Here is a 52,718-nt window from a genome sequence, read left to right as displayed (position 1 = left end):
ATCCGGGGAAACTGAGCCAGGACCGCTGAGGCCGGCTTCAGGGGAACCGAGCGGAATCGGGAGACTAACTCTCTCGGAGCACGATGACTTTCCCCTGGAGCAGTCTCAGGATGAGACGCTAAAACATGCGTTCCAGCAGGTCCGCACCATCGATGGCCAGCCTCTCCGACCGGCCCTTCCACTCTCCTATCCTTATTTTGCCATTTTAAAAGACCGGTTGTATCGAGTGACCCAAGACGCTCAGACAAAAGTAAATACAACCCAGTTGTTAATTCCAAAGGGCCACAGGGAAATGATTTTCCATGTGGCTCATTCTAATCCTATGGCGGGCCATTTGGGACAGGCAGCCACACTAAATCGCCTCATGACCCGATTCTTCTGGCCGGGCATTCATGACAACGTGCGCAGGTGGTGCGCGTCTTGTCCGGAATGTCAGTTGGTGAACCCACCGGCCACCCCAAAAGCGCCATTGCGCCCTCTCCCATTAATGCAGGCCCCCTTCGAAAGAATTGGTATGGACCTCATCGGGCCATTAGAGTGATCGGCCCGAGGACATCGCTTTGCATTAGTCATAGTTGATTATGCAACACGATATCCTGAAGCAGTGGCCCTCCGCAACATTTCCGCTAAAAGTGTTGCGGATGCCCTGTTTCGTCTTATCTCCCTGGTGGGGGTTCCGAAAGAAATCCTTACTGATCAAGGCATGGCGTTTATGTCACATACGCTACACGAACTATACGGATTGTTGGGCATTAAGTCGATTCGAACGAGTGTCTATCACCCACAAACGGGACGGCCTGGTCGAACGATTTAATCGCACTCTTAAATCCATGATCTGTAAGTTCATTCAGGAAGACGCCAAAAATTGGGATAGGTGGCTAGAGCCCTTGTTATTCGCTGTGCGAGAGGTCCCACAAGCCTCCACGGGGTTTACCCCCTTCATAGCTCCTCTATGGACGCCAGCCCCGGGGGGTGCTTGACGTTCTGAGAGAAACTTGGGAGGAGGGACCATCTCAGGGCAAAAACGAAATTCAATACGTACTGGACTTGAGAACAAAACTACACACATTGGGGTGGCTATCAAGGGAGAATTTGTTACAAGCCCAGGACCGCCAGAGTCGGCTGTATAACAGGGGAACTAGGTTACGCAAATTTGCACCGGGAGAGAAAGTACTTGTATTACTCCCAACGTCGAGCTCTAAATTATTGGCTAAGTGGCAGGGGCCGTTTGAGGTCGCACGCCAAGTCGGGGATCTCGATTATGAGGTAATACGGTCCGATAGGAACGGGTCGCATCAGGTTTACCATCTCAATCTTCTTAAAAAATGGAATGAGGCGGAATCAGTGATATTGGCAACGGTGGTTGGGGGGGAGGATGATCTCGGGCCAGAGGCGAATCTCAAACCACAATCCCTCGCCCTGGCTCCAGATGGAGATCACCTCTCGCCGTGCCAACTCACTGATTTAACGAAGTTACAGGCAGATTTTGCCGATGTCTTTTCGCCCCTACCGGGCCGTACTAACCTAATTCAGCACCATATCGAGACCGAGCCGGGCGTGGTAGTTCGCAGCCAGCCGTATCGCTTACCTGAGCAAAAGAAAAAAGTAGTTCAGGCTGAATTAGGCGCTATGCTTGACATGGGAGTAATAGAAGAATCCAACAGTAATTGGGCGAGCCCGATAGTTTTAGTTCCCGAAAACGGACGGCTCAGTCCGGTTCTGTGTGGATTATTGCAAGGTGAATGCTGTGTCGAAGTTCGACGCATGTCCAATGACGCGGGTTGACGAGTTGCTTGATTGGTTAGGCACGGCTCGCTTTTATTCGACATTGGACTTAACGAAGGGTTATTGGCAGATCCCCTTGTCTCCATTATCCCGAGAAAAAACAGCTTTCACAACGCTGTTTGGTTTACACCAATTTGTTACCCTTCCCTTTGGCTTGTTCGGGGCGCCTGCAACCTTTCAGCGCCTCATGGATAGAATCTTGCGGCCCCATGCTGCATATGCGGCTGCCTACCTGGATGATATCATTATATTCAGTAATGATTGGCAGCGGCATATGCAGCATCTGAGGGCTGTTCTGAGGTCGCTGAGAGGAGCGGGCCTCACGGCCAACCCAAAGAAGTGTGCGATTGGGCGAGTGGAAGTAAGGTATCTGGGCTTCCACTTGGGGCATGGACAGGTGCGTCCCCAAATTGATAAGACAGCTGCTATTGCGACCTGCCCACGTCCCAAGACCAAAAAGGAGGTGAGGCAGTTCTTGGGGCTGGCAGGATATTATAGGCGGTTTATTCCTAATTATTCAGACCTCACCAGCCCCTTGACTGACCTCACTAAAAAGGAGGTGCCAGATACGGTCCAGTGGACGGAGCCGTGTCAGCAGGCTTTTACCCAGGTCAAGGCTGCTCTATGTGGCGGTCCGTTATTACACTCTCCAGACTTTTCTCTCCCTTTTCTGTTGCAGACAGACGCGTCGGACAGGGGGCTGGGGGCGGTCCTGTCCCAGGAGATAGAGGGGGAGGAACGGCCGGTGCTGTACATTAGCCGCAAGCTCTCAAAGAGAGAGGCTAAGTACAGCACCATTGAAAAAGAATGCCTGGCCATCAGGTGGGCCGTCCTCACCCTCCGCTATTATCTCCTGGGATGGGAGTTCACCCTCTGTTCGGACCACACTCCGCTGCAGTGGCTCCACTGCATGAAGGATACCAACGCGCGGATCACTCATTGGTATCTAGCTCTTCAGCCTTTTAAATTCAAGGTCCACATGCCGGGTGTTCAGATGGCGGTGGCTGACTTCCTCTCCAGAAATGGGGAGGGGGGGGCTGCAGGCCGGACGGCTCCCCGGCCTGAGTCGGGCGGTGGGGGTATGTGGCAGGGGGGGCGTGGTTTAGCGAAGTCTGCAGCGGGAGAGAGGATCAGGAGACGAGCGGTAAGTGAGTGGTTTGGGCAGAAATTATTATCACCTGTTTCTTGTTCTAGTAATTGGCGTGGAGAGGGTATAAAACGCCAGGAGAGACGGAAGCAAGTGAGAGAGAATGGGACTGCTGACGGAAGCCGAGACCGGAAACCGGAAAGCGAAAGCACCGAGTGAACGCAGCAAAATAGAAACTTCCTCTCCAGAAATGGGGAGGGGGGGGCTGCAGGCCGGACGGCTCCCCGGCCTGAGTCGGGCGGTGGGGGTATGTGGCAGGGGGGGCGTGGTTTAGCAAAGTCTGCAGCGGGAGAGAGGATCAGGAGACGAGCGGTAAGTGAGTGGTTTGGGCAGAAATTATTATCACCTGTTTCTTGTTCTAGTAATTGGTGTGGAGAGGGTATAAAACGCCAGGAGAGACGGAAGCAAGTGAGAGAGAATGGGACTGCTGACGGAAGCCGAGACCGGAAACCGGAAACCGGAATGCGAAAGCACCGAGTGAACGCAGCAAAATAGAAGTCACCATATGGTGTTAGAAAACGTTTGTTTTATTTTATGTTAATAAATATACGTCAGCAGTCCAGCCGACCCCTTGTCCTCTTCCTTACCCACACGAACTCACAACAACCATGTTTTCGATGGTCCTCATAAAACAGGGTCCTCGTAACACAGGTGTAAACATAAACACAACCTGACATACTGGAATGAACATGCATCTAATTTAATACATACAAAATCGTTAACATTAACTTGGTTAACACTTGAAAATTGAAATATTGATTTGAAATGTTGTAATATTACTTGTTAATTATATTGATCAAATATAAGCAACATTATAAAATATTTTAATATATATGCTTTAAATCAGTATTTTATGCACATTTATTGTCACAGATTTCTAATTTGATGTTCTTTTCTAGACTCTTAGTGTGGTTAAACCGTCCACTCTTGAAGTCAACTCTAGTCAGAGATGTAGAGAAGGTACTGCGATTGATTGATTTTATATATTTATTTATTTATTTTTGTGGCATCATACCTGAATTAGTTTTTTTGCTTGTGTAACTCATTTATAACATAACATAATTATTTTATTTTAATTTTATTTTTTGATTTCATGTGTCAGTGATCAGTCAGTGTTTATGGACTCCAGTATCTGTTCAGCCTCTGAAGGACTGGAAAAGGTAATTCATGATCAATTTGTTCATAACATTTTATGAAATTTTAGATTGATGTTGTAAGAAATCATCTCTATATGAGCCTTGTTTTTTTTTCATTGTTTTCAGATGTCACTTGTCAAAGAGTGTTGAATGAGGAGCAGAGCTTTTGTGCCCCCTGAAGGAGTTAAGGAGGTATTCACATGTTTCGGATGAACTGTTATTTCAGTGAAACAGTGAATGCTCTGAAGTCCGTATCTGCATGGACTGTGATATACTTAGCTGTGACCAAATCTTAAATCTTAAAATTATCGTCTCTGTCCAGCAGGAGGAGAAAGGGGCCGGAGAGGACTATGCGGCGAGGGTTAGTATGTCCACAGAGGGAAGAGGGGGACGAAGCTCCGCTGTCCCTTTCGAAAAACCTTAGTCCTCCTCTTTGGGCTTTTGTTGACTCGTGGCGCCCTTCTTTTCTCCTGAAGGCAGAGTGAAACACACAATGAGTAATCGATCCGGTGAGAGTGGCTACCTGTTACTTGGGTCCATACGACTGGCTGATAAACGACTTGTTCCTCCGATCTCTTCGTACAGGGTGCTCGGGCGGCGCCTCCCCTTCTGCACACTCCGAGGTGAGCGCCAACCCGCGACACAGAACTCCAATGGCACTGCAAGAGAGAGGTCACTCAAACTGCGGGGGACAACACAGGTAGGTACTTCACAGGCAACTGGGGCTCTATTCTCACTTTAGTGATTCGTAGCAATGGACAGAGGGAAGTATTCCACAGGCAACTGGGGCTCTATTCTGACTTTAGTGATTCGCAGCAATGGACAAAGGTAGGTATTTCACAGGCAACTGGTGCTCTATTCTCCCTTTAGTGATTCGTAGCAATGGACAAAGGTAAGTATTCCACAGGTAACTGGGGCTCTATTCTCCTAGAATACTTCTCCTGGGCGGTGGGCTTACGGTGAAATACTGCGATACAGTAAGTAGATGAACTGTCAGACCTGGAGTAGTAAGTCGTCGTAGCGCAGGCCTCCACAGGGATTTCCTGTGCGTCGGGGAAAGTTAAACACTGTCGCACCGGCCCGAACGCTTCCCTCTCCTCTCTTCTATTTGCAGTTTAAGGGATCTGGACCGGGGTAAACCTTTGAAGAGGCTCCACAACAGGTAAAGTAAATCCACACAGCTAATTTGCAACAGTAAAACTTCCTCCTTGCATATAGGTATAATTTTTGGCTTTTACTCACACCAGTCTTGCTTACGTGTATTCTTCACCACCGCTTCCACAGAGCCAGGGTATTCTGAAAGGGTCTAGACAGGACGTTACATTTGGGTCTCCATGCAGGGGTCGCAAAATGGCATTTAGATGAAAATGGCGCTTCACCAGCCTCAACGGTCACTGGTCTCCCCCACGACTCATCCAGTCCAGAGTGGCTACTGACAACACAACCACAGCATACCACTGCAAGATTTCAAGTGTACACACTCACAGCAAAGACAAGGACTCACCCACTGCACTCCACACACTCTACGTGAAATAGGGTCAGAACCACGGTTTACTAGGACTTATCCTGGGGTTTCGTTGGGCGTTGTTGATAGATGAAGGGCCGGAGAAATAACGTTGCCGTCACGACTGCTTGCGGCTCCCTGTACTCGTACTTCCCGGCTCACCCAAAACTCTGCTCCGTAATGGGGCCGCTGGCCTATTTACCAGATGCTCACAACATACGCTGGATAATGCACTCTCCCCAATGATGTACAATGCACTGTCCAATAGTACTCACAAATGAACGATAACACTCTTCCTTTGTCTCCTTCTCCTTCTAGCTGTCCAATCCTCTTCACACCATCGGTTTTCCGTTGCTGGAGATCGCCTTTGACGTTACTTCCGGTGAGTACTTCCTATGACTGTGACTCCAACACATCAGTTGTTTATATATAGATGGACTCATCAAACATCAATAAATGTTGTATACTCAGCCCAGTTACTAGTGTCCTTGTCTCCTTCTTCACCCCGTGAAGATCCTCTGCCTTCACCAATGCTGACTCTGCCCAAACCTCTACACTGCCCGCCGGATCGGCCTGAAACGATTCAACTCGAACTGCTGTTTGAATTTCTGAGACTCTTTTTATACCCTATCTGTTCTCTCCATTGTCCAATCCACGATCGCCGCGTTTATTGTCCTCACCTGTGCCTCGTACAGCCCAATTTGCCTCCCGGAGTTTCCCGGAAGTTCCGGTGTTTGTAATATACGGGCCGGGCGGAAACCATCTTCGGGCGGAACCAACCTTCGCCACTTTTGGTTCCGCCCCCAAAAAGTCACAGTGTGACATATGTTTTAGGATCTTTCTTTTGTTGCTGTATTTTCTTTGTGATTTTTTTTTTCATCACAGCTTAAAATTGTATAACTGTTGAGTTTGGTGACCAGTAGAAAACACCAGACCATTGTTTATGCACAGATATGTAAAGCTATTAATAATAATGGGGGTGTACTATTGTTTTCACCTGATTCTACATTTAGGCATAGAATCTCATGTTAGCGGTTCAACATGTCCTGACATGGGACATTTCTTTCATATTGTGCTCCAGTTTATGGCACAAGTCCTGCTATTTGAAGCCTCATGAATGTATTAGTATTAGTATGTTATAATATTATATTCAATACCTTTGTTCCATATTTTTAGGAGTTATCAGTGCTGTAAATTATTCATAAATATTTTGACAATAGGAAATAGGTTCAGAGGAATAAGAGCTGTCAGATGAGGAGTACAAACCTCAGTCAGAGTCAGACCATCAGTAAGACAGTTCAGATGAGTTGACAACAAGACCAGCATGTTACGATCAAGCTAAACTCTTAGATATACAGGACGCTGCATCATCTAAGTTTAGTGAACATCTGAGATCAGATGTAACTGTCCTGAATGTGTCTAAGAGTTTACGGTTTACTGATTTTGAGACGGACGGTGAATCAGACTTTCCCAGAAAGCAAGGCTCAGTGTTTATTTCATAAACGCAGGTCAACAGATGTGCTTATGTCATCACCTCAATTACACAATGGTGAGAAGCTTTATAATGCAAAAAGCACAGTAACATTGAGAGAAGAAGAGAGGGAAAGCAGCGTGGCTGGAGGTGATCACTGTGTGCAGTCACCAAAAATCTCCTGTTCAGCAAATAATAAGAATTTTTGTTACATCTGTGGGAAACCTCAGTCCAAGTTAATGCGCCATTTGAAAACTCATATGGCTGAAGTTGAAGTTGTGCAGGCTTTGTCACTCCCAGTTCACTCAAAAGAAACATAATCATATACTATTTAAATACTATAATACAGTGTGGTAAATTTGCTTATGTGGCAGGACACAGAGGGTTATCAGAATAGATGGAGCCACTACGCCACCCTGGCACGGTGCCAGAGATAATACCTTGCCCGTAGGCAACACAGGTTCGTGTGCAATAAATTGGCAGAAGATGTGGGTACAACAATTATGAAATTTTATTAAAAATAAAATTTAATGCAACAAATCAAATCACACACACAAAAAAGAAAAGAATAAATGGCTGAATGAATGTGATGTGGGTGGTCAATACCCTCAACAAAACTGTATGAAGGGGATGCAGAAGCCAAGGCGTAACAGCTGGGAGTAAGGGCACTAATAGGCCTCCACAGCAGCGCACACTTTCGTTACACCTGTGTGGAAAAACTCACATACACACACACACACACTCCACACTGCACTCGTGAAGTAGCACCACCACCAAAATCCACCCCGCCTTTGGCACTCAGCTCCTGTATCAACAAGATGGTATGTTACACTTGAGGGTAGACAAATCACTGATATAACTGCAAACGATGCGTACAGCAAATAAATATTGTGGCACCTTTAGCTCTTAGCTATCACATAAAACAACAAAAGCAAAAACAGGAGGAAAGTAAACACTCTTGTATACACAAAATAACTCGAAATACAATAAAGAGTGTTAAAGAAAATACCAAAACGATAAATCAAAAGAAAACATTAAAGGGGGGTGGAATGCTCGTTTTCACTCAATATCCTGTTAATCTTGAGTACCTATAGAGTAGAACTGCATCCTTCATAACTCCAAAAAGTCTTTATTTTTATTATATTTATAAGAGAAAGATAGTCTGTACCGATTTTTCCCGGAAAAACACGAGCGCCTAGAGGCGTGACGTGTGGGTGGAGCTAAAGAATCACGAGCGCGAGTAGGCTTTTGGGTTGAGCGCATTTGGAAGCTGTGACACAGATCCAGAGGCTGAAATTTAACAAGAGCAGCATCAGCAAAGGCGTCTCTATGTGGTATGTACTGAAACTGTATATATTTGCTTGTATATAAAATGACTAAGTTCCACTTTATGTCGTCTTTTTGGTTTTTTTTGTTTTTTTAAGCTGTACATGTGGAAAGTGCAGTTTGATGACAACATTGCATGTTGTTTACTTGATGTACTTAAGCGCTGATAGCGAAGTTAACAACACAGAGATATTTGAAGCGGTTTTACTCACCGCATGTGGTTCCAAAACACGATCGTGACCCTTTTTCGTTGGGACTGCATTATCCTTAAGAAATAAACGATGTGCAAATCCGTCGTCAAACTGGGTCTTGTTTGTAAAACAAGCATCTTCGAAATGCAGGGAACAAACAAAAACACTTGCACAACTCCGTTGATGCTCTGTAAAAATAAACTCATGGGAATCCAACTCTTTAACCGTGTAAAAACCTCAGTATGCATGAAATAGCATTTCACCCCCCCTTTAAACAGAACAAAGAAAATAAACAACCATTTTACAAACATTACTCAAATAACAAAAGAACAAAACACAAAGGAACGCAACAATAATATTAAAGAACCGGCAAAGCAACAGCGCCTCTGGACAATACTTCCCACGAAGCCCCCACAGTAAGAAGTTAAAATCGCCCGTAGACGCAACAAGTCTACCTGTAATGAAATTAAGTTATAAACAAATCAAATAGCAAATGAATCAATGTATTATAGCTTTAAAAACATACTGCCTGAGTCAAATGTCCAGAACGGAATACTTATTAAATGCACAGGCAAGCCGAAATCTGTGAGCTCATTCTGTCGATCTCGATTAAATACGTGCACAAGGGGGACAAGGCACTGCCGATTCGTGATAACAATCTATAATGCAATTAACAATACAATATAACCTGCTCTTTGGAAAGAAAGACAATATTAAACAAAACACACATACCGTACCCGTATGATCTCTCAAAGCCTGACCGATCAGGTATGCAACATTATGTGCACACGTGGGCTCACTAGGTCGGCAATACAGCACACAATGGGGCAAAACTACTATGTAGCATCGAGCAGAACGTATGGTCTATTAAAGTCTCCCTCCCGCTTGCTTTAGACTACAAACAAATTGGATCGTCACAAACTCAAGCTTGCACTAATGAAATGCATTCAGTAGTTTCACTTACTGGTTGAGAGAGACCACGTCAACCAAGCACCAGCCGCAAGGTTTATCCAAATCTATGCTCTAAACAAGAACACTAACATGAAACACAGCACACTAGTAACACTCAGCCAACATCACATAAACATTGTCTAACCCGAAACACATGTGATCGTTGTCATGTGGTGAATCAGGCCAATCATGCAGCAGCAGTGTCGCATCAGTGCTCCTGCAGTCGATCTGGAGAAATTGCGATGGCTATTCTGGCCTATAATGATGGCTGCCTTTCTAATCTTCAAGGCAAATCACTTCTGGGTTATCTGAAGGACATCACTGGACCCTTACTGGACCCCCTGCAGTTTGCTTACCGAGCAAACAGGTCCGTGGATGATGCAATCAACATAGGATTGCACTTCATCCTGCAACATCTGGACAAAACAGGGACTTATGTGAGGATCCTGTTTGTGGACTTTAGTTCGGCATTCAACACCATCATCCCAACAGCCCTTCAGACCAAACTGACCCAGCTCTCTTTTCCTAGCTCTATCTGTCGGTGGATCACCAGCTTTCTGACAGATAGGCAACAGTTAGTGAGACTGGGGAAATTCACATCAAACAGCTGCTCCACCAACACTGGCGCCCCTCAGGGATGTGTTCTCTCCCCTCTGCTCTTCTCCCTTTACACCAACGACTGCACCTCTAAAGACCCCTCTGTCAAGCTCCTGAAGTTTGCAGATGACACTACAGTCATCGGCCTCATCCAGGACGGTGATGAGTCTGCTTACAGACAAGAGGTTGAGCAGCTGGCTGTCTGGTGCAGTCTTAACAACCTGGAGCTGAACACGCTCAAAACAGTGGAGATGATCGTGGACTTTAGGAGAAACCCACCTGCACTTTCCCCACTCACCATCATGAACAGCACTGTGACTGCAGTGGAGTCATTCAGATTCCTGGGAACCACCATCTCTCAGGACCTGAAGTGGGACAATCACATTGAATCCATTGTAAAAAAGGCCCAACAAAGGTTGTACTTCCTTCGCCAGCTGAGGAAGTTTAACTTCGTACAGGAGCTGCTGAAACAGTTCTACTCAGCCATCATTGAGTCTGTACTGTGTACTTCTATAACTGTCTGGTTTGGTTCAGCAACAAAATCAGACATCAGAAGACTACAGAGAACTGTTCGGACTGCTGAAAGGATTTTTGGTGCTCCCCTGCCCACCCTTCAAAAACTGTATACATCCAGAGTGAGGAAAAGGGCTCATAAAATCACTCTGGATCCCTCACATCCAAGTCACCCCATTTTTGAACTTTTGCCATCTGGCCGGCGTCTCAGAGCCGCAAATACCAGAACAGCAAGGCACAAAAACAGTTTCTTCCCCCAGGCAATCTACCTCATGAACAGTTAAATGTTCCCCACTTATGCTTATGCAAACAAAAGTGCAACATCCTTATATTTATTTGTTACCCCTCCATCCTAGTACATCCCTGCATCTTTTTCAATCCTATCCCATTATCATTTATAGCACAATTGTTTATACACTTATTTATTTGGCTACAATTTTTTTTTTTTTTTTTGTCTGTGTGTTGTTGTCTCTGTGTACTGGAAGCTTATGCCACTAAAACAAATTCCTTGTATGCGCAAACATACTTGGCAATAAAGCTCTTTCTGATTCTGATTCTGATTCTGATTGATGAAATTGAGATTGAAGGTATGTCCATCCTAGCATGCATACCACAGCGGGTCTTTTACACTCACAGGGAGGATTAAGGAAACTCATCTCTGAAATATGTATCGTGTTCACTGTAGGATGTAGTGTCATTAGGAATGGTTTATAATTGGTGTGTGATTGTGTTATTTGACGTCTGAATGCAGATGCTTTTCATGTTATGAGTTTTATTTTTCATTGAAGATGAGATCAACATGACAGATTCTAATGACAGTGATCCTGAAGAATGTGATTTTGATGGTGATGCTCTTGCTGGAGCTGCAGGAGACTCCAGTAATGCCAGTATGTGTCAGCTAAATGTTTTTAAGGTCTTTAAACTACAGAGGTGTGAAAAAGTGTTGCCCCTTCTTGATTTCATATTTTTTTGCATTTTGGTCACACTTAAATGTTTCAGATCATCAAACAAATTTAAATATTAGTCAAAGATAACAAATGTAAAAGTAAACAACATGGAGTTTTTTTTAAAAAAGGTTCCTTTTCGAGGGAACTTTGAACTGCGAATGTAACCATAGTTATGCTAACATCGAGGGCATGCACGAAAATGGCTTTGAGAAGATGCCCCCCTTGAAGAGACACTCAGCTGACAAGGTAGCTAAGCTGCGACGCACCACAGACCTCTCTCTCCATGCTACCAAACAGGCAGCCTCCGCCATGGGTAGGTCTATGGCTGCCATGGTTGTAATGGAGAGACATCTGTGGGTGTACCTGGCAGTACATCTGTCGAGACTGTGGTCGAGAAGTTCAGGGAGGCAAGGCCATGCTCAGCTGCCTTTAAATCCTTCATTCCATAAAGGTCCAGGTCCGAGCTCGAACAACATAGTGGTCCTGGCCCGTCTCATTCTGAGGATCAAAGATCGGCGCAGAAGGTTAGTGTCATGGCTCAGCTCCTGAGGGATGTGATTCAGACAAGGCAATGTTCTTGTCCGGATCAGAGCGATACCTAGATAGCTACTCATTCCTTTTGGATGTTTATAGCTCCTGCTCTTATCCTCCCTTGCCTAATTCCCCTGTAACCACCAGCTCTCCACCTGATCAAGTTTAGGTGGAAAAATTTCTCACATAACAGTCTCATATGCTGGACCTATGATGTCTTTGGTTGGTTCTATAGTCATAATAACCAACTTACTGATGGTCCCGACTATAAGGAGGCGCCCAGTGAGCAGGGCTCCAGTACAGGAGGGAGGGCAGGTGAGTATGTAACCTTTTCTGTATATACTTATGGGTTAAATTGCTGGTAGTTATGTGTCTACTAACATTCTGTGAGTCTCTTTTACAGTGCTCAGTCGTGGCATCTACTAACACCCGTCAGCACCGACCTTCTGGTCTTGTGTTCTGGTATTAGGCGGCCGAGATCACAGGCTTCTGCAGGAGCCTCGCTGATCATCAGAACTAGAACACAGCACTGCAGGGGATTTCAAGAATCTCCGGCCAGGTCACCCTGAGGGGACTCCTGGCCACTTATATGCACTGTCACATTCAGCGGGAAGGTGGAGGTGGTAGTTACAGAATTCTTCCTGTATATGCTGCCTCAGGTGATGCTCCTCTCGCCAGAGGTTTGTAAAATTGGAGCTTCCTTCTCCCGTGTGGTTCAGCGCCTCTGCAATGACTTAGGAACCTCTAAGTACACACGCTACACTCTGTGTACTTCCTAAAGTGGTAAGTGTGCATGCAAGACTTTACTGAAATCCTGTACAGTAAGGGTTACGCGGTCAGCTTTGTTCCCTTTTCTAGATGGTATGGCCTTGGTTCCTTTGGCTCCATTGGGCCGGAGTGTATTTGTTTATACACTTCAATCATTGCTTCCCTCAACGTGAAGGGATATCTGGGCGGTTCCTGTGGTAGTTTAACAGCGGTCCCCTTTCCAGGAAGGGTCACATATGAGTACGCTACTCTGAATTCGGAGTTCTCCTCTCACGTGAGACTGCATTCTCTGTTTTGTTGGCTCTGCATTCTTTCTAAAAATCCTTTATGGTAAGGGCTTTGCGCGATTGCTTCGTGCCCTTTCCTGAGTTGGTGAAATGCCCCGTTCATCTTGGGCGTCACTGCATTTATGTATCCTCGAATACCTATTTAAGGGTATTGCTACCAGGGATCTGTTGACACAGCTCTTTCAGCAAACTTGTGCGAGAGCAAGCGGTAGACCCTGTGTGACAGGCAAGACCTTGTATAAATACTGGGTTCTTAGCCGTATCCCTTTGAAGGAATCCTTCCTGATTCCTAGCCTTTAGCTTTACCCCGGCCGAGGCCCTAACAAATAAACTGGCTAAGCAGCTTAGGCCTTTGGCCTTAAGGGATAATGTCATTGACAGACGTCTAACCGTCCCCGGGGCAACTCCCATGGAAATGGTAGAGTTTGTACTTAGTGTTTGCCATGATTCTGGCCTGCACTCCCCTCAGCATGGCAGCGTGGGTATACTCTTCCCCAAAGCGATCCCTAGAGGACGCAGTTCGAAGTTCCCTCGAAAGGGAACTGTCTCAGGTTACGAAGGTTACCATAGTTCCCTGAGTAGGGAATGAGACATTGCATCCTCTAGCTCCCTGCCATGCTTCGGGCGCAAGCTTCAGATGAATAGGATAAATGACGTGCTCTCCGGGCACTTATTTATAGGTAGTGACGTCAGAGGCTGTCGCCAGCCGATGCGTTGGTGTTTTTTCAAAGTATGCTTCCGACACGGGTCACGACAAGGTGTTCCCCAAAGCGACCCCTAGAGGATGCAGTGTCTCGTTCCCTACTTGAATGTAACTATGGTTACATGCGTAACCTGAGACAGTTTTTATTATTTAAGGGAAAACTAAACCCAAAACTACATGGCCCTATGTGAAGAAGTGTCCCCCCACCCCTTGAAACTGTTTTATCACACCCGAGTTCAGTTTCTCTAGCCACACTCAGACCTGATTACTGCCACAATCAAGAAATCTCTTAAATAGGACCTGTCTGACAAAGTGAAGTTGACCAAAAGATCCTCAAAAACTTGACATAATGCAGACATCCAAAGAAACCAAAGAAATGCAGAAACAAATGAGAAAGAAAGTAATTGAGATCTATCAATCTGGAAAAGGTTATAAAGCCATTTCTAAATTTTCGGAACTACAACGAACCACAGTGAGAGTAATTATTCACAAATTGCAAAAATATGGAACAATTAAATTCAAGTTTATTTGTATAGCGTCTTTTACGATAAAAATCATTGCAAAGCAACTTTACAGAAAATTAAGTTTAGTTGTAGCTTATCAGTGGTGACTGTCAGTTTATGTGCATATGGCAGGAATTTTCTGAAAAATGTATACAAGACGTAGTCAACCAGACGATGAACACTATTAACAGCAATTATTATGTGATTGCATAGTAAGTAGCTATATTTGTTCGTTCTGTAAGTTGTTTCAGGGTTAGCATCATCTGAGGTCCTCTGAGGGGTCAGCATCATCTCTTCTCAGGTGTTCTGGTCTACCTCCTTTAGTGGACTTTGCTATCCTAGGAACTACCAAAAGTCCAGCGTTTTGGGACCTTAGGGAGCGTGATGGATTGTAACGTTGTAAAAGGCTAGTTATGTATCCAGGAACATGATGCAGAACCGTTTCTGTCAGACGCGTCCGATTCAAGAACCAAGGAGATGATGATACTGTGCATGTGTGATTCAGCGTGAAGCAGACTGACACACAGAGCGTCTGAACCGAACTGATTCTTTTGGTGATTGATTCTGAACTGATTCTATGCTAGTGTTATGAACGCGGGTAAACTGAAGGCTTGAATCAAGGGCAATCATTGCAAATGACGAAATTACGTCGAGCGCAAAAGAATCGGTGAAAGGTTTTCTTCAAGCGGTTTATTGAATTGAACTGTCCGAAAGGAGTAGTGGTGATCCAAAAACCGATGCAACCGGTTCTTGATTCATGAACGAGTCAATGTTCATTATCTGGCTCGGCTCGGTGTTCATGTTCAGTTCTCTCTTCACAGCAGTTCAGTCAGTGTACTGTTTGAGTAAATGAATTACTCCGGGATATTGGTTTGTTTGAACTCGGAGGGAGTGTCAGCCACATTAAAAAGTTAACAGCTTAAGTCATTTGTGTGGATTAATGCATATTGGAGACACAAACCTTTTAAAATGATTCAATTTGATTTGGTGAACTGGTTCAAAAAGATCCGGTTACATCGAATGATTCGTTCGCGAACCAGATATGACAAACTCCTTTATTTTGAACTCTCTCTCACAACAGACACGGAAGATTATGTTTATGCTATTTTTGGACCAAAATGTATTTTCGATGCTTCAACAAATTCTAACTGACCCTCTGATGTCACATGGACTACTTTGATGATGTTTTTCTTACCTTTCTGGACATGGACAGTATACCGTACACACAGCTTCAATGGAGGGACTGAGAGCTCTCAGACTAAATCTAAAATATCTTAAACTGTGTTCCAAAGATAAACGAAGGTCTCACTGGTGAGGTTAAGTTATTAATGACATCATTTTGCTATTTGGGTGAACTAACCCTTCAACTGGCATTTTTACTAAACCATGTGAGCAATATAAATATAAGTTCACATAAATAAAAAAAATACATAAAAAGCTCCTAATGTTTCACTCATAATATGAACAATTCTGTTTGTGGAAATCAGCATATACATTTTAGACAAGTTACCAATTTGGGGGATTTATTTTTTATTTAAAAAAGTAACAAAATGTTGTTCAAGCACATTCTAGGATAAGTAAATGTAATGTAGAGTGACGTTCCTCTGATATTATTACCATTCCCGAAACCAGTTCGGGTGGAAGAAATAAAAATTAATAACAATATTTTTTAAAACAATGTTATTTGCCTATAATTTGCCTAATAATAATAATATAATAATAATAATAATAAAGAACAGCGTTTTCCTTATTCAAAAAGAAAATAAAAAAATAGATTTAACACTTAGTCACTTAGTAACACTAAAGACATAAAAGTATTTTTAAGATATTTAAAAATGTTTGCTGCATTGTAAAAAAAAAAAAAAAACTTAAGCCGGGGCTCACATCTCATTTTATTAGCCCTATTACTTTCCGAAATAATGAAGGCTCAAATGCCTGTATTCTAAAGCAAAATGTTTACAAACATTATAAAAACAGTTATTAGTTTGTCTCCAAAACAAATCTTAAGATTAATCTAAGGTGAAGCTGATGCCTGCATCTCTAATTCGGCACGAACCATGTTCCCGACGTATCTGGATGCTAAAATGTTATTTATTATAAAGTGTTTATACTTTCAATTATTATTATTTAAAATAATCTTGTCTGTAAACAGTTAATAATCGGTTAAGGGGCGTCGGTTAGGAAAAATAACCGAAATTAACATCCCTAGTCAGAAACGTCACAGTGCAAAGAATATAGAATAATTTGTTTGTTAAGTTATGACTTAAGAAGCGCTATTTCCGGGTCCAAGCCTCAACTCACTTCACTTGAGAATACGACCTCAACAGCCATTTATGAGCAATGTTTATTCATATTAATAATTTAAGCTAAACGCCTTCAAACTTACGATATACACTACAGTCTCCGTGCACACAGCATCCCAAACACAAATAATTTTTATATATAATTTTTATCTTTATATTTTCATTGTCTGGCTATCTGGGACTTCGGTATGGAGTTAAAGGTTAAGATTATAACTTTTTCGCTAGTATTCTATCACATTGTGAGTTTATATTAGCACCTTTTGTTGTTTTCTCGTGGAAACTGATAGAGCATTTGGACACGGAAGCGCTGCTACATGACGTCAGACTTAACAAGCGAAAAGTTAGACTACTGTGTAATAAGTAACGCTGTATATACGTCCAAAAGTTGGACTCCAAATTTCATTCTAATAATTATTTTGAGGTTAATATAGCAAATGAAAACTGTTCAGCTTCTGGGAAATTTGAGAAGCTCCTCTAGGCCATTTTAGTTCCCCTCACTCCACATCAAATAATTTAAATTAACAGTATTTAGAAAAGAACAAGAATTACAAATACAAGAAGCTATAGCAATATTAACGAAAAACCAAAACTAATTAATTTAGGCTAAAACAAAACTGAAAACACAGTTTTGCGTCTCTCACAAAATCAAATGTTTCCGTATTTGGGATGTATTTGAAAGACAAATTATTATAAAAATAGCCTAGTGTTAATTATAACCTAATGTTTTTAAACATTTTGTGACTGCATTATGTATATTTCTTAATTAAAATGTATATAGACAGTTTCAACGGCATCAACATAAACAAACGTTAATGCGCGTGAGCGTTTTTGTGGACCTAACTTAACTTCCGGTAGACTCCAAATAGAATCAATAACAACAGCCAAGTCCCTCTAGAGTAGATATTTTTTGATAACAAACAAAATGTGTTTTCTGTGTGGATCAGGCGGACTTAATGAAAATGCTAATTCATTATTTGCCAGCAGGAGATGTTTTAAAGCACATACATAAAGCGCGAGAAATAGAGGTTTCCCCAGTAACAGCTGTAAACAAAGCAGAGCTGGTACGCTCACACGCTGCTTTATCGCGCATATAACATGCAAGTCTTCTTTCAGAAATACAGCGATATAAAAACACCCATGCCTCGTTTTGATATTTAAACATAAATGTAAGGAATTATTATTATTAAACGTGCAGTACGTTACATAATGTTACGTTACTCATGTTTATTTAACAAAGCCTTTTTGAAAATCGATCAGTTTTAAAATTGTGGCGAATCTCCAAAAATAAATAAATGTATGGGAAACACATCCCGAGCACAGCCACCTGAGACCAACTTCAGTCTACTCATCACCTTGGCTTTAACTGCGTTTGTAGATGGCACGCAGCCAGACCGATATACACAACACAGACCGGAAGTTAACTTAGGTCCAGGCGCGTGCGCCCGATGAAACCGTCTATATAAGTTCTCTCTCTCTCTCTTTGTATATATATATATATATATATATATATATATATACAAACATACACGTAGTGTATTTTAACCATGCAGGAAACCTTTTTAAATATTTTGATCAATTACTGAAAATAAATAAATTAAATTTTAAACCATTTAACTGATTATTATTTGATCAAAATTAGCTGATACAGTTTGCTGCATTCATGCGCACTCAGAAACCGGTGACTGTGAACAAATCAGCAGAGCTTGTACGAGCTTTTGGCATCGTTGAATCTTTCTCAGACGTTTCCAAATTTCCGAAATTGGGTTGCGCATCTATCTGTGCATGATGATGTTTTTCAAAAAGTTGGGGATAATCAAAGGAGAGCTGCGGTCCTCATTTGGGCAGGAAAGGCTTGCTATGAGTTCACAGCTGAGCAGACATTTCACTCTTTGGCTTCAAAATAATATTAACCAGTTAATGGCCATTTAAAATGTTTCATTCTGTTCGGAACTAAAATTTGATTTTGTTTCAGTTTCTGGTTCTTTTCCTGCAAAAATTTTGTTTGTTTCCGGTTTTCGTTTTCGTTCCTTGAACCTGATCAGAGCCATGATTAAGACTATATGAAACCATTGCATACCTCAAGTATATATTGTTTAATTAAAATATTTTTATGACTGTTGAATGTCAGCTATATGCTAAGGATAGCAAAATTTGCTCACACAAAACAAGCCCAAATTTTACACCCAGATGACTGACAGTTCCTTTAAAGTTTAGCCTCCTAAAAGTCAGTGAATAATCGACTGAAGGAAGAGCATCAAATACAGTCACTGCTAAAACTATCAAATGTTCAGCAGTCTGGACTTTTGATGTAACATCCTGAAACACCAAATGAACAAGCCCCTGCTGGCTTTACACATTAACAGACAAACTGTGCTAATGATTGTGTATTTTGACATGTTTTTTATTTTATTTTTTATAGTCATTGTGTTTTTGAGGAAATGTATTATCAGATTATACCTGAGGGAAGGGGAAGAGTTATTGTGTATTAATACATGCATTCAAACTTCCTTTATCACGTCTAGTATTGTTGAAGATGAAGAAGCAGAACTCATACTGATGTTATCACTGGACAAACTGGAAACAAGATCACAGATCATAACACACTGAGAATTCAGTCTGAACTCATTAATCATGAATACATTCAATCACACAAACATTATGCACAAAATGTTCAACATAAGACAGTTTCAGTCAAAATTTGTAGCCTCCACAAGTTCTGGAAGTGAAAGTGTTGTTTGTATAAGAGTTTTATCATTCATCACATAAACAGGAATGACATGACCCCATATTTTGACCTCTTTCTCAGTTTAGCCTCTTGTCATGCAGGCGGATGTAAATTAACTCTCTATTCAATATATATTTCTGCATATCATAACATTTCATTTGTCAGGTCAGAATGAATGTGAGAGGTCTAGTGCAGAGATTCACACACACACACACACACACACACACACACACACACACACACATTTAGTGCAGACTCGAGAGACACAGCATGTGAGAGGTCAAGTACAGAGACACACACTCTTCTGCTTACAGAATCACAAAGCACTGCTTTGTCACTTCACTTATACACCCATAAGTGGGGATGGTTGCAACATTCATTAAAATCATTTCTATAATATTTTTAATAGATTTTTAATTTTTTTTATTTTGTTTGAGCACAGGCAGGGTCTTCAACAAGTTAAAATGAGAGAATCTGTGGGGTATTGTCAAGAGGAAGATGAGAAACAAGAGACCAAACAATGCAGATGAGCTGAAGGTCACTGTCAAAGAAACCTGGGCTTCCAGACCACCTCAGCAGAGCCACAAACTGATCACCATGCCACGCTGAACTGAGGCAGTAATTAAAGCAAAAGGAGCCCCTACCAAGTATTGAGTACATGTACAGTAAATGAACATACTTTCCAGAAGGCCAACAATCCACTCAAAAGTTTTTTATTGGATTGTTGAGATGAATTGGTGGGTTTTGTTAAATGTGAGCCAAAATCATCACAATTAGAAGAAACAAAGACTTAATCTACTTCAGTCTGTGTGCATTAAATTTATTGAAATCACAAGTTTCACATTTTGAGCTGAATTACTAAAATAAATCAACTTTTCCAGAACACTCTAATTTATTGAGATGCACCTGTAAATGAATATTCTTAAAGAATGACTATAAATACAGATTTAATTTTATTAACGAAATAATCAGGTCATTTTACTTCCAAGCTGACTAAATTTACTCATGCAAGATGGACCCACGTAACGGCAGAGGATAATATAAATCACCCTCTAAGAAAATAAATAATTAAATACAAGGAACCCAAAAAACAAACTTACATTTTCATACATAGTCCCTCAAGCATGAAATACAGATGTGAGTGATGGTGAATATATTTCCTCCTTATATAGTTACACTGAGTAAAACTGCCAGGAATGGCCTAGTTGGCATGTAAAATGAACAGACCAAACAATAGTCATGAGCCAACAACCAAAGTGAACAAAAATAAAATAAAATTTCCAGGCAGGGAAAACAGTTATAAATTGAGCTGCAACCAAACAACTCTTTGAGACTTTAGCAGATCTCACATACACCATTAAAGGGCTACAATCATCACCATGCGACTCATTCAGCATCTGCCTCTCCTCCAGCCCAAGATAACCAACATGAGAATTAAAGACATCAGAGATTTTTCTTCCAGCGACAGACAACCACCTGCACACCAAACAATTGAAACGCACTCATCTACTTATTGGGTGTGAGTACAGTATGAGTGCCTGAATAATCCTAATGAAAACAAGTGAGAATACAGTAGGTTTACACTACAGTCCTGATATCTTCTTGAGAGGTCATTCAAGACAGTGTCCTTGATGGTCTTTGTGAAGGAGGAGTCCTCATCATTAACTGTGACGTGGTGCTGGAGTTCATTCAAGAGCAGAATCTAACCCAAGGTTGGGCTCCTTTCAGCAGACAGATGTAAATTTAGCTATGGTCAAACATGATGTGTGAAGAGTGTCATGTATTCAGTAATTGATAAGAGGAAGTGTGCTGAAGAAGTGTTAAGACAGACTGTCGCTTCATACTCTGCAAAATTCTTGGTGTTTATAGAAGTCTGTACTTGAGTGTAAAGAAGTTAATGACATAATGAAGTGCTGATTGAGCATTAGTGATGAACACCTGCTGTTAACAAGAAGAATCACTGAATGAAAGAGACACAACTGCGACTGACTTCCAGCCATACATCCTTCGATGAGATTAACAATATATTAAATCTGGTAATACCTTAGCAGAGGAAACAACTCCACAAAAAGCTTTATCAGCTTCACTTAATCCTAAACAGTTTGATTTGATTTCTTTTGCATGTCTACAAAAGTTCATATTGAGAATGAACAGAGGTTTATCTCTAGTCAATGCTGAACTCTACTGCAGTCAGTCAGAAGAGGGACACAGTCTCGTCTCTATTACTGTCTAGCTCAGTGTCACATACACAGAGTATGTTTTCAGTCATATTTCTGAATAACTTTTGTTAATCGATAAACAAGATTTTCCCAGTACATCCTCCACAGCAGGCATATGCAGTGGTGAATCTATGTGATGAAATAAAGGAGTGTGATTCAGTGTCTAAGACATGCAGCATTATTACAGTGGAGAATATTAGTGTACCTCCAGAAATGAACATGGAGAGAATTACTCTGGTGTCATGTGTGAGTTAATGAAGCTGTAATTAAAAACTTGTGTCTTTACAAATAAATGACTGAGTTTGATTTATTTCTGTTATTTCAGCAGTCAGATGTGTTTCATTTGCTGAAGCTGTTGGAGCTTCAGATGCTCAGATTAATGTAGATCTGCTCACTCTTAACTGCAGTTTTACTTCACATTTAAAGCTATATAAAACAGGGAAAGTTTTATACATTACACAATTTAAGTGTTTTATCTATCTTTATGTTGACAGTCACATGAAGAGGATGAAAAGGGGATCTGCTGTAAAAGAGAGTTTTCTCACGAAATGTGAAGTGAACCACCAACAGCAGGTTTTTGTCAGACCACATCTGCAGTTTCTTCATCACACAACCAGAACCAGACACTCAGTGGTTTCTCAGCTCACTTCCTTTAGTCACAGTCTGTTCTGAGAAAACTCTCTTCAATAAAGTCTTCTTGTCCAGTAAACAGTCTTTTCTTTCTCTCTAGCCAAAATGAGCCGTGATTGTATAGTTGTTTTTGTTAAAGGAAGATTCATGATTTTGTTTAGGGGGTCAACTAGAAAAGGTTTGCATGATTTAATGTTGACAAAATGCATTCTTTTTTCAAATATTCAAGAGTTCAAACTTACATATAATTAGCTGAAATATTATAATGCATTTTTGCAATCAGTGGGCAACCAGGGCAGATAACTGACCGAGAGCACCCATTAAAACCTCCTACTGGAGATCAAGACTCAGGACGATGGACGTGTAGGTCCTCTCAGTTGAGTAGATAAACCGTATTGAGCTGCCGTCAGATGTCAGTTAGAGTGCTCCCGGCTCAATACTCACTGCATCAGACAGGTAAACCTCGCCGGCCAGGGAGCGGGAAAAGGAAAACCAGACTGTGCGGGCTCTCGCCACATCCGATGGGAGATCAATACTCAGAGCATCAAATGGTTAAGCCTCTCCAACCGTAGCATGGAGAAAGTAAAATTTATGTGGCTGGGAGACTCTCGCCGGAATCCAATGGGAGCTCAATACTCAAGGCATCGAATGTGTAAGCATCGCCAACCATAGAAAGGAAAAGTGACCGTAGAAAGGAAAAGTGACCGTAGAAAGGTAAAGTTGTCTACCCGGGAGGCTCTCGTCGGTGTCCGATGGGAGCTCAATACTGACAGCATCGGACAGGTAAGCCTCGCTGACCATAGGATGAAAAAAGTAAGTTGTCTAACCTGGAGACTTTCGCCAACATCCAAAGGGAGTTCAATACTCACAGCGTAGAATGGGTAAGCCTCGCTGACTGTGGAAAGGAAAAAAGAATGTTGTCTAGACGGGAGGCTTTCGCCGAGGTCTGATGGGCGGTTAATACTCACAACATCAAATGGGAAAGCCTGAAGACGGAAGAGTAAAGTTAAATGGTCAGTATTTGTCCAGACAGTAAAGAGTTAGATAGAGTTTTTTTTTTGTGTGTGTGTGTTTTTTTTAGTCGTATTAAAACAAAGGTTTGTGGAGGAATTGCGTCTGAGAATATCTAAGGAGGAGGTACTGGAAGATAGACTAGGATCTCTAGTAAAAGAAAAGAAAAGTTCGGGCAAAAAGAAAAGAAAAGGTAGTTGTCTAGCCAGGAGGCTTTAATCAACATCCGACGGGAGCTCAATACTAACTGCATCGATCGGGTAGCCTCACTGATGTAAGACAGAAAGGAAGGTTGTGTAGCCGGGAAGCTCTTGTCGCCATCAGATGGGAGCTCACTGCACGGACGGGTAAGCAACGATGTTAGTTTAAATAAAACATTGATTCAACCAGAAAAGGTCTTGCAGCATCTGATGGGAGTTAAATGTTATACAGGGCGCCTACATTTACTTCACTATATTACAATTAAATCTTATCTAATCTTGACAAACTATATATCGTTGGAAAGGTCTATGACTCCCAAATATATATTTTACCAATGTTTTTTGTTAAAAATTATATATAATAGATTAATTCATGACAAGAGTGCACCCTCAAAAATCTAAATTTTTTCAAAAATCTAAAAAGGAGTTTTGACCTTTGTTTTTTTTAAAAAAAGACTTTTTCGTTGCCTTTTTCTCTATCACATTTTATAAATCATCAGAAATAATATATCAACTTAAAATCTACAAATTCAACCTTTAAAACCCTTATATGGTACATCAATATCATGTTACAAAATTTTTCATTCATGAATTATAAAAAATAAAAGTTTGAATAGTGCACTACAAAGTCTATGTTCAAAACTGTGAGTGACAGTTAAGGCATTAATACTCGCATCAGATGGGTAAGCTTTGTTGGTTGTTGAACGGAAAAGGCAACGTTTGCTCGACCGGTAGCACACTTGCAGCATTTGACAGGAGTTCAATACTAAGAACAGTTTGGTTGTCTAAAAGGGTAGACGCTATGAGGATTACTTGCATAACTGTTTAACAAATCCAATGAGCTGCTTTCGATAACATGTCAGAAAATCTTGTTGCACTCATTGGATTTGAAAATTAAGCGTACAAAAAATAAATTGAATTTCCTATGCTAGTCTACCACAGAATAAGTGCCATGAATCAGCAATCTGGTCATTTGTCAAATCATCATATTGTCAGCACATGAGATTGACAATACATATCGACAATATTATCGTGCATGGGTGGAGTAAGTGAGAGACTCTTTATTCTTATCATAGCGTAACTACTTGGTGCTGTAAACCGTGCAGGTGCGCGAGAGAGAGCCTATGGAATCATTAATAATAAAAAAGAAAAATTATATATATATATATATATATATATATATATATATATATATATATATATATATATATATATATATTAGGGCCGGGACTCAATTAAAAAAAATAATCTAATTAATCAGAGGCTTTGTAATTAATTAATCGAAATTAATCGCATTTTGATCGCATTTAAATATTTGACCTGAGAACAATGAGAAGTAATTTTTTTTCCTCACATGGATTTATAGTATACCATTAAATAATGACTGAATACATAAGCTTAAGCAACAAAATATTGTTTATTTTTGTTCAACCAAGTCTAGCAGACCAGTGCAATTTTTGCCATGAAGTTTAGCAATAGCATATTTAGAAACAATTTAGAAATAGTAGAAATAGAAATTCAGGAAGCTTATAGGTGCTGGAACCTTCTGTAAACTTTTTTAAGTAAAACACAATACTGTGAAATACATTCAGAACATTGGAAACACTGACTATTAGAAAACATCTCTCTGTTGCTTCAGAGGCCATAACATACTAAGTCCAACTCTCAATAACCTTGGCCAAAACAATAAAGAGTTCAACATAAACTGTTGCACCAACAAAATAATACATAGTCCAACATAAAGTGTAAAGTCCACGCTAGCTGCTATTGAGGTGATACTTGAGGCTCAATGTGCTGCTGCAGTGATATGCGAACGCTAGTTGGTGCTCCAGTATAATCGGTCCGCTGAAACTCATCCAGTGAGAAACGTTCCGCGGTGCAAAAATAAGTTATTAAAAATGCGGGATTTTTTTTTCTGTAATTAATTAATCTTAGTTAACGCGTTATTTTTTTATTTTTTAAAAATGGCTCATTCGAATTCTGCCGACGGCATTCAGAATATGTATGTTACCCAAATACAACTGACAAAAAGTAAGTCTTTGAGAAGGGGTTTATCAAGCTAGATGGTGCATTAGAAATGTACATCTCCTGTTTCCAAAATGCATCACAAACTGCTTGAAAAAGCTGTAAACTAATTCCACATTGCACAAGGTGCAAACAACCGTACGCCTGTTTCACACATACTCCGTCTGCAGTGCGTATGCGTTGCATATTTTTTTACGCACCCATGTTAACGGATTCCAGTTGCGTTCCAGGAGCGTTGCATCTGCAGCAGTGCAGCGATCGTTTACGTACCGAGTAGCGAACTGCAAACGAAAGTGTGAAAGCACATCGAGTCTTTGCTGCACCACATACCTAACACACACAGACTGCATACACACTGCAGATGGAGTATGTGTGAAACAGGCGTGAGCAGGGCCGTACCTGGGGTCAGCGGGGACCTGGTGAAGGTTGTACCAGTGGGCCCTGTTTGAAATTGTTTAATTTGCATGTTAGTTTATTTTTATTTATTTGTGCTATTTACACAATGTTTTGAAAAAGTTTTTTTCAAGTTTGTAGGTGTCAAGGTACAGAAACTAAATAATTAAATGTAAAAAAGCACTGGATAGTCTTCAATGTAAAAATGAAATATACAATGAAACCTACATTTATTCAGACACCTTCAACATTTCTCACATTATTACAGTTTTGTTATATATAAAAATATATATATATCTGATGTCTGAATAATTTTTGGTTTGACTGTTAAAACTACAAAGTAATCAAGAGCAGTGAGTGATTTTCAGTTTAATTTTTTTTGGATTAACATTACAGCAGCCAGCAGCTAAATTAGGCGCGGTCACTTTAAGAGACGATGAACGCATCCAATATAATACACATCCCAATTTTTTCCTCAACTGTTTACTTTCACTGAAGAAATAACTAACAGTTTTTTCGAGCATAATTTCCAAGGTGGATATATTTTGAATGTATTCGTCGGCACTAGAGCAAAAATTAGCAAATTCGATGTTCAAGTGTTTTGATCAAAACACTTGAAAACGCTTATTTGTAGCGTCTCGAGACGCCTTTCTCTGCCTGAGCCCTGAACACCAAAACACCGCGAGTACTGAATCGGGCTCTTTCACATCTTTTTGTTTGTTTCAAACAGTGATTTGTATTTGTTCGTTCAAGTGCAGGAGGGACTTTGAGGAGAACTTCGCAGAAGAGAGCTCGGTTCAGCTGTCCTTTAGGCTGGCCTCAGCCAGTCGGTTATATAAAATATCAAGGTGAAAGTCATCATAGCTTGCTTAGTATAGACCCAGCTACCAACCCAACTTTGAGAATAGATTAACAGCGATATTTTTTTTATCGCCAGATAATAGTCTCTGAATAATCAGAAAATGTGCTTTAATCTCAGTTACCTGTGCGTCAAGGTGTTTGGGGTTCTAGTCTCTCCCGATAACGGCCCACCACTAATATAAATATAAATATATATATATATATATATATATATATATATATATACACACACACACACTTTCAGACGTACTGATAAACTGGCATCAAATGTAAAAATACTATTTAAAACAGTGTCATGGAAATTCTAACTCAATAACAATTTGTAGAGACTGAAAATGAAAAACCAAACTGAGTTGTCTTTGTATTGCTTTAATTCTCTGCAGAATAGAGAATTATATATATCTAGTTTACGCACAGCGCTTGAGTCTGTGTGCAAAGAGATGACACGCAGATTCACAACCCACCTTTTATAGCATGTAAAAAGATACACTGAAGGACAGACTAGGACCTTTGTGCCAATCATGTTGCTCAGTCCACATCACCCCATTAAACATGCACATCTCATGCACATTACATCGTAGATGCCTGGTTACTCTTAAAAACTGTCCGTCCCTAGTAAACAGTTTTCCCCTAAATGTTGTTTTTCAACCTGAAGCAGTTACAGTTTGTAGACATCAAAACGCCCCTTCTACCGCAGTTAGGTACTGGTAAATTTTTGAATTATGACTTTATGTGTTACCAAAAATTTTGTATTTCTCTGATTCAGCTGTTTAATCGTACTGGTGCCTCATGCACATATTCATTGGAAACAGCAGCCACCCACTTTGGCATATTGCTCATTACATTTTTTTTAAGTCGATTCTGAAACATGTGTGAAAAATCCGTTAAAATGTGTTTCTCTGGGATAATTATAATTATTATATACTTAGGAACAGAGCCTGGGCCTAATCTAGGCTATCTAGTTTTTTTATTTTTTTTTTATTTTGCATGACTTTGTGCATCACATTCACGTTCCGGTGGGTTCTCTGGCCAGATCCACCTCCTGAGTTGCTCAGCTGTGGACGATTTAAAAATGTTTGATATAAAGGTTGCTGCCCCATTTTGTACAGGAATTGTTAATTAAAAAAAAAAAAAAAATTATATTGTTAGTTCTAATTATATTGTTAACACAAGTTCATTTAGGCTATTTAACATGCACTGTGACATTTTACCCTTTTAAACTCCTAGAGAATTTAAAGTTAGTTTAATAGTATTTAAATTCAAATTGAAAAAAGGTTTTAATTGCTTAAATTATTTATATTAATTAATAATATGTTATATTAAAGGAAGATTGTGGAAGTGTACATAAAACTGTAAGCGTAAATTAAATTTGCATGCACAAGATAAGCTTTGTGAAGGTGTAAATTGTGTTTCAAGCGTAAGAAAAAATTATTTGCAGAATTTTACTGTAAAAAAGAATTTTACTTTTGGCAAGTTGTTCTCGCTAAAATATGGTCAAAAAAGTACTGCAAGCATGTGAACAGTGATTTGCAAGCATGAACAGTGATTTGCAAGCAATAACAACACTTTAAAGAACTGCAAAACAGATCAACTGCATAAAAACAGTCTGTGTGTGAGAAAACTTACTGTTGCAAATGTCTAAATGACATGATGTGCATGTGAAGCAAAAGTCCCCCCCCCCCCCCCCCCAAAAAAAAACGATATGTACATCTCCGTATTTCTTTTTTCTGCGCTTACAATTTTGCCATGATTCTCTCACTGACTGAGATTTGCAAGCGTGAAGGCCGTGAAGCGTGAAGCCTGAGATTTGCCCTCTGCGTGTCCACCACCATCTTGTAGCCAATCACATGAGGCTCTGCTGACTCTCTATTTACTCTTATCTGATTGGTTAAATAAACGTATCATAGGCCAAAACATTAATCATTAAACATTAATTTAGTTCTGGATCGTTCTCACTGCTAGAATGGTACTTGTAACGTACACATAGGCTACAATAAATATACAAATGTAACAAATTGATTAAAACATGATACTTTAAAAGTTGTGTACCATAAAGCTAGACTCCCGAATCTTTGGCTCAGTTCAGCTAGCTTACGTTATCTGAAACTAAGGGAAATGTTACTGGGTATGAGAAGGAAAGAAGATGTATTTCTTCATTTTCTTTTAAATTATATATTATACTTTATTAATAGTATTTCTAATTACATTAAGGCTACATGTATTAAAGCAAAGTGCTCTGGGTAATATTTTATATCCTTACAAAATTTGTATTTTTCAAAGATGTCATCAAAATGTGCAACAAACACTTACAACACTTACTTTTGTGTACACACACACACACACACACACACCTTAATACACTGTCCATTTGTTCACAATGTCCCACTACACAATGAATCATTATACCATTTCGACTAGACACATTCAAAATGCAAAAATATTTGTTTTTCCAAACTGTTAAGAGCAATATGTTATATTTTTTAAATTTTTTGTGTATGTATAATTTTGAAACATAACATTAAAAAGTACAGTATTGTTCAAAATAATAGCAGTACAATGTGGCTAACCAGAATAATCAAGGTTTTTCGTATATTTTTTTATTGCTACGTGGCAAACAAGTTACCAGTAGGTTCAGTAGATTCTCAGAAAACAAACAAGACCCAGCATTCATGATATGCACGCTCTTAAGGCTGTGCAATTGGGCAATTAGTTGAATTAGTTGAAAGGGGTGTGTTCAAAAAAATAGCAGTGTGGCATTCAATCACTGAGGTCATCAATTTTGTGAAGAAACAGGTGTGAATCAGGTGGCCCCTATTTAAGGATGAAGCCAACACTTGTTGAACATGCATTTGAAAGCTGAGGAAAATGGGTCGTTCAAGACATTGTTCAGAAGAACAGCGTACTTTGATTAAAAAGTTGATTAGAGAGGGGAAAACTTATAAAGAGGTGCAAAAAATGATAGGCTGTTCAGCTAAAATGATCTCCAATGCCTTAAAATGGAGATCAAAACCAGAGAGACGTGGAAGAAAACGGAAGACAACCATCAAAATGGATAGAAGAATAACCAGAATGGCAAAGGCTCAGCCAATGATCACCTCCAGGATGATCAAAGACAGTCTGGAGTTACCTGTAAGTACTGTGACAGAAGACGTCTGTGTGAAGCTAATCTATTTTCAAGAATCCGCCGCAAAGTCCCTCTGTTAAAAAAAAGGAATGTGCAGAAGAGGTTACAATTTGCCAAAGAACACATCAACTGGCCTAAAGAGAAATGGAGGAACATTTTGTGGACTGATGAGAGTAAAATTGTTCTTTTTGGGTCCAAGGGCCACAGGCAGTGTGTGAGACGACCCCCAAACTCTGAATTCAAGCCACAGTACACAGTGAAGACAGTGAAGCATGGAGGTGCAAGCATCATGATATGGGCATGTTTCTCCTACTATGGTGTTGGGCCTATTTATCGCATACCAGGGATCATGGATCAGTTTGCATATGTTAAAATACTTGAAGAGGTCATGTTGCCCTATGCTGAAGAGGACATGCCCTTGAAATGGTTGTTTCAACAAGACAATGACCCAAAACACACTAGTAAACGGGCAAAGTCTTGGTTCCAAACCAACAAAATTAATGTTATGGAGTGGCCAGCCCAATCTCCAGACCTTAATCCAATTGAGAACTTGTGGGGTGATATCAAAAATGCTGTTTCTGAAGCAAAACCAAGAAATGTGAATGAATTGTGGAATGTTGTTAAAGAATCATGGAGTGGAATAACAGCTGAGAGGTGCCACAAGTTGGTTGACTCCATGCCACACAGATGTCAAGCAGTTTTAAAAAACTGTGGTCATACAACTAAATATTAGTTTAGTGATTCACAGGATTGCTAAATCCCAGAAAAAAAAAATGTTTGTACAAAATAGTTTTGAGTTTGTACAGTCAAAGGTAGACACTGCTATTTTTTTGAACACACCCCTTTCAACTAATTGCCCAATTGCACAGCCTTAAGAGCGTGCATATCATGAATGCTGGGTCTTGTTTGTTTTCTGACAATCTACTGAACCTACTGGTAACTTGTTTGCCACGTAGCAATAAAAAATATACTAAAAACCTTGATTATTCTGGTTAGTCACATTGTACTGCTATTATTTTGAACAATACTGTATATATGATGTGAAGAATTGCTTCATTTATCGGATTTAGCAATTAATATAATTCATTATAGTTGTAAATTCAAATTTTTATTTTCATTCACATTCACAAATTTTCATTAGGGCTCCTCCCCTAACTGCATGTGATCTCACTCTAAGCTTTTGAAAAAAATTTGAGAACCTGATTTCCAAAAAAACACTTCCTTTCTGCATAAATACTGGTCACACAAACAGATGAGGAACACAACACAGTCCACTACAGAGAGAGAAACTAGTGTTAGTTTACTGAATGTGGAAATGAAAATATAGAAAAGGGTAAAACTCTGAAAATATGCATAATAATGTCTGGAATTGTGAATGATGGTATGGATAAAGGTTCAATAATGGACTCAGAAGACCGAATAGAAAGGACTGTTGATATCTACGTCAGTGCAGAGGCTGTAAGAGACATGAAACATAAGAAAGAGACAGAAGACTTCAACACAGAAGAACCCCGAACACCTCGACACACAGAAGACTTCAACACAGAAGAACCCCGAACACCTCGACACACAGAAGACTTCAACACAGAAGAACCCCGAACACCTCGACACACAGGTAACTGAGATTAAAGGACATTTTCTGATTATTCTCTCTCTTCCAGGTCCTCCAGTATGATCTGACATGCTCCATTTGTTGATGGTGGTTAATGCTTTATTTTTGTCCTGAAAGTGACTGATCGTTTTGCTAGAGAAGACACTTATTTATCAACCAGGGTCATGTGGATTAGTTTAAAGCTTCCTAAATATGGATTTTTGACCTTTAGGAAAGGTTTATTTTGAGACCTGTTCACATTTTCCTCCAAAAATGTATAATCGGCTGAAAAAAGAAAATCATATACATATATAATTTAACACTCACTATTATAATTCTATTCTTAAAAAATCTAACTACCTTTCTAATCTTTTTGTATTCTATTTTCTTTTCATTTATTATGCAATTGTATATGTGTGTATGTATGTGTAAAGACCTCTAACTAGCTTGCTCTATTCTTTTTATTTATTATATTATTTAAAATCCCATACTACGTGTACTGTGTTAACCTAACTGAGACTTGTATATCATTGCTCTTTTTGTTGTTTTTGATTGCTTCCACTTTTGGATAAAAACGTCTGCTAAATTAATAAATGTAAATGTAATATACAGTGAAACTCGGATGAGTAAATAATCAGCAAACCATTTTTGAGTGAACTGTTCCTCTGCATTTACTCACAAAACACAAAAACCACACTAATAAACGTCTGACAAGCGTTAAAGTTAGTCTACAGTTCACATGTTTTCAGAAGATGTGAGTCGTATGATATGAGGAAGTGAAGAGACTAACATCATATCTATCCTCTTCAGGAAGTGATGGTGTGATGATCTCCAGAGCAGCTGGTGTGTGTTTGGGGCTGATGTGTGTTCTTCTGATGACTGCAGTCATAGTGTTGTGTTTCATCTTCACTCAAGAGAGACAACAGCTACTAACCAACAATATGAGCCTCACTCAAGAGAGACAACAGCTGCAGACTAATATCACCAACCTCACAGAAGAGAGACAACAATTACTAACCAACAATAAGAACCTCACAGAAGAGAGACAACAATTACTAACCAACAATAAGAACCTCACAGAAGAGAGACAACAGCTACTAACAAACAATAGGAAGCTTAAGGAAGAGAGAGACCAGTTGAAATCAGAAATAATTGATCTTCAGAAGAAGTTTGCGGGTTAGTTTCTTCAGTCTAACTAGTAACTTGATCTAAAGCAGACTTTAAAGTGGACTGTCCTGGATCTGTTCTGAAGCCACTGCATGTAATTGACCTTTGTTTAGCTCTTTATGATTGATGATAATTTAGGGATGTCAGCTGAGTATAAATAATACTTTAAGACATATCTTAAAGTGGCTTTATAAGTCAATATTCATTCAAATGAGCATAAGCATTTTATTACAGTTTTTCTTGATTGCTAACATAATTCATGAAAAAAAAAAAAATTCTCACAACTATAAACACAATCTCAAAACTACACACCAACTTACAAACTTGAGTCTTCCAAGTTAAAATCAAATATTTATGTTATTTCCTTCTGAAAGTCTGTTACGGAATACAACATAAACAGAGCGTACAGATACAGTGAAATTAAGTGATAAGCTGTAAAGAGCTCTTTCAGTAGATTAAAAGAAAAAATTTAAATAAATAAAAGCACTCAAAAAGAAATGTTAAAAGACCTGAAAATTTAATATGAACACACAATACAGTATACTGTCAGTTATTGTACAAAAATTAATAAACAATACTATAAACAACTATAATAAAATATACACTACTAGTACAATTTTTAATTTGGTTTTGATTAAAATTTAGTTCAAGTATCCCTAGCCCTAGTAAAACAAAAAAAAAAATTAAAGTATATTTATTTCATATTAAGAATAGTTATCTATTGATATATTTACTGAAATATTGCTCTAGACTTACTCATATAAAAATTATATTTCAGCTTTATTTGTAGTGCTACTTGTGCACAATGCACATCTCTCAATATTAATCCTACAGTGTGTTTAAATGTCACTGTTGATGAGGATTATATGATCTCTGAATAATATTTAATGTCTTTAAATGCAAGATATTTCAAGTGTAGCTGAAGTATAATTCCTATAGTCCCACTTTAACACAATCAAATAAACTTCAGTGTATCTTTAGTTACACTTCAGCACAATTCAAAGGAATAAAGTACATAGTTAGTTGTTCCAGTTTGGCAGACTTTCAGTTTACCAGTTTAATACAGTTAAATACAGCAGTGTATTTTTATTAAGTACATAAATATGTAAATGTATTTGTAGTATACTTATCATGAAATAAATGTATTTCAAATGCATTTTAGTGTATTTATATTTCACTAGGGATGTCTTATCTGTGTTTATAGATGGATGGAAGTGTCATCAATCCAGTCTTTACTTCTTTTCCTCTGAGAAGAAGAACTGGGATGAGAGCAGAAGATACTGTAGAGAGAGAGGAACAGATCTGATCATCATCAACAACAGAGAGGAACAAGTGTGTCTGTGTGTGTGTGTGTGTGTTAGAGAGAGAGAGAGAGAGTGTGTGTGTGTGTGTGTGTGAGAGAGAGAGTGGGCATGTTTTTGTGACATATCAGGACACAACTCTGTATGATGACACGGGTATGACACAGGTATTACAAGGAGAGGGTGAATTATGAGGACATAACCCATGTCCGCATTTTTCAAAATGCTTATAAATCATACAGAATGGGTTTTTTTGAGAAAGTAAAAATGCACAAAGTTTCCTGTGAGGGCTAGGGTTAGGGGTAGGGTTGGTGAATGGCGATAGAATATACAGTTTCTACATTATAAAAACCATTACGCCTATGGGATGTCCCCACTTTTCACAAAAACAAACGTGTGTGTGTGTGTGTGTGTGTGTGTGTGTTTGAGAGAGAGAGAGAGAGTGAGTGAGTGAGTGTGTGATCATGGTGTTTAGTTTTTAAATGAAAGATAATGCTCTGAAATCAGTCTGTGCTCGTGTTATAAATCATCTTACTGTTTGACTTCTCAGGATTTTGTGAAGAACATTACTGGTAGTTCTGAGCATTTCTGGATTGGTTTGACTGATATTGAAGTGGAGGGCAGCTGGAAATGGGTTGATGGCAGCACACTGACCTCTGGGTGAGAAATGACTGAACTGAACTGATTATTATCTAATAAATGATTGTCTCAGTCAGTATCATATCACACAGAAAGTAGCTCTGATCTAACTCTGATCTGTTGATGCAGGTTCTGGGCGTCTGGAGATAAACAGCCAGACAACTATCAGGGAAATGAAGACTGTGCTAACACTCGTTCATCAGAATGGTATGATACTAGTTGTGATGGTAGTGTTAAATGGATCTGTGAGAAGAGGATCCTTAAATGATACATTATAATAAAAATGTACATATATGCATTATGAACAAATAAATGTCAGCAATTTTACCTGTTTTTTTTTTTTTGAATGGCACATTAATTAGGTTATTCTGTAAAAAACAAATAAAAAATAAATAGAAAAAAGAATGTAATATAAAACATTTTTAAATCATTTTGTTTTGAATTTTTAGATATGAACTAAAATCTGAATGTGAAAAACAACAGCGATGTTTCTACAGACTGAAATAAAATCAGTAATACACTGATATAATAGAAATATTCATAAAAACAGCATTGATCCAATATTTTTTACGAAAATGATCATGATTTTAGGAGTATTACTCAGTACATCAGTAAAGTTTGATTTGAAATGTGACTCTTGCAGCTTTTTTCTAATTACAGTATGACAATAAACATGATTTACCTGTTTTCAAAAACTGGTTTATTTCCTGAACCACGTGAAGATGAATATAAATGGAAAGTTGCATAAACAGCTTCTAATGTTTGACTGAGAATATGAACAACAGTCTGACTGTAGAAATCAGGATATGATCTAACAAATATTCTTCTTTATAAACACTTTCTAGCATCAGTATGATCGGTGCATCACCAAATATAAGGAGAGTCATTCGTTATCACTTTGTTTGTTTTATGTTAGTGAAAGAAAAAAATGCTTACACAACAAGCCCAGATTTTACCCCAAAATGACAGACAGTTCCTTTAAAGTCCAGCCTCTTTAAAGTGAGTGAATAATGGACTGAAGGAAGAGCATCAGATGCAGTCGCTGCTAAAAACTGTTCATCCGTCTGAACTTCTGATGAAACGACCTGAAGCTCATCAAACATCGAAGGATTTCAACACCAGATGAACAAACCCTGACGTCTTTACACACAAACAGACAAACTGTGCTAATGATTGTGTTTTCACATGTTTATTAATGGTCATTGGGTTTTTGAGGAATACCTGAGGGAAGGGAAGGAGTTATTGTGATATATTCATTTGAACCTTGTTTTCCACACCAAGCGTTGTTGAAGATCAAGTTCCTTTCTGCATAAATACTGACCACACAAACACAGATGAGGAGCACAACAGTCCACTCCAGGAGAGAAACTAGTGTTCTTGATGATACCAAAACCAAAAGAAAATTACAACCTGCAAAATGCAGAGAGGAAATGGAAAAAAGGGCTTTGCAAATATTGATGTTATTGTAACACTTGTGTACTTTTTTTATTCATTGTGTTTTAGTTGTCATTTGACCTCAGTCTGTTTAGTTACTCATTCTGTTCACCTGTTATTTAGTTCATTATCTCATTAGTTTCAGTGTATTTATGACCTTCAGGTTTTGTGTAGTGTGTGTGTGTGTGTGTGTGTGTGAAGGGGAGGATTTTCTGAAGGTATTTTTGAGTCAAAATGACTGAACACCTGTGACAGTGTGTTTGTAGTTGTAGAGAAAAGCCACACATGTGTATCAGTAAGTTTGAAGACACAGATAAATGTTTTAAGAGTTGCAAACCTGTAGACTTTCTTTCTCTCCCACAAACACAACACAACAGTTACACCTTCTCAAATTCTTCATTGCAGATGCACAAATCCTATTCTACAGATCACAAATTAAGAAACTTGAGGTGCAAATGTGTGAAAATATATATTTTACATACCACAATAATCAAGCTGCGTAGAAAACTATTTTAAATGTACAACATGGAGCTTTACACTTTTTTACATTATAGCATTTATTTGAATTACTGAGAGAGACTTTTAGTAATTAAAGTTTGTTTGATAGAGATAAAATCTATATCTGTCAGGTAGGACTCGGGACACAGATGTAAAGGTGAATTCAGAACTGTGTTTATTAGAATAAGGTTTCAAGTGCTCAGTGTTTTCAGTTGAAGCTTCGATATTCTAGTGCAGGCTTGAATAGAATTCACATGGAGCAGAACAAGAACAAAGGTTAGCGTAACACTAAGGTGAGTACGTTACGTCTGGCTTGCAGGACCTTGGAAACAACTTTGAGGAGGGTCGTTCCTGTTGGAGGCTTGACGGGGAACTGAGGTGCGGGTGAGTGCTTTTATAGTGCCCTTGATTGGTTCTGTGATGCGTGGTAGGTGTGGCTGGTTAGTAATCAGGTGACTGTGAGCGTTGGTGATTGGTGGGGACTGGTCTTACCAGATCCATGACAATATCTGTTTTAATGAAAGTAGCACATTAGTCGTCGCGAGACGAGTAGACTTTTGCGTTGAAAGCGTTTGGAAGCTGTGACATTACCGTGAGGGGAAAAAAAACCATCAATCAATCAATCACCTTTATTTATATAGTGCTTTAAACAAAATACATTGCGTCAAAGCACTGAACAACATTCATTTGGAAAACAGTGTCTCAATAATGCAAAATGATAGTTAAAGGCAGTTCCAAAACAAACCATGGCTAACAGTCAGATTCAGCCATTTATTTATGATCCAGAATCAGATCCCGAGGCTGAAATTTAACAAGAGCAGCAGCAGCAACGACTCGCTCCGAGCGAGGCTCGAACCCGGGTCTCCGATGGGAGGCGGAGGCAGAGATATTTTAAGCAGTTTTACTCACCGCCTGCGGTTCCAACACACGATCATGACCCTTTTTCGTTGGGACTGCATCATCCTTAAGAAATAAACGATACGCAAATCCGTCGTCAAACTGGACCTTGTTTGTAAAACAAGCATCTTCGAAATGCAGGGAACAAACACAAACACTTGCACAACTCCGTTGATGCTCTGTAAAAAAAAACTCCATCCACTGGTCCCTTAATGTTTTTTTTTTTTTTTTTTGGTAATCTGTGCAGGGTTGTCTTGCCCTGGCAACCAAAAACACATTTCTTTTGTGACATTTCGCTCTCGCTCTGGTCAGTGAATGTCTCTGCTCTGCTATACGGGAGCACCCATATTAGGAAATTCCGCTCCATCTAACGTCACACAGAGCCATACTCGAAAAAAACTTTCCGAAACTTGTGACAAACCGGAAGAGTTATTTTTGGAACAACTTAATTTTTGAAACTTTGTCCATGTTTAGCATGGGAATCCAACTCTTTAACAGTGTAAAAAACTCAGTATGCATGAAATAGCATTCCCCCCCCCCCCCCCCCCCCCTTTAATGGTGAATTCTTTGTCAGCCATACAGACATCACCAGGCTCCAGCAAAGCAAGAATCCCTGACTGTTTTGTCAACTCTTGATCGGGGATTGAACCTGTGTACAGGCTGTAAACAAAAGTAACTGCTCTTTAAAGGTAGTGGTGTTTTTATATGATGAGAACACCTCAGACTGGAGCGTGAGTGAAGATGGATTCTAGCATCTTATCTCTGTTAAGTCAATGATGACCCTCACCTCTGTAATGTTTTATATTTCAATGAAGAAACTGTTTGTAATTAAAATTATCTTTTAATTCACTTTCAGGTTGCGAGCAGGAACAGCAACAACACACATGTCATGATCTAACTCTCTGTCAGTCTATATCACAGGTAAGTATAATAATACTGACACCTAGTGGTTAGTTTCTATACAACTATACTATCACTACATCCCCTTTCCATTAGACATAAATAACAAGTTATTACAACTAATGACTTCTAGATTATCTAACCACTAAGTAAGCACTGTACACATTATACAGGATGTATAGTATCAAATAACAATCTCCAGAATTATTTGCTTTACAATCACAGTAACAATAATCAACTGATTACATTTTCTTTTATCTTTTCTTTTATGAACATTCTAATGCTTCTGATCTGTTTAAGCAATATTCAGAGGTTCAGTCTATCAGGAGGCTTTACTGTGCGATTGGATCTTCTCAGCACAGGTGAATGCATTTCTTTAGCTTGCTCATTGTGATGCAGTACTGGAAGTGTTTCAGATGTTGACTCTGCACAGTCAGTGTCACCTGTATGTGTATTCTCTACTGTATTCTCTACTGTCTCTTTTGTTTTTAGCAGACTTCTCCAGTTTCTCCTCAGGATCTGACCATCTTCTGTCCTGACAGTGTAAGACCTTGGCTTCACCTCCTCCAGGACCTTGGCTCTTTTAGTCCAGGTATTGGAATCCTCAAGTCTTACTGTGTCATTATTGGAGAGTGGCTCTAAGCTTTTTGATGCCTTGTCATAGTTTGCTTTTTGTCTCAGTTTCAGGTGCTTTTGTTTTCTTTTCAGGTACTTTCTCTTGTTTTCTGTTGCTAAGCATGGAAGTGTGGTTTGTAATCTGCGCCCCATCAGTATTTCAGCAGGAGACACACCGTGTTCTTGTGGAGAAGCACGGTAATTCAGCAGAGCTAAATAATGATCTGATTGACTGTCCACTGCTTTCTTGAGTAGTAGTTTCACAATGTGAACTCCTTTCTCTGCCTTTCCGTTTGACTGCGGATATAATGGGCTGGATGTCACGTGTTGAAACCCATATTCCTCAGCAAACTTCTGGAAGTCCCTTCCACTGTAGCATGGTCCATTATCACTGCAAACCACCTGCGGAATGCCGTGTCTCGCAAAGATGGATTTCATGTGTGTTATCACACAAGCAGAAGATGTACTGGAAAGCAACGCAATCTCTGGGTAACTTGACAGATAGTCTATCACCAGCAAATAGTTTCTTCCGTTCAGAAAGAATAAGTCAGTCCCAACTTTCTGCCATGGTTCATCCGGTGGATCAGTGATGATAATTGGCTCCTTTTGTTGCTTAGCATGATACTTCAAGCATGTATCACAGGTTGACACCATCTTGTCGATGTCTGCATTTATTCCGGGCCAGTAGATTGCAGTTCTAGCCCGTCTTTTACATTTCTCGGCCCCAAGGTGTCCCTCGTGCAGTTTTTTTAACATCTCCTGTCGCAGTGACTGAGGGATAATGATCCTGTCTCGTCTCAGCAGAAATCCCTTAATGACACTCAACTCTGTTCTGAAGTTGTAGTACTGAGCACATTTTCCTCAAGGCCAACCTTCATTCAGATGTTTGATGACCAATTGCAGACATTTATCTTTTCCAGTCTCCACTGCAATCTGTTTGAGTTTTGTGTATGTGACTGGAAGAGCTTCAGCTACCATGTTCACATGCTGAGTCACTTCAGCCTCTGTGGAACTTTCACATTTTCCACTCTGTTCCACAGCTCTGGACAGAGCGTCCGCCAGAACTAGATGCTTCCCTTGAGTGTACATTAGCTCCATATCATACCTCTGCAGTCGCATCATCAGTCACTGGATTCTTGGAGACATTTGGTTCAAGTTCTTTTTAATGATGGCAATTAATGGTTTGTGATCTGTCTCTGCCACAAATGTCGGTAAGCCGTACACATAGCCGTGAAATTTCTCCAATCCATACACTAAGCCCAGGCACTCTTTTTCAATCTGTGCATAGCGACGTTCTGTCGGAGTCATCGTTCTCGAGGCATATGCGACTGGCCTCCAATTCTCTCCATCCGCCTGCAGTAGAACTGCACCCATTCCATCTTTGGATGCATCCGTCGAGATCTTTGTATTTTTTGTCGGGTCAAAGAACGTCAGAACAGGCTCTGTGGTGAGGAGAGTCTTCAGTCGTCCCCGTTCTTGTTCATGATCAGCTGTCCATCTGAACTCGCCTTTATCACACAACAGTTCTCTCAAATAAACAGTTTTTGAAGACAGGTTTGGTATGAACTTCCCGACGAAATTGATCATCCCCATCACTCTCAATACAGCTTTTCTGGGCATTTTGAGTATTGCTTGTATTTTACTCTTGTCTGGTTCCACACCCCTTTCTGACAGCGTATCTCCAAGGAACGTGATTTCCCTCGCTCCAAAATGACACTTGTTCCTATTTAACTTCAGCCCATACTTCCTTACACGCTGTAGGACGTCCATGAGCCTCTTGTTGTGCTGTTCTATTGTGGATCCCCACAATACAATGTCGTCCACATAAACACACACACCCTCGATGCCTTCGATTACGTGTTCCATAGCCCTGTGGAATACTTCAGGAGCTGAGGAAATTCCAAACGGCATCCTCAAGAAGGAGTAGCGACCAAAGGGCGTGTTGAATGTGCAATACCTTGTGCTGTCCTCGTGTAGTTTCAGTTGCCAAAAGCCCTGAGATACATCCAGCTTCGTAAAAAACTTAGCACCAGCCATCTCACTTATAATTTCCTCCCGTGTCGGAATCTGATAATGTTCTCTCTGTATGTTTGCATTTAAGTCCTTTGGATCCATACAAATACGTAGATCACCATTGGCCTTCTTCACACACACCATTGAATTAACCCACTCTGTAGGCTCTTCCACTTTTTCTATGACTCCCATTGTTGTCATTTTATCCAGCTCTTGCCTCAGCTTTTCACGAAGTGGTGCTGGAACCCGTCTTGGTGCATGAACTACTGGCTGTGCATCTTTTTTCAACTGTATTTTGTAGGTGAATGGTAATTCTCCAAACCCTTCAAAGATGTCTGGAAACTGTTTCACGATTTGTTCCACACTGTTCTGCGTTTCTCCATTATTTATGGTGCATATTCTTCTTACCAGACCCAGATCTTCACATGCCTTATCTCCCAACACAGAATCATGGCCATCTGGAACAACCACAAACATGAGGTAATGTTCTCTGTTTTTAACTTTTACTCTGAGAGTACATTGTGTCGGAATCTGATAATGTTCTCTCTGTATGTTTGCATTTAAGTCCTTTGGATCCATACAAATACGTAGATCACCATTGGCCTTCTTCACACACACCATTGAATTAACCCACTCTGTAGGCTCTTCCACTTTTTCTATGACTCCCATTGTTGTCATTTTATCCAGCTCTTGCCTCAGCTTTTCACGAAGTGGTGCTGGAACCCGTCTTGGTGCATGAACTACTGGCTGTGCATCTTTTTTCAACTGTATTTTGTAGGTGAATGGTAATACTCCAAACCCTTCAAAGATGTCTGGAAACTGTTTCACGATTTGTTCCACACTGTTCTGCGTTTCTCCATTATTTATGGTGCATATTCTTCTTACCAGACCCAGATCTTCACATGCCTTATCTCCCAACACAGAATCATGGCCATCTGGAACAACCACAAACATGAGGTAATGTTCTCTGTTTTTAACTTTTACTCTGAGAGTACATTTTCCTTTTGTTGGAATGTTCTGGCCGTTATAGGCTTTGAGTTGCACAGTTTTCTGACTTATGCGCGGCTTGATTTTCATTGCTCTGACATCATACTCTGAAATCAGATTGACTTTTGCTCCTGTGTCTAGCTTGAGTGACACTGTTACTCCATTTATTTCCAGCGCAGTCATCCACTTGTCCCGTGCAACACTATTCACATCAGCCTGTTCTGTTCTTTCTTGACTGATATCGGCCTGCTGCACCATTCCAACAAAGAATGTGTCACTGAGGGATGTCTCTTCCACTGCATGCACACGCTCTCTTTGACTTTGTCCACCTCTTGAAAAGCATTGTTTTGCAAAATGATTCTGCCCTTTGCATTTAGCACAGACTTTGCCATAAGCTGGGCACTGCTTTGGCAGGTGTCTTTTGCCACATCTCTTACAGTTAAACAGTTCTTTCTGCTGTTTCAGTTTACTCATTCCCCTTTTCTGCATCTTCTCTGTTACTGCAGCTATGGCTGAATTGTCACTCCCGCTCATCTTTGTGTGTTCACTAAAGATTTTAGCATGCTGAATAGCTATCTCACTGGCATGACATATCCGCACTGCTTCATTTAAGGTTAGCTCTGTCTCTCTCAAAAGCCTCTCTCTCACTTTTGTATCATTGATGCCGAACACAATTTGGTCACGGACCATTGAATCAAATAAGGATTTCTCTCACTCTGCTGCTCTGTGTTTCACGGAAACCTGGCTGAATGACGCCATACCGGACAGCGCGCTCTATCTGCCGGGCTTTCAGCTGTTCAGAGCGGATCTCGAATCAGAATCAACGGGGAAATCGCGCGGCGGCGGGACATGCTTTTACATCAATGAACGGTGGTGTACAGGTGTAACTGTGTTAAGGAAGATGTGCTCTCCTGATCTAGAAATGCAGTTTGTCAACTGCAAGCCGTTCTATTCGCCGCGGGAGTTTCATTCGTTCATTCTGGTTAGTGTTTACATCCCTCCGCAAGCGCATGTGAGCTCAGCTTTACAGAAACTCGCTGATCAGATTACAGAGACAGAACAACAACACCCGGACTCTGTTTTAATCATTCTTGGGGACTTTAACAAAGCCAATCTCTCCCGTGAACTGCCAAAATACAGACAGCATGTTACATGTCCCACCAGAGACAGTAATGTATTGGATCACTGTTACACCACAATAAAGGATGCATATCACTCTGTTCCACGAGCAGCTTTGGGACGTTCCGATCACTGTCTGGTTCATCTTATACCGTCCTACAAGCAAAAACTTAAATCTGCTAAACCTGTAGTAAGGACTGTGAAGAGATGGACCAGCAAAACAGAGCAGGATGTACAATCTTGTTTTGACCTCACAGAGACCGTAACATCCTATATTAGTTTCTGTGAGGATATATGCATTCCTACCAGGACTTATTTAACATTCAACAATGATAAGCCATGGTTTACAGTAAAACTCAGACATCTTCGTCAGGCCAAAGAGGATGCCTACAGAAATGGGGACAGGGTCTTGTACAATCAGGCCAGGAACATACTGAACAAAGAGATCAGAGCGGCTAAAAAGACCTACGCTAAAAAGTTGGAAGACCAGTTTACTTCCAACGACTCAACTTCAGTGTGGAGAGGTCTAAGAGCCATCACGAACTACAAGACACCATCCCCTTGCACTGAGGCTAATCAACGAATTGCTAACGACCTGAATGAGTTTTATTGCAGATTTGAAACCCCCAACACCCATTCTGACCATGTCCCTACACAACCATTAACACATCCTGCAATCCCACCCTCCATACCTCCTGCTCTTCAAATCTGTGAAGATGATGTGCGCCAGGTCTTCAAGAAGAACAAAAGAAGAAAAGCACCAGGCCCAGATGGTGTTACACCAGCCTGTCTGAAAATCTGTGCTGACCAGCTGGCCCCCATATTTTCACAGATCTTCAACAGATCCCTGGAGTTGTGTGAAGTGCCTTCCTGCTTCAAACGCTCCACCATCATCCGCATCCCAAAGAAACCCAAGATAGCAGAACTTAACGATTACGACCTGTGGCTCTAACGTCTGTCGTCATGAAGTCATTTGAAAAACTGGTTCTGGCTTATCTGAAGGACATCACTGGACCCTTACTGGACCCCCTCCAGTTTGCTTACCAAGCAAACAGGTCCGTGGATGATGCAATCAACATGGGATTGCACTTCATCCTGCAATATCTGGACAAAACAGGGACTTATGTGAGGATCCTATTTGTGGACTTTAGTTCGGCATTCAACACCATCATCCCAACAGCCCTTCAGACCAAACTGACCCAGCTCTCTGTTCCTAGCTCTATCTGTCAGTGGATCACCAGCTTTCTGACAGATAGGCAACAGTTAGTGAGATTGGGGAAATTCACATCAAACAGCTGCTCCACCAACACTGGTGCCCCTCAGGGATGTGTTCTCTCCCCTCTGCTCTTCTCCCTGTACACCAACGACTGCACCTCTAAGGACCCCTCTGTCAAGCTCCTAAAGTTTGCAGACGACACTACAGTCATCGGCCTCATCCAGGACGGTGATGAGTCTGCTTACAGACAAGAGGTTGAGCAGCTGGCTGTCTGGTGCAGTCTTAACAACCTGGAGCTGAACACGCTCAAAACAGTGGAGATGATCGTGGACTTTAGGAGAAACCCCCCTGCACTTTCCCCACTCACTATCATGAACAGCCCTGTGACTGCAGTGGAGTCATTTAGATTCCTGGGAACCACCATCTCTCAGGACCTGAAGTGGGACAATCACATTGACTCCATTGTTAAAAAGGCCCAGCAAAGGATGTATTTCCTTCGCCAGCTGAGTAAGTTTAACCTGCCACAGGAGCTGCTGAAACAGTTCTACTCGGCCGTCATTGAGTCTGTCCTCTGTACTTCAATAACTGTCTGGTTTGGTTCAGCAACAAAATCAGACATCAGAAGACTACAGAGAACTGTTCGGACTGCTGAAAGGATTATTGGTGCTCCCCTGCCCACCCTTCAAGAACTGTATACATCCAGAGTGAGGAAAAGGGCTCAGAAAAACACTCTGGATCCCTCACATCCAAGTCACCCCATCTTTGAACTTTTGCCATCTGGCCGGCGTCACAGAGCCGCAAATACCAGAACAGCAAGGCACAAGAACAGTTTCTTCTCCCAGGCAATCTACCTCATGAACAGTTAAATGTTCCTTACTTATGCTTATAAACGTGCAATATCCTTATATTTATTTGTTAACCCTCCATCCTAGAACATTCCTGCATCTCACTCAATCCTATTCCATTATCATTTATAGCACAATTGTTTATACACTTATTTATTTGCCAATTTGTGAACCTTTTTTTTTTTCTGTGTGTTGTTGTATCTGTGTACTGGAAGCTTATGTCACTAAAACAAATTCCTTGTATGCGTAAGCATACTTGGCAATAAAGCTCTTTCTGATTCTGATTCTGATTAATTTTATTACTGCTCAGTTGTGGCAGCATTAAAATGATATTATGACTTGAAAGTGAAAGACACAAATGTAATAAAGGCTTCAATAATATATTTAATATAAGGTAAAAGTTGTATCATAATTTGTTTTCAGAAATGCGTGAACAGTATCGGCAGTGTAATCATCACTGATAAAGTGCCAGCTGCAGACAAATGTGCTGCCTCTAATGATCGTAAACTTTGGTCCTTCTACTCGTCTAATAGCATGTATCCACTTCTTACTCAGACATTTATCGATAGGAAAACCGTTTTAAAAAACTCAAATATGGTGTGCTTTCCATTCAGAAACCCATTAGTCTCAAGCTCACCATTTTCCAGAACTGTCTGCAATCTACCTGGAGTGCAAGGTTTGAGTGTCAGATTCCCAAAGATAAGGTTTGGAAAAGAATCCTAAAAAATGAACCTCATTTAATAAGAATCACATGATTTTTTTAAAAGTCTGGGTAATTTTATAGAATTCTTTACAATACAAAGTCTTCTTCACCCGTTTTTTTATGACTGTGCTGAACCCGATGAGTATTTTTCTGTCCAATGCAAATTCAAGCAGTAAACATAAATGCCCAGCAATGTGAAGGGGTAGACATGACACACACACACACACACACACACACACAGAGAGAGAGAGGGAGGGAGAGACATTTCTGCAAATTGATGTTACATCATTTACAAAAGCAGACAATTCAAAAGATATCCGACAACAACAAACTCTAACCTTTGACAAAAATATTGATTTGTATTATATTCTTAAAATGATTAAATACATGTTCACAAAATATATATATCAAAGTTATGAGAAGTTGAAACATGAAGAAAAATTGACTTGAAACTGATCTGAAATGAATGCGTCCCTGTGGACCTCTGCTGGATATATGTGGTCATTGCACTTTATTTCTTCTCTAAGCGGCAGATTGCAGTATTCTATCTCTAACACATGGGCCAATATCCAGAAACCTTTTATATTTCATTTAGGTCATAATTTCAGTGATTTTTTTTCATTAAAAATGAAGTGAGAGAAAGATTAATAAAACAGTATAATTAATGCCAAGGATCTTCACAATAGTGAATAAATACATTTGCAGTAACTACTAATGTGTTTTAACCCTCTGGCCCTTTTTGTTTAGGAGTCACACTTACCTTATTCGCGGTCAAAAGTGACCGAAGCCTTGAAAATGTAACTTTTTTTTCTTCAAGAAAACCAGTGTAATTTATTTTTGTTTAATAATATTTTTTATTATTATTTATGATTTTTATGGGAATTTAATGATATTTTTCAATATTTATTAAATTTTAATTAGCTATTTTCTCCATTAGAATTAATATTTTCTTATCTCTTTATTTATTTTAATTTTTTATATAAATGCAATATTTCACATCGAAATAGAGTGAAAGCATTTTGAATACTTTTTTTTAATGTGAGAATTGGGAAATCTGGAGGCATTAAAAAATAAATAAAAACTTGTGTAATGTTTTGTGTTAACGTATTGATTGGTGTCTATTTTGCACTCCTGATATTCTGGAGAGTCACCCCTTGATTGCTGCTGTTATGGAAATTTTTTGATTTGTTAATTTGGCATTGATTGCATTAATCTCATTTAGGTATCTTTTTAACATACAATGATCAAGGTAGTATATATTGTCCATATGGACACTGAGTTCTTTGTGTAACCTGTGCACGTAACTGCTTTAGGCTGAAAAAATACTTCTAAAGAGGAACCATGTACCAGGAACAATTAATTCTGAGACAGTCTGTACCAGGAGGAGGTGCATGAGGTGTGCATGTGTTATGATGTGGCTCAAAGGTCCTAGTCTCTCCTTCAATGTATCTTTTTACATACTATAAAAAGTGGGCTGTGAGTCTGTGTGTTATCTCTTTGCACACAGACTCAGAAGCTGTGTGTAAACCAGACCATTCTCTGCAGAGAATTAAAGCAATACAAAGACAAAACTCTGTTTGGTTTTTCATTCTCAGTCTCTACAAATTGTTATTGAATTAGAATTTCCACAACAGCTTTAAAAGCAGTAATCACTTCAGGCCATCTCATCTCAGCAGCACTAAACGTACAGAAAAATGTGGGAGTGCCCAGCTGTCTCAGCATAGCAAACAAATCACACAGAGTTTTCTCCCAGTATGCCGGCGTCCCTCTTAAAGGTTGCATGAAACGTGTTGCCTCCTTATTATTCACAAGATTTTCTAACTCAGGCTTGTCCTGTAGCAGTGAAGAGTTTATTCATCACGCGTCATAGGTTTTGCTTTTCTCAGCTGGATAGAGATACTAGATGTGGCCATGTGCATTTCAGTCACAAATTGTGCAAAGAAGATGTAGCTTGTGTCTCTTGCCCAACGATTATCTACACACAGTAGTCTTGCGTTAAAGTACCTGCTGGGGGAAACATGTTTTGCTCTGCCAGGCTCATCAAGTGTGTTCTTTCCATCAGGAAACTGTACTGGGAATCCCATAGACTCCAATTTGTGAACTTTAAAAATGCTTACAGGATTGTTTCTTTCTGCTGGAGCAATGCAAAATATTCCATCATCATAAGACAACAGCTGCTGACCAAGATCAGGGGCTGAAGACATGTATCTAAGATAAGACCAGAGGGCTGTTCTGTGGAAGTATCAGGATCACCACCGCAATCATTTTGTTTATTGTCATCACTCTGTTGTTCCGTGGTCTCACTTGGGTTACTGGTGACAATGTCCATTTGTTCATCATATTCACTATGGTCATTTGTATTTGACTGTCTGTAATCAAACAATTCATCAGCTACGAGTTCAGTGTTAATGATAATATCTTTATATTCTGAATGTATTTCTCTCAGTTTTCTTAAAGCACACAAGTCCTTATGCATATTCATAGTCTGAAACTGATAGTGACCTTGGTAGCACAGGTGTCTTTTTAGTTTCACTGTTAGCAGCTGTGATTCACTTCTTGGTCTGAGTAAACAATTTACTGTTGTTTTTATGTCAGATGCAACAGAAATTACAGCTCCCTTAATAGCTTTCTGTTGACCTTTAGGAAGTGATATAGTTTTAACAAAGGGAATGTACTTTGCTATAAGATGTCTTTCTAAAATGTTTAAATCCGAGAGTTCTGCAGGAATAGAAGTGAACTGAAGCTTATTAACTGTAGAGATATCTGGCATTACACCTCTCAAAAGCGATGCATGGCAGCAGTGACAGATCCATTCAGTGTTCCTATTCTCCCAGAAGCATTGATCAGGACAGTCAGAGCATATGTGAACATAGGTACCTGTCAAGCATTGTAAAACAACTGTTGGATTCTTTTGGTAGCTTTGATTGTTGCAACTACTAGGGGTGCTCCGATCACGATCGGCCGATCGTTATGCGCATCTCGTCAGTAAAGCCGGTTTTCTAATCAGCGGTTAATTCCATCAGGTGTGTGATTTCACATAGAGCAGCTGTTACTACACAGAGCCGTTGTTAATAGAGAAGATGCGCAAATCCACTTCATTTTCAGCGTTTATAGGCGCATCTTCTCAGTTAACAACGGCTCTGTGTAGTAACAGCTGCTTGTATAGAATGTGTTCTGCACACTGTAGCTTGTGAAGTACCTTCAGTGCAGATGTTTTGCTTTGAGATTTAAATAAATAGTATTCTTTGTGGCGGGCCTAAAAATGTGGATCACCATGATAGAATTGTTTAAACATTTTCTTTCGTTGGTCATAGAAATTAAAATAATTTTTGCACTTACTTGTAAAATATTCCTTTTGCTTTTGCTTAAAAATAGGATATCTGAAATATCTATTGTTACGTCCAGTGACGTATTCAATTGTGTTATCTCTACTGTTGTATGGTTCTTTTGTTTTCCTCTCGCTCCTTGTCTCCTGCTTCTCTGGCTCCTCCCACTCTTTCCACTCGGGCAGGTAGCTGATTGCCTTTTCCAGCTGCATCTACTTACCAACCAAAGGAGGAGCAGTATAAAAGCTGAGCATGAACTACAGAAGATGAGAACTTTTCTTCAGAGCATGCCCTTTGTCCAGCCTGGCCTTGTGCAGTTTGTTGTTGCCTTTTGAGGCTCTGTGTAGTAATCTTCATTAATCTGAAGTACTGTTGACTAACTCTGTTGTTTGATTGTTACCCTTTTTGGAAGCTGTAGGGAGGTGGGTGCCTTTTTCTTTTGTCCTGTACATATTTTTCTCCTGGTTCGAGGATTAGATAGGGAGTGAGTGTATAACTTTTGTTGATTTTTATTTTCATTTGACCGGTTTAGAAAGAATCTAATTTCCAGAATAGTCACCCTTTTGTTTGTTATTTTGGTATTATTCCCCCTCCTGAAGTGTTGCTTAACTCCCACCATTCACTGAGCTGTTAATAAACCTTTTTAACAGCGACCTTGTTGTTGCTATGCAGGGGCTCGGGTAAATGCTCTTCCCAAATACTTAATATTGTTACGTTACAGTTAAACCCCTAGACGCATAAGACGTAACACTATTAACAATGTATTGCTTATGGTTATTCCTGTAGTTTCTGATAATACTCCCCTTTTTCTCTCTGTATTTTTCACTCTGCACATAATTGTTTTTCATGGCTTGTTTTTGTCTGTAAATCAAATCATACTGGTATTTATTCTTCATTGCTTGGTTATGTCTTTGCAAGTATTCTCTACTTGTCTTAAAATTACTTTTCAATGTTTTATCTTAAACCATTTTTTTTTCCTGCCGTTGTTTAAGGTAAACTTTGCGTCTTTGAGTCTTATTCAGTTTCTTTGTCTTATTTAAGTTAGCCGAGTCTAAATATTGAGGATTTGAATGTGATGGTGGTATAGATGAATCCAGTGAGCGTGTCCACTGCTGATTACTGGACAGAATATTGTCAAAAGACACGGATATAACACATGGCTCTACATCAATGTTCTCACAACACTCCAGTGTGGCTTCACTGCTTACACAATTTTCTGCTGTTATGTTTAGAAATGATTAAGGCAGCAGGTCAAACTGTTCATGATCGTTCTGTGTGAAACACCACTGAAACAAGAGCAGCAATCTCTCCAACATATCGTCCAAACTGTAAAAGGTGAGCATCACGGCAGTACCTGTGTCCCCCTCAGCAGACAGGCCATCTGGTGTTCTGCAGTGAGAATCGAAATAACCAAACCTTCCTGAACGATCCCTGAACACAGCAATGCATGTGCTTCCACAAATCAGCAACGCATGTCTTACATCAGCTCTGAGACATTGCAGTGTGGTCTCAAGGTTTTCATACTCGCCAACTGCTCGTGTGTCTGAGAAGTCCAAACTTTTGGAGATGTTTTAGGATGTTGTAGCACTGTGAGCTTGTCTCGATAACGTTAGGGAGCTCGTCAAAATCTAAAAAGTTACCCACAAACTGACCCTTATCCTGCAATGTTCATTTGACACTAGTGTATAAACCATCACCTTTCTGTAAAATGTGATCTAAATCCAAACTGTTGAGGTCGTTACACTCATTGTGCAAAATGAAAACCTTAATGAATTGCAAGTACACTGACGGCCTCTAGAGTAACCACTGTATCTTGAATCACTTTGACAATGAGTCGCCATAACAGAGATCACATTGGTTCACCTCATCAGTTCCTGACACAGAACTGGTGCTGCAGTTGGTGACAGTTGAAGCTTCTGCTTTTCTGCGTTGCTTCTGAGCTTTACTTCTCTTACCTTTTTTTGGCATGGCAACAAAACAGCGTTTGAAAGTCAAGAAATATATGTTTTGGAACCCAGAAACGTCTGGTTTTATAAACAATACCTGTAATTGTTGAAATTGAAAGTAGTGGAAATTAATTTAAAAACTCAGTGCAAAACAGCTTATTTATATTTATATGTGAACATCAAACGTTTTTTTTTTTACAGTGCCAACAACACTCTTACACTGTACATTGAAATATGTTATAAAATTACCAAAAGTATATTACTTTAATGCCAAACACAGACAATCAATTTTTATTGTGCAATTAATGCACTATGTAACAAGAAAACAGAATGTAATATTATAAATATATAAAAAATCAGTTAGACAACTGAATGCTGTAATGTTGTTGATTTTTTTAAAAGGAAGTCCTCCAATCCAGGGTCTTCCTTAAAGGAAAGAACAGATTTCTTCAGACTGCATTCAGGGCAGTGCATTTTTTTTTTACAGGTTAGTGTTTAGCACAGTAAAACATTTTACAGATAAGCGTCTAGCACAGTAAAAAAAAAAATTACAGATTAGCGTTTCGCACAGTACTTTTTTTTTTTACAGGTTAGTGTTTAGACAGTACAGTTGCATTTTTTGTGAACGTATAAGAAGGCAAAAATAACAGAATGAAGCAAAGGTGAGAAAAGATTCAGAATCACGAATAAGTGGACATACACAGGGTAAACACAAAGGATAAACACATAAGACAAAAAAAGAGAAGTTAATTACATGATTTTTAATTAAATTACATAACTGTACACAAATTTCTGAATGCTTAAATGGATAGTTCAAGCTCACTTTGAGCTAAACTTTGCAGCACAGTTGATCTTGAGTGAAAAAAAAACAACAACCTTCCAGGCAAAACCAATACCAGTAACTCAATCTGCAATCCGCAGTCTCTGCAAACAGTCCTGAGCACTTTCATGACAATCTGGAGTATGAGCTTCCTTTTGCATAAATTACTTTTAATTGTATTTTGCCTGTATATGTTTTTTTCTCTCAAAGTGATGTTACAGTCAACTCACAGAGGACTACATTTTTCACTAAATAAATTAAACTAAAAGCTAATTTTATATTTTGGGTGAACCATCCCTTTATTTATTTTTAATATTTCAATGTACAAGTTTAAAAGGATTTATTAGTGATTGCTGACTAATCAAGTGTTATATGCATGGGAAAATAAGAGTTGCAGGATGCAAGATTGATTACTTACAACAATCAAGATGACTGCAATCAACACTGTAGAGAAAAATGAAAAATAATGTCAATGGCATTTTATTATTCGTAAACCAACTTAAAGGATCTAATTAATAAGTATAAAATGGTTAGTTATATTCCTTGATTCTGATTGGTCAGCAGCTGTGTTTTATTCAGAATACAGCATGGCTGAGCAACACCCTTAGCAACCACCCTTAATAACATAAACAATCAATAATATAGCACTAAAACTGTTCCATGTATTATGTATTTCGCAAAATTAAATGTTTGTTATTTATTTAATGAAGTCTGAGTGACCCTTGCTGGCGTTATGTTGCATCTTTCATCTTTAATTTTGAGACCCTTCCCTTCCCATTCTGATAAACGCTTCTCATGCGGAGATATGTTGATGTGTGCGAGCGTTGTGCCTAACAACACCCTTCAGCCG

General features: G+C 39.6%; 1 protein-coding gene across 1 annotated transcript; it reads left to right on the top strand.

Annotated features, from left to right (window-relative positions):
* Window positions 1-31,099: 31,099 nt before the first annotated feature.
* Window positions 31,100-34,887, top strand: LOC113091524 (asialoglycoprotein receptor 1-like). Its single transcript, XM_026257106.1, has 5 exons — window positions 31,100-31,466; window positions 32,253-32,618; window positions 33,814-33,941; window positions 34,461-34,570; window positions 34,679-34,887. Exons 1-5 carry the CDS (start codon window positions 31,211-31,213, stop codon window positions 34,815-34,817), a joined length of 999 nt encoding a protein of 332 aa, XP_026112891.1. The 5' UTR covers window positions 31,100-31,210; the 3' UTR covers window positions 34,818-34,887.
* The last annotated feature ends 17,831 nt before the right edge of the window (window positions 34,888-52,718 follow it).

Source organism: Carassius auratus, unplaced genomic scaffold, assembly GCF_003368295.1.
Source record: "Carassius auratus strain Wakin unplaced genomic scaffold, ASM336829v1 scaf_tig00214205, whole genome shotgun sequence".
Classification (NCBI taxonomy): domain Eukaryota; kingdom Metazoa; phylum Chordata; class Actinopteri; order Cypriniformes; family Cyprinidae; genus Carassius; species Carassius auratus.
Note: the sequence above shows the minus strand (reverse complement) of the source record. Positions and strands in the feature narration are given on the sequence as shown.

Coding starts and splice junctions, on each gene's coding strand:
- LOC113091524 (XM_026257106.1), top strand. CDS start 31,211: ATGTCTGGAATTGTGAATGATGGTATGGATAAAGGTTCAATAATGGAC. Junction 32,619..33,813: donor TCTTCAGAAGAAGTTTGCGG/GTTAGTTTCTTC, acceptor CTGTGTTTATAG/ATGGATGGAAGTGTCATCAA. Junction 34,571..34,678: donor GGCAGCACACTGACCTCTGG/GTGAGAAATGAC, acceptor CTGTTGATGCAG/GTTCTGGGCGTCTGGAGATA.